Source organism: Oncorhynchus kisutch, linkage group LG2 (assembly GCF_002021735.2).
Source record: "Oncorhynchus kisutch isolate 150728-3 linkage group LG2, Okis_V2, whole genome shotgun sequence".
In the NCBI taxonomy this organism is placed as follows: domain Eukaryota; kingdom Metazoa; phylum Chordata; class Actinopteri; order Salmoniformes; family Salmonidae; genus Oncorhynchus; species Oncorhynchus kisutch.
The window spans coordinates 80,300,135-80,365,763 of record NC_034175.2 but is presented as its reverse complement, the minus strand read 5'-3'; the positions used below and the strand labels follow the sequence as shown (position 1 = coordinate 80,365,763).

General features: G+C 44.1%; 2 protein-coding genes across 6 annotated transcripts in view; one reads left to right on the top strand and one right to left on the bottom strand.

Annotated features, from left to right (window-relative positions):
- Positions 1-5,169: 5,169 nt before the first annotated feature.
- On the bottom strand, positions 5,170-41,604 carry LOC109883405 (X-ray repair complementing defective repair in Chinese hamster cells 5). 2 transcript variants are annotated; one of them, XM_031801912.1, is made up of 21 exons: positions 41,373-41,604; positions 40,448-40,561; positions 31,113-31,296; positions 30,789-30,837; positions 28,941-29,063; positions 28,536-28,685; positions 27,769-27,883; positions 27,287-27,425; positions 26,617-26,729; positions 24,982-25,044; positions 24,746-24,883; positions 24,560-24,650; positions 23,448-23,578; positions 19,050-19,246; positions 15,482-15,569; positions 12,314-12,383; positions 9,837-9,946; positions 9,443-9,539; positions 9,292-9,359; positions 8,362-8,436; positions 5,170-8,230 (listed from the first exon to the last, which is right to left on the bottom strand). In XM_031801912.1, exons 1-21 carry the CDS (start codon positions 41,388-41,390, stop codon positions 8,216-8,218), a joined length of 2,148 nt encoding a protein of 715 aa, XP_031657772.1. In that variant the 5' UTR covers positions 41,391-41,604; the 3' UTR covers positions 5,170-8,215. The 2 variants fall into 2 exon arrangements, with proteins under 2 accessions (XP_031657772.1, XP_031657777.1); XM_031801917.1 differs by lacking the exons at positions 40,448-40,561; positions 41,373-41,604 and adding an exon at positions 40,273-40,398.
- Positions 41,605-50,151: 8,547 nt separating this feature from the next.
- The window catches only part of LOC109883407 (uncharacterized), a 22,227-nt gene continuing 6,749 nt past the window's right edge, over positions 50,152-65,629 (top strand). Inside the window, exons 1-10 of one of the 4 annotated variants that reach the window (XM_031801900.1) lie at positions 50,152-50,570; positions 50,674-50,730; positions 55,723-55,849; positions 59,089-59,178; positions 59,301-59,488; positions 60,003-60,036; positions 60,565-60,670; positions 60,853-60,982; positions 61,227-61,276; positions 63,107-63,297. In XM_031801900.1, coding sequence (XP_031657760.1) covers positions 50,519-50,570; positions 50,674-50,730; positions 55,723-55,849; positions 59,089-59,178; positions 59,301-59,488; positions 60,003-60,036; positions 60,565-60,670; positions 60,853-60,982; positions 61,227-61,276; positions 63,107-63,297 — 1,025 coding nt within the window. In that variant the 5' untranslated portion in view covers positions 50,152-50,518. The remainder of the gene's footprint in view (positions 50,571-50,673; positions 50,731-55,722; positions 55,850-59,088; positions 59,179-59,300; positions 59,489-60,002; positions 60,037-60,564; positions 60,671-60,852; positions 60,983-61,226; positions 61,277-63,106; positions 63,298-65,629) is intronic. The other 3 variants (XM_031801908.1, XM_020475440.2, XM_031801905.1) reach the window with 3 other exon arrangements.

Here is a 65,629-nt window from a genome sequence, read left to right as displayed (position 1 = left end):
GTCTCTGGCAGTCTCTATGGGGGTGCCACAGGGTTCAATTCTCGGGCCGACTCTTTTCTCTGTGTATGTCAATGATGTTGCTCTTGCTGCGGGCGATTCCCTGATCCACCTCTACGCAGACGACACCATTCTATATACTTTCGGCCCGTCTTTGGACACGGTGCTATCTAACCTCCAAACAAGCTTCAATGCCATACAACACTCCTTCCGTGGCCTCCAACTGCTCTTAAACGCTAGTAAAACCAAATGCATGCTTTTCAACCGGTCGCTGCCTGCACCTGCATGCCCGACTAGCATCACCACCCTGGATGGTTCCGACCTAGAATATGTGGACGTCTATAAGTACCTAGGTGTCTGGCTAGACTGCAAACTCTCCTTCCAGACTCATATCAAACATCTCCAATCGAAAATCAAATCAAGAGTCGGCTTTCTATTCCGCAACAAAGCCTCCTTCACTCACGCCGCCAAGCTTACCCTAGTAAAACTGACTATCCTACCGATCCTCGACTTCGGCGATGTCATCCACAAAATGGCTTCCAACACTCTACTCAGCAAACTGGATGCAGTCTATCATAGTGCCATCCGTTTTGTCACTAAAGCACCTTATACCACCCACCACTGCGACTTGTATGCTCTAGTCGGCTGGCCCTCGCTACATATTCGTCGCCAGACCCACTGGCTCCAGGTCATCTACAAGTCCATGCTAGGTAAAGCTCCGCCTTATCTCAGCTCACTGGTCACGATGGCAACACCCATCCGTAGCACGCGCTCCAGCAGGTGTATCTCACTGATCATCCCTAAAGCCAACACCTCATTTGGCCGCCTTTCGTTCCAGTACTCTGCTGCCTGTGACTGGAACGAATTGCAAAAATCGCTGAAGTTGGAGACTTTTATCTCCCTCACCAACTTCAAACATCAGCTATCTGAGCAGCTAACCGATCGCTGCAGCTGTACATAGTCTATTGGTAAATAGCCCACCCTTTTCACCTACCTCATCCCCATACTGTTTTTATTTATTTACTTTTCTGCTCTTCTGCACACCAATGATCATTTATCACTCCAGTGTTAATCTGCAAAATTGTAATTATTTGCCTACCTCCTCATGCCTTTTGCACACATTGTATATAGACCCCCCCTTTGTTTTCTACTGTGTTATTGACTTGTTAATTGTTTACTCCATGTGTAACTCTTTGTTGTATGCTCACACTGCTATGCTTTATCTTGGCCAGGTCGCAGTTGCAAATGAGAACTTGTTCTCAACTAGCCTACCTGGTTAAATAAAGGTGAAATAAAAATAAAATAAAAAGACTCTGGCGGCTCTGGACAGACGGGAGACTCTGGCGGCTCTGGACAGACGGGAGACTCTGGCGGCTCTGGACAGACGGGAGACTCTGGCGGCTCTGGACAGACGGGAGACTCTGGCGGCTCTGGACAGACGGGAGACTCTGGCGGCTCTGGACAGACGGGAGACTCTGGCGGCTCTGGACAGACGGGAGACTCTGGCGGCTCTGGACAGACGGGAGACTCTGGCGGCTCTGGACAGACGGGAGACTCTGGCGGCTCTGGACAGACGGGAGACTCTGGCGGCTCTGGACAGACGGGAGACTCTGGCGGCTCTGGACAGGGCCTGGTGCGTGGTGCCGGCGCTGGTGGTACTGGGACCTCAGGGCGAGTGCGGGGAGGAGGAACAGGGAGTACTGGGCTCTGGACACGCACAGGAAGCCTGGTGCGTGGAGGTGGCACTGGATAGACCGGACCGTGCAGGCGCACTGGAGCTCTTGAGCACCGAGCCTGCCCAACCTTACCTGGTTGAATGCTCCCGGTCGCCCTGCCAGTGCGGCGAGGTGGAATAGCCCGCACTGGGCTGTGCAGGTGAACCGGGGACACCATGCGTAAGGCTGGTGCCATGTACGCCGGCCCAAGGAGACGCACTGGAGACCAGATGCGTAGAGCCGGCTTCATGGCACTTGGCTCGATGCCCACTCTAGCCCGGCCGATACGAGGAGCTGGTATGTACCGCACCGGGCTATGCACCCGCACACGCTCCACAGCATAACACGGTGCCTGCCCGGTCTCTCTCGCTCTCCGGTAAGCACAGGAAGTTGGCGCAGGTCTCCTACCTGGCTTCGCCATGCTTCCTGTGTGCCACCCCCCAAGGAATTTTAGGGGCTGACTCTCGGGCTTCCTACCGCGCCGCAGTGCTCGTTTCTCCAACTCCATTCTCCTATAACCCTCCTCACACTGCTCCAGCGAATCCCAGGCGGGCTCCGGCACTCTCCCTGGGTCGACCGCCCACCTGTCTATCTCTTCCCAAGTCGTATAGTCCAGATTCTGCTTCTCTTGCTGTTGTTGCTGCTGCTGCTGCTGCTTTTCACCATGCCGTTTGGTCCTGTTGTGGTGGATGATTCTGTCACGGCTTTCTTCCTGGGAAGGAGAGGCGGACCAAAACGCAGCGGACCAAAACGCAGAGACACTTAACATGAACTAACTACAAAACAATAAACGTGAAAACCGAAACAGTCCAGTCCTAACTGGTGCAGAAAACACAAAGACAGGAAACAATCACCCACAAAATACCCAAAGAATATGGCTGCCTAAATATGGTTCCCAATCAGAGACCAATCCAGGCAACCATAGATTTACCTAGACACCTAAAAGAACACAACCCCATAAATCTACAAAAACCCCTAGACAAGGAAAAAACACATAAATCACCCTTGCCGCATCCCTGGCCTAACCAAAATAATAAAGAAAACAAAGATAACTAAGGCCAGGGCGTGACACCCCTTTTGTCTAACAAGCTGCCATGCCGGTTTAGCCTACTAGGGCAAATTCCCCTATCCTTTCTTGTAACCATATTTACCTTGTTTGTTTGTTTATGCATTTCGGTGAATTACTCAATTAGTAATTAATAAATGATTTAAGACAATTGATGTAAGGATGACTCATAGTGAAGACTGGGTTCGTGCAGATAACCAACAATTTAAGACGTTTGGAATGAGACTAACGTGAGGTAAAGTAAATAATTCATTAATTCGAAGACTAATTGATCAGATAGAATATCTGAAAAGTTATTTTAGGAAATGATAACTTTGTAATCTGAATATTTTCCTTGGTGCCCCGACTTTCTAGTTAATTACAGTTACATAATTAATCAATTTGATCGCGTAATACTAATTACAGAGAATCTTTGATAAAAACGAAACGTCTTCATTTAATGATAGTAAAGACACGACAGAAGCGTGGATCATCATTATTTGGTCTGTAAGGTTAATGAGCCAAATCTGTTTATGGTCCAATAACACATTTAAAATCATCCATCTACCTCGATGATCTGTTTGGACAATTTGCACATGAGGATCAAAATGACTGTTAATCAATATCATCACCCCTTTTGAGTTTCTTTGTCGATGGGAGAAGTATATTTCACCTCCCCAGGCCATTTTTACACAACATCATCTAAAACTGTTGAATGAGTTTCCTGTTAATATATATATTCCTTCTCTTTGAGCCAGGTAAATATTGTTCATCTTTTCTTATCTGCTAGGCCGTTACAATTATAACTGGCTATACCTATTTCACCATTTACCACAATGCCCTGGCATATTACATAATTTATGCAGCAGCATACAATACATTTTTGGACTCACCTTGTGCTGTGCTCACTTGAACAGGAAGGTGGCGCAGCAGTTGTTCTTGTAGGCACATTTTGTCATCAATGTCTGGCATTCTCTGGATTTATGGTCCTTTCAAGACAACAGGGAACTCAGAGAAAACCAAGGTTGAATCATGAAGTTCGTGATCTTCAGGTCGGAGCTCTTGAAAGAGGTTTGAATTCCCGACTTGGAATTGGATGACTGTTCAAAACGTATTTTCCCATAGTTCCCAGTTTTCTTGAAGTCACTGAAGTCTGAGATTTCCCAGTTCTGAGTTTTCAGTTGTTCTGAAAGCGTCAGAAGTCATGCTGGATTGACAGCATGTTCAATGTTGAACGTTTCTCCTTTTAAGCCTGGAAAAGAGACCCTTAAACCCAGACTTGGACCACACACCCACTCCACTGAATAGCAGGCTAGTGATTGCTTTGCATTGCTTACAGTTAGCCACTGTTTCCTTCCAAGCCACTCATTGTTGAATTTGCTATTTCTAACTTGTGTAACGTTTATGTCCAATGGCCGATGAGCACTGATAAGTTTTATCTATAATTTCTCTTCATATGACAAGGATTTTCCAGTAGATTGTCGACTTGATTCGATGATGATGACTGCTTGCTAAGATTTTGAAAGTACGTTGACATGATCAGTCCAATCAAAGCTACGGTAGATATATAACGTGATTTGACATTTTATCTGTGGCCAATGACCTTGAGCCTTCTTGGATGGGCACTTCTAATGTAACTCTATAGCAGCACACAAGGGGGCTTGAATTTGAGCTCTCCACATAGATTTTGGGGTGATTTTAGAATAAGGCTGTGACGTTACAAAATGTGGAAAAAGTCAAGGGGTCTGAATACTTTCCGAATGCACTGTAAGGGCCATCCGAGATTACCTAAAAAACAGGCCACTTCGATAGAGCTATGGCCAGATCTGACTTTTTTGTACCAGGTTAGGAGAATTTTCACCACAGGTTAAGAGAATAAGGCTAAGGTTAAGGTTAGGAAAGCGGGGTTAAAAAAAATTGGTGGTTGTCCTATTTCACACATACAAGGTTAGATGAAAATGTAAGAGGCGAGAGGGTTTACTCCACAAAATCTGTCCACGAAAATAAGACCATGAAGTGAGGAAGTATGTTGCATTGAGAAATCCCATGCAACCTTCAAGTTGAAACACTGGAATATGAGATGTGATCATCTCAATTGGGTGGGTGTGGCTTCGTGACAAAGAGCAGCTGCTCACCGATTTGACGGTTCCCGCACAGTTCTCCCTTCAAAACATCATCCATGCGGCCGCCTAACCAGTTAATACTTCATCTGATTGAATTTAGGCCTCATGCTCTTTAAGCTAATTCAGTGATGTTTGTGTTCCGGTGGATTTTGCTGAATAATGTATTCATGTATAAATGTGATATTTTGTTTAAAGAATTGATTAAATAAATGTAAGTACTGTTCAGAAAGCCAGTGGGACAGTAGAGCACTAGTGTCATAGTGGGTCAGTTACAACACTGGTTCAGATCTTATAAAGAAAAATACAACAATTTTATTAACTTGAGAGAATTCTACGTAGACGTACAGACACAAGTTCAGACAAATCACTTAAACCAAGTTGACAAACCATTTAAACCAAGTTGACAAAGCAGAGCCATACAGAGACAAACCATTTAAACCAAGTTGACAAAGCAGAGCCATAGAGACAAACCATTTAAACCAAGTTGACAAAGTAGAGCCATACAGAGACAAATCATTTAAACCAAGTTGGCAAACCATTTAAACCAAGTTGACAAACCATTTAAACCAAGTTGACAAAGCAGAGCCATACAGAGACAAACCATTTAAACCAAGTTGACAAAGCATTTAAACCAAGTTGACAAAGCATTTAAACCAAGTTGACAAAGCATTTAAACCAAGTTGACAAACCATTTAAACCAAGTTGACAAAGCAGAGCCATACAGAGATGAAAGTACTGCTCCAATGTCGCATTTCTTCAGTGATGCATCTATCTCGATCAACAAACCACCTCAACCATTGTTCAGTCACTACTGAGAAATGGTTTCAGTACCTGTATAGTGAGTCTTCATTTAGACTATTGGACAGAGAGAGTGTTACTGTAATGTACAGGTTAAAGGGATATGTTGGGATTTTGACAATGAAGCCAGTTCTCTACTTCCCCACAGTCAGATAAAAATGGTGTCCAGGGGTTCATGTCTGTGTGCAGTTTGAAGGAAGTTGCTAACTAGAGTCAGGACAATGGACAGGAAGTACAGTGACTTCGGAAAGTATTCAGACCCCTCGACTTTACACATTTTGTTACGTTAGCCTTATTCTAAAATAGATTAAATAAATACCCATTCTCAGCAATCTACACCCAATACCGTCAAAGTGGAAATAGGTTTAGACATTTTTGCAAAAATAAAAACGGAAATAACTTATTTACATAAGTATTCAGACCCTTTGCTATGAGACTAAATTGAGCTCAGGTGCATCCTGTTTCCATTGACCATCCTTGAGATGTTTCTACAACTTGATTGAAAAAACAAATCAAGTTTCACACAGGAGGATTGTGTCGAGGCACAGATCTGGGGAAGGGTACCAATAAATGTCTGCAGTATTGAAGGTCCCCAAGAACACAGTGGCCTCCATCATTCTTAAAGGAAGAAGTTTGGAACCACAAAGTCTCTTCCTAGAGCTGGCCGTCTGGCCAAACTGAGCAATCGGGGGGAAGGGCCTTGGTCAGGGAGGTGACTAACAACCCGATGGTCATTCTGAAAAAGCTCCAGCGTTCCTCTGTGGAGATGGGAGAACCTTCCAGAAGGATAACCATCTCTGCAGCATTCTACCAATCAGGCCTTTATGGTAGAGTGGCCAGATGGAAGCCACTCTTCAGTAAAAGGCACATGACAGCCCGCTTAGAGTTTGCCAAAGGGCACCTAAAGGACTCTCAGACCATGAGAAACAAGATTCTCTGGTCTGATGAAACCAAGATTGACCACTTTGGCCTGTATGCCAAGTGTCACTTCTGGAGGAAACCTGGCACCATCCCTACGGTGAAGCATGGTGGTGGCAGCATCATGCTGTGGGACTTGGAGACTAGTCAGGATCGAGAGAAAGATGAACAGAGCAAAGTACAGAGAGAGATCCTTGATGAAAACCTGCTCAGGACCTCAGACTGGGGCGAAGGTTCCCCTTCCAACAGGGCAATGACCCTAAGCACACAGCCAAGACAACGCAGGAGTGGCTTCAGGACAAGTCTCTGGAGAGACCTGAAAATAGCTGTGCAGCAATGCTCTCCATCCAACCTGACAGAGTTGAGAGGATCTGCAGAGAAGAATGGGAGAAACTCCCCAAAGACAGGTGTGCCATGCTTTTAGCCTCATACCCAAAAGCGATTCCCCCTCAGGAGACTGAAAAGATTTGGCATGGGTCCTAAGATCCTCAAAAGGTTCGACAGCTGCACTAATCGAGAGCATCACTGGTTGCATCACTGCCTGGTACGGTAACTGCTCAGCCTCTGGCCGCAAGGCACTAGAGGGTAGTGTGTACGGCCCAGTACATCACTGAGGCCAAGCTTCCTGCCATCCAGGATCTCTATACCAGGCGGTGTCAGAGGAAGGCCCAAAAATTGTCAAAGATTCCAGTCACCCTAGTCATAGACTGTTCTCTCTGCTAGCGCACGGCAAGCGGTACCGGAGCACCAAGTCTAGGTCCAAATGGCTTCTAAACAGCTTCTACCCCCAAGCCATAAGACTCCTGAACAGCTAATACCCAGACTATTTGCATTGGCCCCCCCCTCTTTTACACTGCTGCTATTTTTATTTCTCTGTTTATTATCTATGCATAGTCACTTTAATAACTTTACCTACATGTACATATTACCTCAATTACCACGACTAACCAGTGCCCCCGCACATCGACTCTGTACCGGTACCCCCTGTATATAGCTTCGCTATTGATATTTTATTGCTGCTCTTTAATTATTATTATTTTTATTTTTTTTTTAATGTTGGCTTTTTAAAAATTAAATCTGCATTGTTGGTTAAAGGCTTGTAAGTAAGCATTTCACTGTAAGGTCTACACACCTGTTGTATTCGGCGCATGTGACTACAATTTGAGTCGAGGCTGTAATGGCTGCCAAAGGTGCTTCAACAAAGTACTGAATACTTACGTAAATGCAATACGTTTTTATTTTTAATACATTTGCCAAAATTTCTAAAAACCTGTTTTTGCTTTGTCATTATGGGGTGTATATTGATGAGGAAAGGCAACAATATAATCAATTTTAGAATAAGTCTGTAACGTAACAAAATGTGGAAAAAGTCAAGGGGTCTGAATACTTTCCGGATGCTCTGTATATGATATCAGCTAGCATGACCTCTGACTTCCTACCTACTGAATGCAGATACATAAAAACCACATCCACATGGTAATCATCTGACTCTGGGGAAGTCAATAAATGGTCAAAATCCCAAAGTATGCTGTTAACTCCAGGTGGCAGATGATAGACAGTTGAATCTGTTTGGTCACGTTTCCTTCATCCTCCACTCCTCAACCCCGCCGTCTTCTACCTCACATCATGTCCAGCTGTAGGGAGAAGAGATAAACCATGGTAGAGAAGTCACATATACAACTGTTGATCTTGTAGATGTGTAGCCGCCAACCCCCACGAACACACTTTCTCCCTGAAAATGTAACCACAAAAGATTAACACTCACCAAGTCGTCCACATCTCCTGTATCGTCCACCACAGCTGCTACTACCTCCTCTTTCTTCTCCCCTGCAGTCAGAAACTAAGGACAGAGTCAGGCTTCAATCAGGAAATAGGACTGGACAACTTAGTCATTTTACAACCACTCAGATATACTGACCAAAAATATACACGCAACAATTTCAAAGACTTTACTGAGTTACAGTTCATATGAGGAAATCAGTCAATTGAAATCAATTCATTAGACCCTAATCTATGGATTTCACATGACTGGCCAGGGGTGTAGCCATGGGTGGGCCTGGGATGGCATAAGCTCACCCGCTAGGGAGGCAGGTCTAGCCAATTAGAATCAGTTTTCCCCACAGACAAAAAAATACTCCTCAGCACCCCCCTTCAGACGATCCCACAGGTGAGGAAGCCGGATGTGGAGATCCTGGACTGGCGTGGTTACACGTGGTCTGCGGGTGAGGCCAAATACTCTAAAATGACGTTGGAGGTGGCTTATGATAGAGAAATTAACATAAAATTATCCGGCAACAGCTGTTGGACATTCTTGCAGTAAGCATGCCAATTGCACACTCCCTCAAAACTTGAGACATCTGTGGCGTTGTACTTTTTAGAGTGGCCTATTATACACACTGTGTGTAATGATCACGCTGTTTAATCAACTTCCTTGATAAGCCACACCTGTCAGGTGGATGGATTATCTTGGTGAAGGAGAAATGCTCACTAACAGTGATGAAAACACATTAGTGCACAAAATTTGAGCGAAATAAGCTTTTTGTGTGTATGGAACATTTCTGGGATCTTTTATTTCAGCTCATGAATCCAACACTTTACATGTTGCCTTTATATTTTTGTGGGTCTGTTAATTTCAGATGAACCATTCTAACGCCTGGTTACCCCGGAGGAAGGTAGTTAGCTGGTTCTCCTGTACCTGCTTGGCATCATGACTCGAGAACGTGCTCCCTTCAACTTCGTCCTTGTTGATCAGGGTCAGGGCATCTGTTAATCAATACCACAATTAATAACCTGCTCACATAACGCTGCTTTAATAAAGAGCGTTAACATGAGGCCTGCTATTGTACCTTGGACTAGCATGTCCCAGAATTCCTGAAGGCCTCTAACAGGAATACTGGTCTTCAGAGACTGGATGTAGCTGTTGTAGTGATCAGCATTCCCAACCTGAAGAAAGAGTTACAATAGGAGATCCACATTACCTACCTACCTACCGGAGAGGGAGGTACAATAAGAGATCCACATTACCTACCTACCTACCTACCTACAATAGGAGATCCACATTACTGTTATGCATTTTATGTATAATGACTAAATGATGTATACATTTAAAGTAATGATAGGACTATATCTAACAGAATTCTACCCTGTCTCTGTATAATGATGAAGAATGTTTGTTAAACATACACTGTAAAACCTGTTCACAGGCTACTGACATGTAAAACTGTTGTATTGAATGGTCACCTGAACAGACTGCTCTCTGAAGGTCTGGATACAGGGGATGCACTTTATGTAGTAGTTCATGTTCTTGTTGCCAAGCAACTGCTCTATCCTGCCAGTCAGCTGTTGACACACTGGAGGACACATACAGACATGGGGTCAGGAAGATGTCAGGAAGACAACGGGTCAGGATGGGGTCATGACAGGTCAAACGCTAGCCAGAGGGGTATCCTACCAAGCAAGCTAGATCTATTCAGGGTTATCTAAAGCTAGCCAGCTTCAGTTATAAAAAACATTTAAATGACATTTTAATCTTTATTTTTACTAGGCAAGTCAGTTAAGAACAAATTCATATTTACAATGACAGCCTAGGAACAGTGGGTTAACTGCCTTGTTCATGGGCAGAATGACAGATTTGTACCTTGTCAGGATTCGGTATTCGATCCAGCTAACCTTTCAGTTACTGGCCCAACGCTCTAACCACTAGACTACCTACTGGTTACTGGCCCAACGCTCTAACCACTAGGCCACCTGCTGGTTACTGGCCCAACGCTCTAACCACTAGGCCACCTGCTGGTTACTGGCCCAACGCTCTAACCACTAGGCCACCTGCTGGTTACTGGCCCAACACTCTAACCACTAGGCCACCTGCTGGTTACTGGCCCAACGCTCTAACCACTAGGCCACCTGCTGGTTACTGGCCCAACGCTCTAACCACTAGGCCACCTGCTGGTTACTGGCCCAACGCTCTAACCACTAGGCCACCTGCTGGTTACTGGCCCAACGCTCTAACCACTAGGCCACCTGCTGGTTACTGGCCCAACTATCTAACCACTAGGCTACCTGCTGGTTACTGGCCCAACGCTCTAACCACTAGGCTACCTGCTGGTTACTGGCCCAACGCTCTAACCACTAGGCCACCTGCTGGTTACTGGCCCAACGCTCTAACCACTAGGCCACCTGCTGGTTACTGGCCCAACACTCTAACCACTAGGCCACCTGCTGGTTACTGGCCCAACGCTCTAACCACTAGGCCACCTGCTGGTTACTGGCCCAACGCTCTAACCACTAGGCCACCTGCTGGTTACTGGCCCAACGCTCTAACCACTAGGCCACCTGCTGGTTACTGGCCCAACGCTCTAACCACTAGGCCACCTGCTGGTTACTGGCCCAACGCTCTAACCACTAGGCCACCTGCTGGTTACTGGCCCAACTATCTAACCACTAGGCTACCTGCTGGTTACTGGCCCAACGCTCTAACCACTAGGCTACCTGCTGGTTACTGGCCCAACGCTCTAACCACTAGGCTACCTGCTGGTTACTGGCCCAACGCTCTAACCACTAGGCTACCTGCTGGTTACTGGCCCAATGCTCTAACCACTAGGCTACCTGCTGGTTACTGGCCCAACGCTCTAACCACTAGACTACCTGCTGGTTACTGGCCCAACGCTCTAACCACTAAGCTACCTGCCACCCAAAATGAAGGAAAATATATCAGCAGGCTGTGAAATGGGCTTTTAGAAGTGGCGTCTCTATTGTATTACTTCTCGTTAATGCCGTCTTTGGTGGGCTTATCAATGCAGGGGGACCTTTTCCCACTCCTATCCATAAAATATGAATCACAATTGTATTTGTCAAACAAAGGTTTTACTGTGAGTTAAGTTTCAAATGCATTCTGTCATTTCTAAAGTATTTTAACTTATTATAAAAAGAAAAAGAAATAAACTGACAAATCTAGTTCTCTTCCTCAAATGAAGGGGATGATGGCGCAATCTTTGTGAGGGAAGGAATCTGATTTCATTGGTCCTCAACTCACAGCTAAGACACTTCATTCAGGATAAATTGAGTTAGCCCTGAGTTACCCTGCCCTGGAGCAGGTTAGTTCTGAATGCAGGATAGTGGAGTTAGCCCTGAGCTAGTCTGCCCTGGAGCAGGTTAGTTCTGAATGCAGGATAGTGGAGTTAGCCCTGAGTTACCCTGCCCTGGAGCAGGTTAGTTCTGAATGCAAGATAGTGGAGTTAGCCCTGAGTTAGCCTGCCCTGGAGCAGGTTAGCCCTAAGTTAGCCTGCCCCGGAGTAGGTTAGTTCTGAATGCAGGATAGTGAAGTTAGCCCTGAGTTAGCCTGCCCTGGAGCACGTTAGCCCTGAGTTAGCCTGCCCTGGAGCACGTTAGTTCTGAATGCAGGATAGTGGAGTTAGCCTGCCCTGGAGCACGTTAGTTCTGAATGCAGGATAGTGGAGTTAGCCCTGAGTTAGCCTGCCCTGGAGCAGGTTAGTTATGAAGGATTCCTTGCTATAGAAATGTACCTGGCTAAAAGGTGAGCCACATTCATTTGACTAGTTATCCCAAGTTGAACTCATGTGTAAACATACAGTATAGAACACCAAAGACCATAAGAGCTGCCAAGACTGTACAAACAGATCTGGGACCAGGCTAGGCAAAAACCGTGGGCCATGAGACTTGTTTGAGAAGGAGAGAGTAGAACCAGACAATCATCTCACCCTCTCCAAACGGAAGACTCTTCTGGCGAATCAGAGTGCGGAAATCCCGTGCTGGATCTACACTACCCACCTGGTAGAGGAACACACAGGTCAACATACAGTAGAGAACACCTGGTAGAGGAACACAGGTAAATTATATGATATAAAGTGGGGCAAAAAAGTATTTAGTCAGCCACCAATTGTGCAAGTTCTCCCACTTAAAAAGATGAGAGAAGCCTGTACTTTTCATCATAGGTACACTTCAACTATGACAGACAAAATTAGGGGGGAAAAAATCCAGAAAATCACATTGTAGGATTTTTTATGAATTTATTTGCTAATTATGGTGGAAAATAAGTATTTGGTCAATAAAAGTTTCTCAATACTTTGTTATATACCCTTTGTTGGCAATGACAGAGGTCAAACGTTTTCTGTAAGTCTTCACAAGGTTTTCACACACTGTTGCTGGTATTTTGGCCCATTCCTCCATGCAGATCTCCTCTAGAGCAGTGATGTTTTGGGGCTGTTGCTGGGCAACACGGACTTTCAACTCCCTCCAAAGATTTTCTATGGGGATGAGCTCTGGAGACTGGCTAGGCCACTCCAGGACCTTGAAATACTTCTTACGAAGCCACTCCTTCGTTGCCCGGGCAGTGTGTTTGGGATCATTGTCATGCTGAAAGACCCAGCCACGTTTCATCTTCAATGCCTTTGCTGATGGAAGGAGGTTTTCACTGAAAATCTCACGATACATGGCCCCATTCATTCTTTCCTTTACACGGATCAGTCGTCCTGGTCCCTTTGCAGAAAAACAGCCCGAAGCATGATGTTTCCACCCCCATGCTTCACAGTAGGTATGGTGTTCTTTGGATGCAACTCAGCATTCTTTGTCCTCCAAACACGAGTTGAGTTTTTAACAAAAAGTTATATTTTGGTTTCATCTAACCATATAACATTCTCCCAATCTTCTTCTGGATCATCCATATGCTCTCTAGCAAACTTCAGACGGGCCTGGACATGTACTGGCTACGTAGTGTGCGTAGTGTGTTACTGATGGTAGGCTTTGTTACTTTGGTCCCAGCTCTCTGCAGGTCATTCACTAGGTCCCCCCGTGTGGTTCTGGGATTTTTGCTCACCGTTCTTGTGATCATTTTGACCCCACGGGGTGAGATCTTGCGTGGAGCCCCAGATCGAGGGAGATTATCAGTGGTCTTGTACGTCTTCCGTTTCATAATAATTGCTCCCACAGTTGATTTCTTCACACCAAGCTGCTTACCTATTGCAGATTCAGTCTTCCCAGCCTGGTGCAGGTCTACAATTTTGTTTCTGGTGTTCTTTGACAGCTCTTTGGAGTTTGGAGTGTGACTGTTTGAGGTTGTGGACAGGTCTTTTATACTGATAACAAGTTCAAACAGGTGCCATTAATACAGGTAACAAGTGGAGGACAGAGGAGCCTCTTAAAGAAGAAGTTACAGGTCTGTGAGAGCCAGAAATCTTGCTTGTTTGTAGGTGACCAAATACTTATTTTCCACCATAATTTGCAAATAAATTCATTAAAAATCCTACAATGTGATTTTCTGGATTTTTAAAATCATTTTGTCTGTCATAGTTGAAGTGTACCTATGATGAAAATTACAGGCCTCGCTCATCTTTTTAAGTGGGAGAACTTGCACAATTGGTGGCTGACTAAATACCTTTTTGCCCCAATATATGTGTGGTTTTTATATATATTCCATGTCATTTTTTTATTCAAATGGAATGGAGTAGAACAGCAAACACACACTTGGCCACTGCGCCTGCTACTCCTCTCCATTTCCATATGAAATAGCCATTGGGTGCTTTTCGGGGGAGGGCAGGCCCACAACAATGGCAATTGAATGGGACAGCACTTCACCTTAGTGACTGTTCCCTCTGCTCTATACAATACATATCTGTTTATTTTATGTGATGATAAAAGGCTCATACAATACAAATATTTGTTAAATGTTTTCTTTCACAGTGATAGAGACTCTGACTGGGAGCCCCCGGTGCCAAGCTGCCCGCTCTACCTCTGCCCCCAGTGGTGTTCATATGCCACAGTTCATTACTGCAGGCATGACTGTGCCTCAGGGCCAAAAGGGCACAGCATGGAGGCGTCGTTGTGTTCTGTGTCGCATCAACGGCACCACTTGTTCAGTTTGCCTCCGCTTTACATCAGAAAGAGACTGCTATGGGACATGGCACAGGCAGCAAAATATTGTGTGGAGGACTTTCAAAAGGTGTACTGTTTTTTAATAAATATTTTTTTCCTAATATATATATTTTTTTGTTGTTGCTTTTTTGTGTGTTAGAATTGCTTTTTGATATGTTGTATATAGTTATTTGCACTGTTGTATATAGTTATAGGTCATTTCACCAATTCGGCCACTTGGGTACATTTGGGCAACTTGTGTGGGACACCGGAGTGACTTCATGCTAAATGTCATGAAGCTCACCCATTCCTGAAGTTATCAGTCTGAAACTTTGCACACCTACAGTTGCCCTCTTGTGTTATCCATCAGAATTATCTCCAGCATCCTATTCTAGTACATGTGAAAGATGCTACAACAATAAAAAACAGAAAACGTATGCTCTTTCTTTCTCTTTCCTTCCACCAGATCTACTGTGTTATATTCTCCTACATTCAATTAACATTTCCACAAACTTCAGAATGTTTCCATTCAAATGATACCAAGAATATGCATATCCTTGCCTCTGGGGCTGAGCTACAGGCAGTTAGATTAGGGTATGTCTTCAGGCGGAAATTGAGAACAAGGGATACAGCCATAAGAGGTTAAGGAAAAGCAACAAACCAGTGCTCAGCATATGTGGGAACTCCTTCAAGATTGTTGGAAAAGCATTCCAGGTGAAGCTGGTTGAGAGAATGCCAAGAGTGTGCAAAGCTCTCATCAAGGTAAAGGGTGGCTACTTTGAAGAATCTCAAATAGAAGATATATTTTGATTTAACACTTTTTTGGTTACTACATGATTCCATATGTGTTATTTCATAGTTGATGTCTTCACTATTATTCTACAATGTAGAAAATATTTAAAAAATGAAGAAAAACCGTTGAATGAGTAGGTGTGTCCAAACTTTTGATTGGTACTGTATATGATAGTGTACTTTCGATAATTCCAGATCCCATGTTAAGTCCTCTGGCCTACTCTCACCTGTGTGATGCTTCCCTCTGTGATGTCAGCCAGGTTAAAGTCTTCTTCCTCGTCAACTTTGGCCTTCTTGGCATCAGGCTCCTCAGTGCTGCAGAGGATAAAGAGGGTCAGTTATATGGGGATATACTCAACTGGTTTTGCGTGACTCCTCACGCACCCCGTCCTCTCCTCCTTTTGAAAAAGGTCAAAGGTAGCCGAGGAGAGGAAATACATGCGCTTGAATGAAACAATCCTCTATCTCCACTAACATGTCATGAGGCAAATTCCGTTTACATAGGAGGAATCCCAAAACACGTGTAAAGACATACAAATAAAAGCAGCAAGTCGTGAGCCATTTTCTAGATTAAAGGATAAGTAGCGTATGGTTTTCTCCTTTGAGAAAAGAGCGGACTCAAAGGGGGTGTGGATTATTAAAACATTGCCGCGCTAGCTGCCGGGAGGTCCCACCCGGAGGCCATTGAGGAGATCAAACTCCTCCGTTTGCCTATTAACAACCTGCCTCTACATATGGTGCCCCCTTATCGGTTTCTGGACAGAGTCATTGAAGAGAGAACAGACCTTTGCCCAATACTGAATCTCCCATGGAGTGTTCTACACAACTGATATGATCACAATATTGTTTCCAGCCCTGTAGTTAAGAAAGAGATAACAAGTAGTTAAGAAAGAGATAACAAGTAGTTAAAAAAGAGATAACAAGTAGTTAAGAAAGAGATAACAAGTAGTTAAGAAAGAGATAACAAGTAGTTAAGAAAGAGATAAGTAGTTTAGAACCCATCTAAAACTAAAGCATTAATGAGGTGACAAACTAGTAGCTATGAGATTTGAATCACATTCCTACCCGTTCCCAAACAGCTAGAATATAGACCTACCTGTTCCCAAACAGCTAGAATATAGACCTACCCGTTCCCAAACAGCTAATGATGTAGACCTACCCGTTCCCAAACAGCTAGAATATAGACCTACCCGTTCCCAAACACTAGAATGTAGACCTACCCGTTCCCAAACAGCTAATGATGTAGACCTACCCGTTCCCAAACAGCTAGAATGTAGACCTACCCGTTCCCAAACAGCTAATGATGTAGACCTACCCGTTCCCAAACAGCTAATGATGTAGACCTACCCGTTCACAAACAGCTAGAATGTAGACCTACCCGTTCCCAAACAGCTAATGATGTAGACCTACCCGTTCTCAAACAGCTAGAATGTAGACCTACCCGTTCCCAAACAGCTAATGATGTAGACCTACCCGTTCCCAAACAGATAGAATGTAGACCTACCTGTTCCCAAACAGCTAGAATGTAGACCTACCTGTTCCCAAACAGCTAGAATATAGACCTACCCGTTCCCAAACAGCTAGAATGTAGACCTACCCGTTCCCAAACAGCTAGTATATAGACCTACCCGTTCCCAAACAGCTAGAATATAGACCTACCCGTTCCCAAACAGCTAGAATGTAGACCTACCCGTTCCCAAACAGCTAGAATGTAGACCTACCCGTTCCCAAACAGCTAGAATATAGACCTACCCGTTCCCAAACAGCTAGTGATGTAGACCTACCCGTTCCCAAACAGCTAGTGATGTAGACCTACCCGTTCCCAAACAGCTAGTGATGTAGACCTACCCGTTCCCAAACAGCTCTGCTAGTGATTGTTGAATTTATTATTGATAAATGAATAAACAATATCCCCATTTTAAATAGAATTGTATCTAGGTAAACTTATACATTGTTTTATAAGTGATAGACAATATGAGTTCATAAGAAGGAATTGTGTGACAGGACAAGTTAATGAACACCATTCCAACTAGGCAGGAACAAATGGGTTGTGGACTATGTAAACACATAAGGTGGTTATGTGGGTCAGCCTATGGTTGACCCAACTGAAACTTATCTAAAAACCCCAGAGCTAAGGCAGTGAGTGCATTCCTAGGTTTTCTGTCTAATAAAACTGTCAGTTCAGTGGTGATCGATAATGTTGAGGGGTCAAAAGTTATTTGGGAGTGTGGTAGTAAGTTAGAATGAACTTTTCACCTTACTTTGTCTCGGTCGAGAGGAGGGGATTCGGTTAAGGCAGTGAAATGACGTCATGATCTGTATATAAACTGATGCATGTGTTTAAGTGGTAGCGCGCTCCGAGAATAAATTATATTACCTATTATTTAAAGACTGGTCTGCGTCTATTTTATGCAAATAAGAAATCTTACAAATTCTCATAAAATAGATTAAGGGCTTTCAATTGATGAAAGCACATTGGCATAATTAAATTAAACTAACAGTGATGTAGACCTACCCGTTCCCAAACAGCTAGAATGTAGATCTACCCGTTTAAAAGTGGTGTGGGGGCTGTGCTTTGGCAAAGTGGGTGGGGTTATATCCTTCCTGTTTGGCCCTGTCCAGGGGTATCATGGGATGGGGCCACAGTGTCTCCTGACCCCTTATGTCTCAGCCTCCAGTATTTATGTGTCGGGGGGCTAGGGTCAGTTTGTTATATCTGGAGTACTTCTCCTGTCTTATCCTTTGTCCTGTGTGAAATTAAGTATGCTCTCTCTAATTCTCTCTTTCTTTCTCTCTCTCTGGCAGGAGCTGAGCCCTAGGACCATGCCTCAGGACTACCTGGCATGACTCCTCCTTGCTGTCCCCAGTCCACCTGGCCGTGCTGCTGCTCCAGTTTCAACTGTTCTCCCTGTGATGATTATTATTTGACCATGCTGGTCATTTATGAACATTTGAACATCTTGGCCATGTTCTGTTATAATCTCCACCCGGCACAGCCAGAAGAGGACTGGCCACCCCACATAGCCTGGTTCCTCTCTAGGTTTCTTCCTAGGTTTAGGCCTTTCTAGGGAGTTTTTCCTGGCCACCGTGCTTCTACACCTGCATTGCTTGCTGTTTGGGGTTTTAGGCTGGGTTTCTGTACAGTACTTTGAGATATCAGCTGATGTACGAAGGGCTATATAAATAAATTTGATTAGACCTACCCGTTCCCAAACAGCTAGTGATGTAGACCTACCCATTACCAAACAGCTAGAATGTAGACCTACCCGTTCCCAAACAGCTAGTGATGTAGACCTACCCGTTCCCAAACAGTTCTGCTAGTGATGTAGACCTACCCGTTCCCAAACAGCTAGTGATGCTGACCTACCCGTTCCCAAACAGCTAGTGATGCTGACCTACCCGTTCCCAAACAGCTAGTGATGCAGACCTACCCGTTCCCAAACAGCTAGGGATGCTGACCTACCCGTTCCCAAACTAGAATGTAGACCTACCCGTTCCCAAACAGCTAGTGATGCTGACCTACCCGTTCCCAAACAGCTAGTGATGCAGACCTACCCGTTCCCAAACAGCTAGGGATGCTGACCTACCCGTTCCCAAACTAGAATGTAGACCTACCCGTTCCCAAACAGCTAGTGATGCAGACCTACCCGTTCCCAAACTAGAATGTAGACCTACCCGTTCCCAAACAGCTAGTGATGCTGACCTACCCGTTCCCAAACTAGAATGTAGACCTACCCGTTCCCAAACAGCTAGTGATGCTGACCTACCCGTTCCCAAACTAGAATGTAGACCTACCTGTTCCCAAACAGCTCCTTGCTGGTCTTCAGTTCCTTCTTCTTGACCACCTCCTTCAGAGGGAACTTCTTCTTCAGTATCTCCAGGGGGGCTTGACAGCGGGTGGCCACCGCGAGGGGGCGCTGGAGAGCTGTAGTCAGCCAGGGGTCCATGGGGGGGAGCGGGGCACTGGGATTCACCGCCCGATGGTGCAGGCACTGTAGTGGGAGAAGTGTGTTTTGTGGGGGGGGTGAAATATGAGGGAAAATTAAGACCTAGAAAAGTAATAGCAGATTGAGAACGCGTTACATGGAGAAATAACCTGATAATAGAGAAGGAGCCCTACCTGGAACAGTCTCTGGTACTGAGGGTGTGGTAACTACCTGGAACAGTCTCTGGTACTGAGGATGTGGTAACTACCTAGAACAGTCTCTGGTACTGAGGGTTGGGGACGTGGTAACTACCTAGAACAGTCTCTGGTACTGAGGGTTGGGGACGTGGTAACTACCTGGAACAGTCTCTGGTACTGAGGGTTGGGGACGTGGTAACTAACTGGAACAGTCTCTGGTACTGAGGGTTGGGGACGTGGTAACTACCTAGAACAGTCTCTGGTACTGAGGGTTGGGTATGTGGTAACTACCTAGAACAGTCTCTGGTACTGAGGGTTGGGTATGTGGTAACTACCTGGAACAGTCTCTGGTACTGAGGGTTGGGTATGTGGTAACTACCTGGAACAGTCTCTGGTACTGAGGATGTGGTAACTACCTGGAACAGTCTCTGGTACTGAGGGTTGGGTAACTACCTGGAACAGTCTCTGGTACTGAGGGTTGGGGATGTGGTAACTACCTGGAACAGTCTCTGGTACTGAGGGTTGGGTATGTGGTAACTACCTGGAACAGTCTCTGGTACTGAGGATGTGGTAACTACCTGGAACAGTCTCTGGTACTGAGGGTTGGGGATGTGGTAACTACCTAGAACAGTCTCTGGTACTGAGGGTTGGGTATGTGGTAACTACCTGGAACAGTCTCTGGTACTGAGGGTTGGGTAACTACCTGGAACAGTCTCTGGTACTGAGGGTGTGGTAACTACCTAGAACAGTCTCTGGTACTGAGGGTTGGGTAACTACCTGGAACAGTCTCTGGTACTGAGGATGTGGTAACTACCTGGAACAGTCTCTGGTACTGAGGGTTGGGTAACTACCTGGAACAGTCTCTGGTACTGAGGATGTGGTAACTACCTGGAACACTCTCTGGTACTGAGGATGTGGTAACTACCTAGAACAGTCTCTGGTACTGAGGACGTGGTAACTACCTAGAACAGTCTCTGGTACTGAGGACGTGGTAACTACCTAGAACAGTCTCTGGTACTGAGGGTTGGCGACGTGGTAACTACCTGGAACAGTCTCTGGTACTGAGGGTTGGGGATGCGGTAACTACCTAGAACAGTCTCTGGTACTGAGGGTTGGGTATGTGGTAACTACCTGGAACAGTCTCTGGTACTGAGGGTTGGGTATGTGGTAACTACCTGGAACAGTCTCTGGTACTGAGGATGTGGTAACTACCTGGAACAGTCTCTGGTACTGAGGGTTGGGTAACTACCTGGAACAGTCTCTGGTACTGAGGATGTGGTAACTACCTGGAACAGTCTCTGGTACTGAGGGTTGGGGATGTGGTAACTACCTAGAACAGTCTCTGGTACTGAGGGTTGGGTATGTGGTAACTACCTGGAACAGTCTCTGGTACTGAGGGTTGGGTAACTACCTGGAACAGTCTCTGGTACTGAGGGTGTGGTAACTACCTAGAACAGTCTCTGGTACTGAGGGTTGGGTAACTACCTGGAACAGTCTCTGGTACTGAGGATGTGGTAACTACCTGGAACAGTCTCTGGTACTGAGGGTTGGGTAACTACCTGGAACAGTCTCTGGTACTGAGGATGTGGTAACTACCTGGAACACTCTCTGGTACTGAGGATGTGGTAACTACCTAGAACAGTCTCTGGTACTGAGGACGTGGTAACTACCTAGAACAGTCTCTGGTACTGAGGACGTGGTAACTACCTAGAACAGTCTCTGGTACTGAGGATTGGGGATGTGGTAACTACCTAGAACAGTCTCTGGTACTGAGGGTTGGGGACGTGGTAACTACCTAGAACAGTCTCTGGTACTGAGGATGTGGTAACTACCTAGAACAGTCTCTGGTACTGAGGGTGTGGTAACTACCTAGAACAGTCTCTGGTACTGAGGGTGTGGTAACTACCTAGAACAGTCTCTGGTACTGAGGGTGTGGTAACTACCTAGAACAGTCTCTGGTACTGAGGGTTGGGGACGTGGTAACTACCTGGAACAGTCTCTGGTACTGAGGGTTGGGGACGTGGTAACTACCTAGAACAGTCTCTGGTACTGAGGATGTGGTAACTACCTAGAACAGTCTCTGGTACTGAGGGTGTGGTAACTACCTAGAACAGTCTCTGGTACTGAGGGTGTGGTAACTACCTAGAACAGTCTCTGGTACTGAGGGTGTGGTAACTACCTAGAACAGTCTCTGGTACTGAGGGTTGGGGACGTGGTAACTACCTGGAACAGTCTCTGGTACTGAGGGTTGGGGACGTGGTAACTACCTAGAACAGACTCTGGTACTGAGGATGTGGTAACTACCTAGAACAGTCTCTGGTACTGAGGACGTGGTAACTACCTAGAACAGTCTCTGGTACTGAGGACGTGGTAACTACCTAGAACAGTCTCTGGTACTGAGGACGTGGTAACTACCTAGAACAGTCTCTGGTACTGAGGACGTGGTAACTACCTAGAACAGTCTCTGGTACTGAGGATGTGGTAACTACCTAGAACAGTCTCTGGTACTGAGGGTTGGCGACGTGGTAACTACCTGGAACAGTCTCTGGTACTGAGGGTTGGGGATGCGGTAACTACCTGGAACAGTCTCTGGTACTGAGGGTTGGGGACGTGGTAACTACCTGGAAGAGTCTCTGGTACTGAGGGTTGGGGACGTGGTAACTACCTGGAACAGTCTCTGGTACTGAGGGTTGGGTATGTGGTAACTACCTAGAACAGTCTCTGGTACTGAGGGTTGGGGACGTGGTAACTACCTGGAACAGTCTCTGGTACTGAGGGTTGGGTATGTGGTAACTACCTAGAACAGTCTCTGGTACTGAGGGTGTGGTAACTACCTAGAACAGTCTCTGGTACTGAGGATGTGGTAACTACCTAGAACAGTCTCTGGTACTGAGGATGTAGTAACTACCTGGAACAGTCTCTGGTACTGAGGGTTGGGGATATAGTAACTACCTGGAACAGTCTCTGGAACTGGGGATGGAGTAACTACCTGGAACAGTCTCTGGTACTGAGGATGTAGTAACTACCTGGAACAGTCTCTGGTACTGAAGATGTAGTAACTACCTGGAACAGTCTCTGGAACTGGAGTAACTACCTGGAACAGTCTCTGGTACTGAGGATGTAGTAGCTACCTGGAACAGTCTCTGGTACTGAGGGTTGAGGATGTGGTAACTACCTGGAACAGTCTCTGGTACTGAGGGTTGAGGATGTGGTAACTACCTGGAACAGTCTCTGGTACTGAGGGTTGAGGATGTGGTAACTACCTGGAACAGTCTCTGGAACTGGGGATGGAGTAACTACCTGGAACAGTCTCTGGAACTGGGGATGGAGTAACTACCTGGAACAGTCTCTGGTACTGAGGATGTAGTAACTACCTGGAACAGTCTCTGGTACTGAGGATGTAGTAACTACCTGGAACAGTCTCTGGTACTGAGGATGTGGTAACTACCTGGAACAGTCTCTGGTACTGAGGGTTGAGGATGTGGTAACTACCTGGAACAGTCTCTGGAACTGGGGATGGAGTAACTACCTGGAACAGTCTCTGGAACTGGGGATGGAGTAACTACCTGGAACAGTCTCTGGTACTGAGGATGTAGTAACTACCTGGAACAGTCTCTGGTACTGAGGATGTAGTAACTACCTGGAACAGTCTCTGGTACTGAGGATGTGGTAACTACCTGGAACAGTCTCTGGTACTGAGGGTTGAGGATGTGGTAACTACCTGGAACAGTCTCTGGTACTGAGGGTTGAGGATGTGGTAACTACCTGGAACAGTCTCTGGTACTGAGGGTTAGGGTCGTGGTAACTACCTGGAACAGTCTCTGGTACTGAGGGTTGGGGACGTGGTAACTACCTGGAACTGGGGATGTAGTAACTACCTGGAACAGTCTCTGGTACTGAGGATGTAGTAACTACCTGGAACAGTCTCTGGTACTGAAGATGTAGTAACTACCTGGAACAGTTTCTGGTACTGAGGATGTGGTAACTACCTGGAACAGTCTCTGGTACTGAGGGTTGAGGATGTGGTAACTACCTGGAACAGTCTCTGGTACTGGGGATGTGGTAACTACCTGGAACAGTCTCTGGTACTGAGGGTTGGGGATGTGGTTGACTTTGAAGAGGTCTTTTTTCACTCCATCCTTATCCTCCTCCACCAACATCATGGAGTCAATCAGAGAGTCCACCGCCGACAGCTGGTCCTCTGGGAACAGGAAACACACAACCATCACATGGATAAAAAACATTCAAGGAAAATAAAAGCAGTCAGACAATATACTGAGGATAGTGCTTATTGGTTGATCAACTACCTGAGTGGTCCACTAGCCAGTTAAGAACAAATTCTTATTTTCAATGACGGCCAAGGAACAGTGGGTTAACTGCCTGTTCAGGGGCAGAACGACAGATTTGTACCTTGTCAGCTCGGGGATTCTAACTTGCAACCTTTCGGTTACTAGTCCAACGCTCTAAGTCCAACGCTCTAACCACTAGGCTACCCTGCCGCCCCTACCTGAGGGAGTGTACATCGTAGCACAGGAGTGGTCCACTAGCCTACCTGATGGAGTGTACATCGTAGCACAGGAGTGGTCCACTAGCCTAGCTGAGGGAGTGTACATCCTAGGGCAGGAGTGGTCCACTAGCCTACCTGAGGGAGTGTACATCCTAGGGCAGGAGTGGTCCACTAGCCTACCTGAGGGAGTGTACATCCTAGGGCAGGAGTGGTCCACTAGCCTAGCTGAGGGAGTGTACATCCTAGGGCAGGAGTGGTCCACTAGCCTACCTGAGGGAGTGTACATCCTAGGGCAGGAGTGGCCCACTAGCCTACCTGAGGGAGTGTACATCCTAGGGCAGGAGTGGTCCACTAGCCTAGCTGAGGGAGTGTACATCCTAGGGCAGGAGTGGTCCACTAGCCTACCTGAGGGAGTGTACATCCTAGGGCAGGAGTGGTCCACTAGCCTACCTGAGGGAGTGTACATCCTAGGGCAGGAGTGGTCAACTAGCCTAGCTGAGGGAATGTACATCCTAGGGCAGGAGTGGTCCACTAGCCTAGCTGAGGGAGTGTACATCCTAGGGCAGGAGTAGTCCACTAGCCTACCTGAGGGAGTGTACATCCTAGGGCAGGAGTGGTCCACTAGCCTAGCTGAGGGAGTGTACATCCTAGGGCAGGAGTGGTCCACTAGCCTACCTGAGGGAGTGTACTTCTTGTTGTTCTCCAGAGAAGGGAAGCTGTACTGCCTCAGATCTTCCATGAACGGAAGCTGAATATACACCAGACACTAAGAACACAGAAGGTTCTAGAGTTAGCCCAATGGCGTCTGGTCCAAAACAGTGCACCAAAAAGGGAATAGGGTATGACGTATGACTAACTCACCTCATACTTCTCCTTAATACAGGGGAAGGCTGCTCCTAGTTGCGGGTTTCCATTGCGGGCGTAAACATACCTCACCACCGCCACCATCTTGAGGTCATCCAGAGCACGGATCAGACCTGAGAGAGCTACACCTGCATGCTGAGCTCAGACAGACAGGCAGATAGACAGAAAATGAGAAAATGAGTATGAAGACAAGTCCATCTCTTGATTCAATAACATCCGGTCACTATTCTCACCTCATCATCTTTAGGGGCGAACACCTTGAGGACCTGTGTCCCCACGAACTGGTGTCTGTTGATCTGTAGCAGAACAATACAGGTTAGAGGGACTGTTGATCTGTATCAGAACAATACAGGTTGGAGGTTAGAGGGACTGTTGATCTGTAGCGGAACAATACAGGTTAGAGGGGCTGTTGATCTGTATCAGAACAATACAGGTTATAGGTTAGAGGGACTGTTGATCTGTAGCAGAACAATACAGGTTAGAGGAACTGTTGATCTGTATCAGAACAATACAGGTTAGAGGAACTGTTGATCTGTATCAGAACAATACAGGTTAGAGGGACTGTTGATCTGTAGCAGAACAATACAGGTTAGAGGGTCTCTGTTGATCTGTATCAGAACAATACTAGTTAGAGGGGCTGTTGATCTATAGCAGAACAATACATGTTGAGGGGCTGTTGATCTGTAGCAGAACAATACAGGTTAGAGGAACTGTTGATCTGTAGCAGAACAATACAGGTTAGAGGAACTGTTGATCTGTATCAGAACAATACAGGTTAGAGGGTCTGTTGATCTGTTGCAGAACAATACAGGTTAGAGGTTCGAGGAACTGTTGATCTGTATCAGAACAATACAGGTTAGAGGGACTGTTGATCTGTTGCAGAACAATACATGTTAGAGGGGCTGTTGATCTGTATCAGAACAATACATGTTAGAGGGGCTGTTGATCTGTAGCAGAACAATACAGGTTAGAGGTTAGAGGGACTGTTGATCTGTAGCAGAACAATACAGGTTACAGGTTAGAGGGGCTGTTGATCTGTAGCAGAACAATACATGTTAGAGGGACTGTTGAATCTGTAGCAGAACAATACATGTTAGAGGTTAGAGGGACTGTTGAATCTGTAGCAGAACAATACATGTTAGAGGTTAGAGGGACTGTTGATCTGTAGCAGAACAATACAGGTTAGAGGGGCTGTTGATCTGTAGCAGAACAATACATGTTAGAGGGGCTGTTGATCTGTAGCAGAACAATACATGTTAGAGGGGCTGTTGATCTGTAGCAGAACAATACAGGTTACAGGTTAGAGAGGCTGTTGATCTGTATCAGAACAACACAGGTTACAGGTTAGAGAGGCTGTTGATCTGTAGCAGAACAATACATGTTAGAGGGACTGTTGATCTGTAGCAGAACAATACATGTTAGAGGTTAGAGGGACTGTTGATCTGTAGCAGAACAATACAGGTTAGAGGGTCTGTTGATCTGTAGCAGAACAATACAGGTTACAGGTTAGAGAGGCTGTTGATCTGTAGCAGAACAATACATGTTAGAGGGACTGTTGATCTGTAGCAGAACAATACATGTTAGAGGTTAGAGGGACTGTTGATCTGTAGCAGAACAATACAGGTTAGAGGGTAAAGGTTAAACCTATTGAGATACAATCTCTTTTGTAAGAAGAGACCTGTTTAATTGCATTGAGAGCAATTCCCTCGCTCCACTTGATTAGACTATGTGTACATCCCAAATGGCACCCTATTCCCTATAGTGCACTGGTCCAAAGTAGTGCACTACATAGGGTATAGGGTGACGTTTGGGATGTAATCTATATGCTTTTTGTGGGTCTGTTTGACAGGAAACAGCAGCTGTATTACCATGCTCTGTTTGGTGAAGCCCAGCACAGCAAAACTCTTCCCATCTGTCTTGTACTTCATCTGGTCCTGGTCAACTTTGGAGAAGGGGACGATGTCACTGCCATAACGATACCCTTTAGAGAGGAGAGGAAGAACAGAGGAAGAGTGAAGTTCTCCCTTTAGAGAGGAGAGGAGGAACAGAGGAAGAGTGGAGTTCTCCCTTTAGAGAGGAGAGGAGGAACAGAGGAAGAGTGGAGTTCTCCCTTTAGAGAGGAGAGGAAGAACAGAGGAAGAGTGAAGTTCTCCCTTTAGAGAGGAGAGGAGGAAGAGTGAAGTTCTCCCTTTAGAGAGGAGAGGAGGAAGAGTGAAGTTCTCCCTTTAGAGAGGAGAGGAGGAACAGAGGAAGAGTGGAGTTCTCCCTTTAGAGAGGAGAGGAGGAACAGAGGAAGAGTGGAGTTCTCCCTTTAGAGAGGAGAGGAGGAACAGAGGAAGAGTGGAGTTCTCCCTTTAGAGAGGAGAGGAAGATGCTCTCATCCAGTGTCCATCTCACCTTGGAACCGTCCATGAACTTGTTCTACCAGTCAAAGGTTTCTTGAACCTTGTAAAAACGACTACTGAATGGATGGCAGGAACCTAGCCATTTGAGACAACACTCGTATCACACACAGGTTTACTTCCTGATTTCTCTCACCTTGTATGGTGTCGTCCTTCTGTACCTCAGTCTCTTCGTCATCGTTCAGACAGTAAACTACATCTCTTTTTATGTCGTCTTTCTGGTGTGTCTGAGCATCTACCACCGACCACGACTTCCTGGGTCTCTCCTCACATACCTGCAAGGGTCAGACAGTCACTACACTAATTCACATCTTTCAGTTCCTGCTTCAGGGACAGTCTGTCAGAGTAATAAGATCAGACCCTCCCCGTCCCCTGGACGACACGTTCAGCCCCTCCCCGTCCCCTGGACGACACGTTCGGCCCGTCCCCTGGACGACACGTTCAGCCCCTCCCCGTCCCCTGGACGACACGTTCAGCCCCTCCCCGTCCCCTGGACGACACGTTCAGCCCCTCCCCGTCCCCTGGACGACACGTTCAGCCCCTCCCCGTCCCCTGGACGACACGTTCGGACCCTCGCTGAATAGGGTCCTATTCAAGAGACAGTGATACTCTACTTACTGCTTTGTAGCCAACAATCTTGATGGCCAGAGAGCTGCCGATGGTCAGAGTACAGGGCCAGGCCATGGGTCTCTTCTCAACACGTTTAAACACAGACAACTTCTCTATAGCATCACTGCAAGACAGAGAGAAGACTGTCAGAGCAGGACAACCTCAGTCTCTGTGTGGCATTAGAATATAGCCTCAAACTCAGAGCTTTGTCCCAAATGACTCCCTCTAGTCCCCCCCTACCACCCTATAGGCCCCCTCTACAACCCTCTAATCCCCCACCCTACCACCCTGTAGGCCCCCTCTACCACCCTATAGGCCCCCTCTACTAACCTATAGCCCCCCCCTCCAGGGCCCCTCTACCACCCTATAGGGGTCCCCTCTACCACCCTATAGGCCCCCCCCCCTCCACCACCCTATAGGTCCCCTCTACCACCCTATTGGTCCCGTCCCCTCTACCACCCTATAGTTCCCCTTTACCACCCTATTGGTCCCCTCTACCACCCAATAGGTCCCCCCTCCACCACCCTTTAGGTCCCCCCTCCACCACCCTTTAGGTCCCCCCTCCACCACCCTTTAGGTCCCCCCTCTCTCTACCAACCCTATAGGCCCCCCTAGAACCCCCTAGACCACACTCCAGGCCCCCCTAGACCACCCTCCAGGCCCCCCTAGACCACCCTCCAGGCCCCCCTAGACCCCCCTCCAGGCCCTGGTCAGAAGTACAGCACAATATAAGGAATAGGGTAACATCTGGATTGCAGACCCCAGTGACTTCCTACCTGAAGGTGTAGACTTCCTCCAGACCGTCCTCTTCATCCAGAGACATCATGACCTGCTTAGTCATCTCCAGCCCCTGCTGCTGCTCTCTGGACAGAGCTTTACCCCCGTGAGGGGGGTTGGAACCCCCTCCATCTACAGGGAAGGGTAGGCTGGAGGAACAGAGGTTAAGGGGTCAGTTTGGAGTCATTCCGTGGCTGTCCCCCAAATCGCCAGAGCCTGGCCAAAAGTACTGCATTATACAGGAAATATGATGCCATTTCAGATGAAGCGCATTTCAGATGAAGCGCATTTCAGATGAAGCGCATTTCAGATGAAGCATTGAGTGCATGTAGATGCACTCAATGCTTCCATGATATACGACAAGCCATTCGAGATCTCTACAGTAGAATAACACATAGACACACAAGAACTGCAGAGTGATGCCGGCTCTCTTCAGGTTGCCTATGATAATGTCCAGCTGGTCAGGACTGCTCGGTGTGTTCAGGTCTGTGAGCATGACGATGTTCAGACGCTCATATTTCTTCCCCCTGAAGAACAGTCAAACAGAACAGAGTTACATAGGAAACATGATCACCCATGAACCAAATCAGAACACAGTAGCTCCTCCAATGGGGTCCTCTTTGTCATCTACAATCATTCTGGTAACACTTTACTTGACACCCAGCGTCATAACCTGTCATAACAGCTGATACCACCCTATTGCCATGAGGTCATAACACTCACGACCCATATATTTACACCTGTTGGGCCATAAAATAACGCAATATATGTCACGTCAGACCAAAGGATACATTTCCACCAGTCTAATGTCCATTGCTCGTGTTTCTTGGCCCAAGCAAGTCTCGTCTTCTTATTGGTGTCCTTTAGTAGTGGTTTCTTTGCAGCAATTTGATTCACACAGTCTCCTCTGAACAGTTGATGTTGAGATGTGTCTGTTACTGGAACTCTGTGAAGCATTTATTTGGGCTGCAGTCTGAGGCTGGTAACTCTAATGAACTTATCCTCTGCAGCAGAGGTAACTCTATTGAACTTATCCTCTGCAGCAGAGGTAACTCTATTGAACTTATCCTCTGCAGCAGAGGTAACTCTATTGAACTTATCCTCTGCAGCAGAGGTAACTCTAATGAACTTATCCTCTGCAGCAGAGGTAACTCTGGGTCTTCCTTTCCTGTGGAGGTCCTTGTGAGAGCCAGTTTCATCATAGCGCCTGATGGTTTTTTGCGACAGCACTTGAAGAAACGTTCAAAGTTCTTGAAACGTTATGGTTTGACTGACCTTCATGTCTTAAAGTAATGGACTGTCGTTTCTCTTTGCTTATTTGAGCTGTTCTTGCCATAATATGGACTTGGTCTTTTACTAAATAGAAGATAATCCTATTTACCAATCCTACCGTGTCACAACACAAGTGATTGGCTCAAACGCATTGAGGAAAGAAATTCCACAAATTAGCTTTTAACAAGATACACCTGTTAATTGAAAAGCATTCCAGGTGACTACCTTATGAAGCTGGTTGAGAGAATGCCAAGAGTGTGCAAAGCTGTCATCAAGGCAAAGGGTGGCTACTTTGACGAACCTCAAATATAAAATATATTTTGATTTGTTTAACACTAACACTTCCATATGTGTTGCTTCATAGTGTTGATGTGTTCATTATTATTCTACAATGTAGAAAACAGTAGAAATAAAAGAAAAAGCCGTGAATGAGTAGGTGTGTCCTAACTTTTGGCTGGTAGTGTATGTGTCATGACAGTGTTATGACCATATAAGTAACGACAAGTTATGTCAGCTGTTATGACATTGTGACATGGTTATGACGCTGGGTGTCAGGTAAAGTCTTACCATAATATATTGATTAGATGTTCTTATCCAATCTTACCATAATATATTGATTAGATGTTCCTATCCAGTCTTACCATAATATATTGATTAGATGTTCTTATCCAGTCTTACCATAATATATTGATTAGATGTTCCTATCCAGTCTTACCATAATATATTGATTAGATGTTCCTATCCAGTCTTACCATAATATATTGATTAGATGTTCTTATCCAGTCTTACCATAATATATTGATTAGATGTTCTTATCCAAAGCCACTTACAGTGATGCATGTATAACTTTTTGGGGGGATAGTGGGAGCGGGAATTGAACCCACTCTCCCCGCATTGCAAGAGCCATGTTCGACCAACTGAGCTACAGAAGATTTCACTTTCATACAGAATGATCTAGCTATGTGAAACAGATTACTTACAGAGTTTCGTTCTGAAGCAGGTCCATGCATACAACTAGAGCATCCAGCCCTGAGCCAACAGTGGTTAAGGAAACAAGTCAGTCCGTTAACAGCAACACAGTTAATCAAGGTCAAATACAGACCTAACGGTTCACACACTGACCACGGCCTAACAGCAGAAACATTTATTTTGCACGTTGCCTATTAAATGTCTAGCATAAAAGAACTGAAATTATATATATATATTATATAGGCCCTCTACACTGGACTCAATGGTTTAAAAACACCATATCAACAGTGCTGTCTACTGAAGGAGTGAGCTGTGGTCAGTCAAAGGAAGGATACAGTCAGCCTGTTGACTCCCAGGGTGCACATCATTCTGGATCTCTTCCAGCAGCTCAAAGTTTGGGATCATGAGTTGGCGGTGTACTGAGATGTTCTGGTACTGGTCGTCTTTAGCTAGGTTGTTCTTAGTGTTGTCTGACCCAAACAGCACCAGACCCAGCTCATCTTTGTTCTCAGCAAACACCTACAGGAAAGACAGTCCCAAATGACAGCACATTCCTTACATATCGCACTACCTCTGACCAGGGCCCAGGGTTCTCTAAGTGGAGCCTGCCGAGGTACGACAGAGGGTTCTCAAAGTGGGGCCTGCCGAGGTACGGCAGAGGGTTCTCAAAGTGGGGCTTGCCTAGGTACGGCAGAGGGTTCTCTAAGTGGGGCCTGCCAAGGTACGGCAGAGGGTTCTCTAAGTGGGGCCTGCCGAGGTACGGCAGAGGGTTCTCTAAGTGGGGCCTGCCGAGGTACGGCAGAGGGTTCTCTAAGTGGGGCCTGCCGAGGTACGGCAGAGGGTTCTCTAAGTGGGGCCTGCCGAGGTACGGCAGAGGGTTCTCTAAGTGGGGCCTGCCGAGGTACGGCAGAGGGTTCTCTAAGTGGGGCCTGCCAAGGTACGGCAGAGGGTTCTCTAAGTGGGGCCTGCCGAGGTACGGCAGAGGGTTCTCTAAGTGGGGCCTGCCGAGGTACGGCAGAGGGTTCTCTAAGTGGGGCCTGCCAAGGTACGGCAGAGGGTCCAGTGCTTTTTTTGGGCCAAGGGATCCATGGAATAACTTTAGGGTGTAATATAGTGTTATTAATCTACAATGTATGTTCTTAACCCTGGGGAACAATTTTTTATTTTTGTAATTCTTTGCCTCATGGCAAAGTGTAGATTTCAAGGATATTAGCCTGAAAACTGCAACATTTTCTCTCCAATGCCAAGATCCTTTTAAAATGTTCCTTCCCAGGGCTCGAATACTTGGTTTGTCCGGCCATGCACTACCAGAGTCATAGTAAACGTACTTGTATTTTATCTCACTCAAGTTGTGTTCTAATTGAGAGGGTCCCTGATGTATTTTCTATCACAAAAGGGGTCCCACCCCAAAACATTTGAAAAGCCCTATTCTAATGGCTAGAAAGGAGAGTGTCACGATCCAGGACCTCTGGCTGTGTTCCAAAATGTGCACTTGTCCTGTTCTGTCAAGGGTGGTGATCTTCCAGGAACACCTAACAAAGATACGGTCTAGTATAGGAGAACACAGAGGGCTTATAATCAGCTACATTTTAAACTTACGTCGATGTGACCACTAATCTAAACAGGAAACTGCATCATTACGCAGCCCGAGTCAACAAAGCTAGCATTTATGCTAGCTAGCCACATCTGTTTACATTGTAGCCAATGAGCAGTGTGAGCAACTAGTGCTAGCAATTCAGTGAACAAAGGTATTTTACAGATGATCCCCGAATTCCATAAATTACAGAAAATACACACATCAAAATATTAATCGAAAATGCAAGTAGAAAGTAAAAAACACAAGACATTTATCGGTAATAAGGTCCTCCATCAGCTTCCTTAATTACCCTAGAGACACCAGAACAAACACATTTAAAAACATTTTTGAAGATCAGTCCACAAATAAGGTGAAAGAAAACTCTAAGCTGATTGACCTAACTCAGTAGAGACCAAAGGAATTCATAGAGTTATCCATCTCTGAGACCAGGGGTGGTAACTCGTACGTATATAGTTAGTAAAGATGTTAGGTACAGTGGGACGTTTTGTAGAAGGGCTTTATAAATGAAAACATAGCTATGCACCAACCTACGTGACATCAAAGAGAGACAACCAACTTCATGGTAGAGAATGCAGTGATGACAGAGAGCCAACCAACTTCCTGGTAGAGAATGCAGTGATGACAGAGAACCAACCAACTTCCTGGTAGAGAATGCAGTGATGACAGAGAGCCAACCAACTTCCTGGTAGAGAATGCAGTGATGACAGAGAGCCAACCAACTTCCTGGTAGAGAATGCAGTGATGACAGAGAGCCAACCAACTTCCTGGTAGAGAATGCAGTGATGACAGAGAGCCAACCAACTTCCTGGTAGAGAATGCAGTGATGACAGAGAGCCAACCAACTTCCTGGTAGAGAATGCAGTGATGACAGAGAGCCAACCAACTTCCTGGTAGAGAATGCAGTGATGACAGAGAGCCAACCAACTTCCTGGTAGAGAATGCAGTGATGACAGAGAGCCAACCAACTTCCTGGTAGAGAATGCAGTGATGACAGAGAGCCAACCAACTTCCTGGTAGAGAATGCAGTGATGACAGAGAGCCAACCAACTTCCTGGTAGAGAATGCAGTGATGACAGAGAGCCAACCAACTTCCTGGTAGAGAATGCAGTGATGACAGAGAGCCAACCAACTTCCTGGTAGAGAATGCAGTGATGACAGAGAGCCAACCAACTTCCTGGTAGAGAATGCAGTGATGACAGAGAGCCAACCAACTTCCTGGTAGAGAATGCAGTGATGACAGAGAGCCAACCAACTTCCTGGTAGAGAATGCAGTGATGACAGAGAGCCAACCAACTTCCTGGTAGAGAATGCAGTGATGACAGAGAGCCAACCAACTGCCTGGTAGAGAATGCAGTGATGACAGAGAGCCAACCAACTTCCTGGTAGAGAATGCAGTGATGACAGAGAGCCAACCAACTTCCTGGTAGAGAATGCAGTGATGACAGAGAGCCAACCAACTTCCTGGTAGAGAATGCAGTGATGACAGAGAGCCAACCAACTTCCTGGTAGAGAATGCAGTGATGACAGAGAGCCAACCAACTGCCTGGTAGAGAATGCAGTGATGACAGACAGCCAACCAACTTCCTGGTAGAGAATGCAGTGATGACAGAGAGCCAACCAACTTCCTGGTAGAGAATGCAGTGATGACAGAGAGCCAACCAACTTCCTGGTAGAGAATGCAGTGATGACAGAGAGCCAACCAACTTCCTGGTAGAGAATGCAGTGATGACAGAGAACCAACCAACTTCCTGGTAGAGAATGCAGTGATGACAGAGAACCAACCAACTTCCTGGTAGAGAATGCAGTGATGACAGAGAACCAACCAACTGCCTGGTAGAGAATGCAGTGATGACAGAGAGCCAACCAACTTCCTGGTAGAGAATGCAGTGATGACAGAGAGCCAACCAACTTCCTGGTAGAGAATGCAGTGATGACAGAGAGCCAACCAACTTCCTGGTAGAGAATGCAGTGATGACAGAGAGCCAACCAACTGCCTGGTAGAGAATGCAGTGATGACAGAGAACCAACCAACTTCCTGGTAGAGAATGCAGTGATGACAGAGAGCCAACCAACTTCCTGGTAGAGAATGCAGTGATGACAGAGAGCCAACCAACTTCCTGGTAGAGAATGCAGTGATGACAGAGAACCAACCAACTGCCTGGTAGAGAATGCAGTGATGACAGAGAACCAACCAACTTCCTGGTAGAGAATGCAGTGATGACAGAGAGCCAACCAACTTCCTGGTAGAGAATGCAGTGATGACAGAGAACCAACCAACTTCCTGGTAGAGAATGCAGTGATGACAGAGAACCAACCAACTGCCTGGTAGAGAATGCAGTGATGACAGAGAGCCAACCAACTTCCTGGTAGAGAATGCAGTGATGACAGAGAACCAACCAACTGCCTGGTAGAGAATGCAGTGATGACAGAGAACCAACCAACTTCCTGGTAGAGAATGCAGTGATGACAGAGAACCAACCAACTTCCTGGTAGAGAATGCAGTGATGACAGAGAACCAACCAACTTCCTGGTAGAGAATGCAGTGATGACAGAGAACCAACCAACTTCCTGGTAGAGAATGCAGTGATGACAGAGAACCAACCAACTTCCTGGTAGAGAATGCAGTGATGACAGAGAACCAACCAACTTCCTGGTAGAGAATGCAGTGATGACAGAGAGCCAACCAACTTCCTGGTAGAGAATGCAGTGATGACAGAGAGCCAACCAACTTCCTGGTAGAGAATGCAGTGATGACAGAGAGCCAACCAACTTCCTGGTAGAGAATGCAGTGATGACAGAGAACCAACCAACTGCCTGGTAGAGAATGCAGTGATGACAGAGAGCCAACCAACTTCCTGGTAGAGAATGCAGTGATGACAGAGAACCAACCAACTGCCTGGTAGAGAATGCAGTGATGACAGAGAACCAACCAACTGCCTGGTAGAGAATGCAGTGATGACAGAGAGCCAACCAACTGCCTGGTAGAGAATGCAGTGATGACAGAGAGCCAACCAACTGCCTGGTAGAGAATGCAGTGATGACAGAGAGCCAACCAACTGCCTGGTAGAGAATGCAGTGATGACAGAGAGCCAACCAACTGCCTGGTAGAGAATGCAGTGATGACAGAGAGCCAACCAACTTCCTGGTAGAGAATGCAGTGATGACAGAGAGCCAACCAACTTCCTGGTAGAGAATGCAGTGATGACAGAGAGCCAACCAACTTCCTGGTAGAGAATGCAGTGATGACAGAGAGCCAACCAACTGCCTGGTAGAGAATGCAGTGATGACAGAGAACCAACCAACTGCCTGGTAGAGAATGCAGTGATGACAGAGAGCCAACCAACTGCCTGGTAGAGAATGCAGTGATGACAGAGAGCCAACCAACTGCCTGGTAGAGAATGCAGTGATGACAGAGAGCCAACCAACTGCCTGGTAGAGAATGCAGTGATGAGTACTAAAATGGTCACCTGTAATAAAGCTCAGTGGTAGACTACATCTAACAGCTTTAATACAGTGGCAGCTGTGTTCATATAGATGATGTCACAGTCTACATACGGTCCCACAGTTGACAGTTAATGTCGGAGCAAAAACTAAGGCATGAGGTTGAAGGCATTATGGAGACAGGATTTAGACAGGATTCCGAGACAGGATTGTGTCGAGGCACAGATCTGGGGAAGGGTACCAATAAATGTCTGCAGTATTGAAGGTCCCCAAGAACACAGTGGCGTCCATCATTCTTAAATGGAAGAAGTTTGGAACCACCAAGAGTCTTCCTAGAGCTGGCCGTCCGGCCAAACTGAGCAATCAGGGGAGAAGGGCCTTGGTCAGAGAGCTGACCAAGAACCCAATGGTCACTCTGACAGAGCTCCAGTTCCTCTGCGTAAATGGGAGAACCTTCCAGAAGACAACCATCTATGCAGCACTCCACCAATCAGGGCTTTATGGTAGAGTGGCCAGAAAGAAGCCACTTCTCAGTAGAAAGGAACATGACAGCCTGCTTGAAGTTTGCAAAAAGGCACCTAAAGACTCTCAGACCATGAGAAACAACATTCTCTGGGCTGATGAAACCAAGATTGAACTCTTTGACCTGAATGCCAAGCATCACATCTGGAGGAAACCTGGCACCATCCATTCGTGACAAGTCTCAAATAGCTGAGACTTGTCACGAAGTCACTCCTGCGTTGTCTTGGCTTTGTGCTTAGGGTCATTGTCCTGTTGGAAGGTGAACCTTCGCCCCATTCTGAGATCCTGAGCGCTCTGGAGCAGGTTTTCATCAAGGATCTCTCTGTACTTTGCTCCGTTCATCTTTCCCTCGATCCCGACTAGTCTCCCAGTCCCTGCCACTGAAAAACATCCCCACAGCATGATGCTACCACCACGAGTGGCCCAGCCAGAGCCTGGACTTGAACCCGACCAAACATCTCTGGAGAGACCTGAAAATAGCTGTGCAGCGACGCTCCCCATCCAACCTGACAGAGCTTGAGAGGATCTGCAGAGAAGAATGGGAGAAACTCCCCAAAAACTGGTGTGCCAAGCTTGTAGCATCACACCCAAGAAGACTGGAGGCTGTAATCACTGCCAAAGGTGCTTCAACAAAGTACTGAGTAAAGGGTCTGAATACTTATGTATTTATCCGTTATTTTACCTAGTAAGTTGACTGAGAACACGTCCTCATTTACAGCAACGACCTGGAGAATAGTTACAGGGGAGAGGAGGAATGATTAGACAACGACCTGGAGAATAGTTACAGGGGAGAGGAGGAATGATTAGACAACGACCTGGGGAATAGTTACAGGGGAGAGGAGGAATGATTAGACAACGACCTGGGGAATAGTTACAGGGGAGAGGAGGAATGATTAGACAACGACCTGGAGAATAGTTACAGGGGAGAGGAGGAATGATTAGACAACGACCTGGGGAATAGTTACAGGGGAGAGGAGGAATGATTAGACAACGACCTGGGGAATAGTTACAGGGGAGAGGAGGAATGATTAGACAACGACCTGGGGAATAGGTACAGGGGAGAGGAGGAATGATTAGACAACGACCTGGGGAATAGGTACAGGGGAGAGGAGGAATGATTAGACAACGACCTGGGGAATAGGTACAGGGGAGAGGAGGAATGATTAGACAACGACCTGGGGAATAGGTACAGGGGAGAGGAGGAATGATTAGACAACGACCTGGGGAATAGGTACAGGGGAGAGGAGGAATGATTAGACAACGACCTGGGGAATAGGTACAGGGGAGAGGAGGAATGATTAGACAACGACCTGGGGAATAGTTACAGGGGAGAGGAGGAATGATTAGACAACGACCTGGAGAATAGTTACAGGGGAGAGGAGGGGGATGAATGAGCCAATTGTAAACTGGGGATTATTAGGTGACCGTGATGGTAAGTGCAATGTTTTTATTTATTTTTATATATAAGCAACATTTTCTAAAAAACTGTTTTTGCTTTGTCATTATGGGGTACTGTGTGTAGATTGAGGGGGGGGGACAAATTAATACATTTTGGAATAAGGCTGTAACCTAACAAAATGTGGAAAAAGTCAGGGGGTCTGAATACTTTCCGAAGGTACTGTACATTGAGCACGGTTACATGCACACAATAATGCAATTATTGTGGATAGTTATGTTAATATAATAGTTTGTTTACATGCTTTGCAAGAATAATGATTTCCCTAATAATCCTGTTTACATTGACACATCTTAAATCAGGCTCCCTGATTGGACTTACAGAAAATCACCAATAAAAACAAACGTTCTACCACAGTGTTATTTTTGTGAAGACTATTTGATTCGGAGATCGGACACAAAGTTAGTGAAAACTATTTATAAATATGCACCCCCCCCGAACTCACTTCACTCACGCATAAAAGGGAGGCTACCCAGTGCAGATCAAATACACCGCTGGAACCCTGATTAAGATGTTCACGTCGTAATAATTTAAAAGACTGCGCAGAAAACCAGGCGTTTAAATCGGCATACGCTTACCTCGATTTTGACCATACAACAATTAAGATGGTGTACGGTCAGAGTACGGTGTTTATAATACCGCAATACTCTGCCTTCTGACAATCAGTTTAAATATTGAATTATTAGTGTATATATATATATATATCCATTGAGTTCTAACCATAATGACAAGTAACAGAATGGATTCTCAGTACCTGTTTGTGAATTAAATTGACAACCAGAAACATTTTACGTGGTGTCCTCTCACAAACTCCTTAGTCTGCTGCTACATTGTTGTGGACATATGGTAAGGTTTCACCCCCTTCTTCGCCCCAATTATTATCCAATTTACCCCCTTCTTCGCCCCAATTACAAACTTGTCTTATCGCTGCAACTCCCCAACGGGCTCGGGAGAGGTGAAGCTCGAGTCATGTGTCCTCCGAAACATGACCGGCCAAACCGTGCTCCTTAACACCCGCCCGCTTAACCAATGAGTCGTAGTTCAACTCAAAACCGAAGTCAGCCTGCAGGAGCCCGGCCCACAAGGAAACACTCCCCTAACGTGGATGACACTGGGCCAATTGTACGCCACCGTATAGGACTCCCGGTCACGGCCGGTTGTGACACAACCTGGGATTGAACTCGGGTCTGTAGTGACGCCTCAAGAACTGCCGTGCCTTAGACTGCTGCGCCACTCGGGAGGGACAGGTAAGCTTTTATGCATTGTGCTGAAATAGTGAAATAAGCTATTTTACTTAGTGTTTAAGAAGGATAAATAGCCAGAACAGTGGTGTTTCACTGTGGAGCTTTAACTGCATTAGGACTGCTGGTGTTTACTTTCCAATGGGAAGGTTTGCATTGTGATACATTTATACAACTATAACACTGATGCATATTATTAAATGACACTGATGTTCACGATATCTTGGTTTTACATTCACCTTATCCATTAATATGGTAACTAATGTTGATAAGCGATGTGATGCAATACAACTAGATTAGAAGGCCTAGACTACTTCATCCTAATGTAAGCTAAATGCATTGGATTACACTGGCATATTATAAAGGGGAACATATTCAATGTAATTATATGCATGCAGTTTTTAATAATATTAACCCATTTATCGGTTTCCTGTATCTGTGCATGAATCCTTAAAACACAGTCCATGAGAACGGTCCATTTTTTTATTTAAGAACGCAGTCCATTGTAGTATATAAATAAAAATGTGCACACAGTGTAGTACCTTGGGGAAGAAACCATTTGCCTCATTAAATAAAATCATTTTAAAAATTTGCTTCACATGTTACAATGAGCAGACAATTCTAGCGATGATGCACACTGCTGAATAAACTCCTGGGATAGGGTGTTTTTCCTGGTGGATGGGAGGTTCCCAAGTTCTATACATCTGTCCTGGTGACCAGGAAGAGCTTGCCTGCTAGCTAGCCATCATCGCATCTGACGAGCTAACTTACCTCAGCTAACGGCTGATAAAAAGCAGTGACTAAACATTTTAATTCAAAATGTATATGAAAATAAATTAACATCATTTGATGAATAAATAACTGTAATACTTAGTTTGCCATCAATTCATTCGTTTGGGGAACTTTCAGTTTTGAAAGGTGTTATGTGAAAGCCTCCCCGGCAAAGAGAATGAAAAAGTATGCTCCCCATGCTTGATTTGTTTTCCAGACCTCCAAAGTACGCTTATAGACACTTCTCCAGTACAGGACTAACTGACGTCATGCATAAATGTGCGCAACTTTTGGCTGCAGTAAGAAAGCCATCACCATCTACGCCCATTCAACATAGCCTATATTTATGTTTCAGTTACTTCAAAATAAAACTTTGGGCTCTCATACACGCTCTAGACAGAACACAAGTACGCATTTTGGAACAAAGCCACAGTTTCTTTATAAAAAATAATCACAATAATGTTTACTTGATTGCTTGCTTCCTCCTTTGTCTCCTTCTCAAAGCACATTGGAGTAAAATATCTGAGTTTCCTCTCCTCTGATCTTCTCCTCCAATTGGTTTCGAGAAGGATGCAAGGCGAGAGGACATGAGGAATCTAGGAAATACAATTGGAGATTCACCCACAGAATCAGAGGGAGTACCTGGCGCTGAACAAACTTCTGGATGACTTTCTTGGCCTGTTGGAAGGGTGGTTCCTGTCCCGGGGCAGAGTTGGACATGGAGAAACCCACATCCAGACACAGAACCAACGCTGTCTAGTTTAGCAACACAGAGAGGACATACTTTTAATTATTCAAATACAATACACATACTGGTGTTGTGTTCTGACTCATAGTTAGTAATGCATGTAGCCTGCAGCAGTTAGACCCCTCCTTTGAGCAACATGCTGTCTTTGTTTGGGAGAACACAAGGGCAAGACCACTTATCTCCAGAAGGGGCGGGTTTACAGACACTAACACATTTCCTGGGCTGTATTCATTACAGCGATTCTGTTGGAAAACTTGTCTTAAACAGAAGCAACGGAATGAGGAAGGACCTACTTAAATTCTCTCAAGTTTTAATGTCACACGCACAAGTACAGTGAAACGCCTTCCTTTAAAGCTCTAAACCCTCCTATGGTGTATTTACGCCAATTCTATTGCGAAACGGTTTACTTCAAACTGAGTTTTTATTGACAAATTCAGGTAGCGAAGAACTTCCCCGTATCGTTTCAGTTTGGTTGTTAAACGACAAAAGGTTTCCATCGCAAGACGTAATGAATCCACCCCTGGATTGACGTGAAGACATAGTGAGAGATGTAGCCATAGCGTAAATCACCAATATCATCACAAACAACTTTAACGTTAGTGATTCTAGCTAACTTATCGAGGACTAAACTCCACGGTGAAGGACTTCCTTCATTGAGGAGTTTAGTCCACTAGTTAACAAACTAATGGAACAATTCACTACTAAAATGTAAGGACTAGCATGTAGATATGATTAATTATTTAATAATTATCTACAGTTCTTGAACATAAATAAATAATAGCTTGCAAGATATGAGTTAGTAAATCTCGAAGAACTTGCCTTCGCTGAACGCGCCATCTTGATTTCCTTTCCCTCGCTTTTGAATGAGTCCGGAGGGGAAGCAAATGTAAGGTAGGAATGGTTCCTACACAAAAATGTACTTTTCCGCTTATGTACCGAATTAAAATCTAAAATTCAATGGGTTTCCATCGCAGTTTTGTCACAAAACTACTCTGGTTTTGGCTCATGCGCTCTATGCAACATTTTGCCAATTCAGTGCGGGTAGGCGCTGTGAGTAGGTTAGTATACACATGATGAGATTATTATGGGTAAAAGCGATAATATTTTGATGTGTCAAACCGCAGTTAAGCATCGATCATCATGTCACCAGAATAAGACCCTCATCTTTATACTTTCACCACCATGTGAAGTTCATTGTGAGTAATTTAATCTGTAGCCTAATAAACTGCAAGATTTCCCAAATCCTAGTGAGAGGACCACACACCATATCATCCACTGACTCCAAATTTCCTTCAATATGATGGTTAATTATATCAATATTTACACATTAAGGCATTTCCACCGCAATTCCTTGCATAATTTATTTTACAGACACAAATAGATCCCAAAATAACATTATCTGTCAGCGTTTATAAAATTGTATTTTCCATCACAGCAGTCATTATTTTTTTTAAATCTTTTTTTATTTAACCTTTATTTAACTAGGAAAGTCAGTTTAAAAAATACTTATTTACAATGACAGTCTACCAAAAGGCAAAAGGCCTCCTGCGGTACAGGGGCTGGGATTGAAAATACAAAAAAATTAAATATAAATATAGGACAAAACACCCATCATGACAAGAGAGACAACACAACACTACATAAAGAGAGACGTAAGACAACATAGCATGGCAGCAGCACAACATGGTACAAACATTATTGGGCACAGACAACAGCACAAAAGGCAAGAAGGTAAAGATAACAACACATCACGCGAAGCAGCCACAACTGTCCGTAAGAGTGTCCATGATTGAGTCTTTGAGTGAAGAAAATGAGATAAAACTGTCCAGTTTGAGTGTTTATTGCAGCTTGTTCCAGAAGGTGGTTGCAGTGAACTGAAAAGACAAGCGACCCAGGGATGTGAGGCCTAAGGAGGGTTTTATAAATAAGCATCAACCAGTGGGTCTTGCGACGGGTATACAGAGATGACCAGTTTACAGAGGAGTATAGAGTGCAGTGTTGTGTCCTATAAGGAGCATTGGTGGTAAATTTGATGGCTGAATGCTAAAGAACATCTAGGCGCTCGAGAGCACTCTTACCTGCCGATCTATAAATTATATCTCCGTAATCTAGCATGGGTAGGATGGTCATCTGAATCAGGGTTAGTTTGGCAGCTGGGGTGAAAGAGGAGAGATTACGATAGAGGAAACCACGTCTAGATTTAACTTTAGCATGCAGCTTTGATACAGTTGAAGTCGGAAGTTTACATATACCTTAGCCAAATAAATTTAAACTCAGTTTTCACAATTCCTGACATTTAATCTCAGTAAAAATTCCCTGTTTTAGGTCAGTTAGGATCACCACTTTATTTTAAGAATGTGAAATGTCAGAATAATAGTAGAGAGAATGATTTATTTCAGCTTTTATTTCTTTCATCACATTCCCAGTGGGTCAGAAGTTTACATACACTCAATAAGTATATATACATTTTTTTACTTGGGTCAAATGTTTCGGGTAGCCTTCCACAAGCTTCCCACAATAATTTGGGTGAATTTTGGCCCATTCCTCCTGACAGAGCTGGTGTAACTGAGTCAGGTTTGTAGGCCTCTTTGCTCACACATGCCTTTTCGGTTCTGCCCACAAATGTTCTATTTGATTGAGGTCATGGCTTTGTGATGGCCACTCCAGTATCTTGACTTTGTTGTCCTTAAGCCATTTTTCCACAACTTTTGAAAGATGCTTGGGGTCATTGTCCATTTGGAAGACCCATTTGCGACCAAGCTTTTACTTCCTGACTGATGTCTTGAGATGTTGCTTCAATATATCCACATAATTTTCCTACCTCATGATGCCATCTATTTTGTGAGGTGCACAGGTCCCTACGCAGCAAAGCACCCCCACAACATGATGCTGCCACCCCCGTGCTTCACAGTTGGGATGGTGTTCTTTGGCATGCAAGCATCCCCCTTTTTCCTCCGAACATAACAATGGTCATTATGGCCAAACAGTTCTATTTTTGTTTCATTAGACCAGAGGACATGTAAGGGATTTCCTCCTCTTCTTCCGAAGAGGAGAGGTGAAAAGGATCAGAGGACCAATATGCGGCGTGGTAAGTGTCCATGGTTCTTTTAATAAGTAAACATGAACAACTGATACAACAAAACAAGAAACGTGTGAAAACCTAAACAGCCCTATCTGGTGCAAAACACAAAGACAGGAACAATCACCCACAAACACACAGTGACACCCAGGCTACCTAAGTATGATTCTCAATCAGAGACAACTAATGACACCTGCCTCTGATTGAGAACCATACTAGGCCGAAACATAGAAAACCCCAAATCATAGAAAATCAAACATAGACTGCCCACCCAACTCACGCCCTGACCATACTAACTAAATACAAAACACAGGAAATAAAGGTCAGAACGTGACAGGACATTTCTCCAAAAAGTACGATCTTTGTCCCCATGTGCAGTTGCAAACCATAGTCTGGCTTTTTTTATGGTGGTTTTGGAGCAGTGGCTTCTTCCTTGCTGAGTGGCCTTTCAGGTTATGTCGATATGACTCGTTTTACTGTGGATATGGATACTTTTGTACCTGTTTCCTCCAGCATCTTCTCAAGATCCGTTTCTGTTGTTCTGGGATTGATTTGCACTTTTCACACCAAAGTACATTAATCTCTAGGAGACAGAATGTGTCTCCTTCCTGAGCATGATGATGGCTGCATGGTCCCATGGTGTTTATACTGGCATACTATTATTTGTACATACGAATGTGGTACCATCAGGCGTTTGGAAATTGCTCCCAAGGATGAACCAGATATGTGGAGGTCTACAATTTCTTTCTGAGGTCTTGGCTGATTTCTTTTGATTTTCCCATGATGCCACAGGTACAGCTCCAATTGACTCAAATTATGTCAAGTAGCCTATCATAAGCTTCTAAAGCCATGATATCAAGCAAAGAGGCACTGAGTTTTAAGGTAGGCCTTGAAATATATCCACAGGTACACCTCCAATTGACTCAAATTATGTCAATTAGCCTATCAGAAGCTTCTAAAGCCATGATATAATTTTCTGGAATTTTCCAAGCTGTTTAAAGCCACAGTCAACTTAGTGTATGTAAACTTCTGACCCACTGGAATTGTGATACAGTGAATTATAAGTGAAATAATCTGTCTAAACAATTGTTGGAAAAATGACTTGTGTCATGCAAAGTAGATGTCCTAACCGACTTTCCAAAACTATAGTTTGTTGACAAGAAATTTGTGGAGTGGTGGACTACAACCTAAGTGTATGTAAACTTCCTGTATACCAGGAGCTGTTCCTGGTCCGCCACGTCTGTTGACTCATGTATGCGAAGCAGTAATTGTTTCAAAACAGCTCCTGCCACGTCATTGATGCGTCGTGAAACAGTGTTGTTTGATGAAGGCTTTGTCTGTATAGTTTTTTGGGGCCTTTTCCCCCAGCATTGTCCCAGCCATATCAGCAGGAAGAATAAAGTCCTCCACAATAGTATGGGGATGGCCTGTCCTAGCCACTCACCAAATAAGACGCTTCAGCCCCTTCTTATTAATGGTATCTGTTGCTTTTATACATGTCTTACTACTCGAAAGTCATCTTAATTCTCGCTCCAAAAACTCTCATGGCTGATTTTCCAAATTGTCATGTTTAGTTTCTAAATGTCTGCTCAAGAGTGAAGGTTTCCAGTGAGAGTGTAAAGGTTAATGTGATTGGATGTTAATTATTTGACTAGGCTACCTGTATTTAGACTAGGCTACCTCTACCTGCTACCTCCTTTGCACCCCATTATTTTTTATTTCTACTTTGCACATTCTTCCATTGCAAAACTACCATTCCAGTATTTTACTTGCTATATTGTATTTACTTTGCCATCATGGCCTTTTTTGCCTTTACCTCCCTTCTCACCTCATTTGCTCACATTGTATATAGACTTGTTTATACTGCATTATTGACTGTATGTTTGTTTTTACTCCATGTGTAACTCTGTGTCGTTTTATCTGTCGAACTGCTTTGCTTTATCTTGGCCAGGTCGCAATTGTAAATGAGAACTTGTTCTCAACTTGCCTACCTGGTTAAATAAAGGTAAAATAAAAAAATAAAAAAATTTAACATTGTGTTGTTGTATGGCCCCGTTGGAAAATCTAAATGGACTGTTTGAAAATGTGAATCACATTTTTATTTGGCGTACCCCGATGGCATTGCGCGTACCACTAGGAATAGCCGATGTAGACTAACCTACTCACAGCGTTGGCAAGATGCTGGATAGAGCGCATGTGCCAAGACCAGATTAGTTGTGGCAAAACGAATCGGTAGAGTTCCAAATGCGATGGAAACACATTGAACTTCAGATTTTTAGTCAGTACATGAAAACTGAAGTGAAAAACTATGTTATCACACACAGCCTTTTATCTGCAACAAAGTCAATTTGATAGAAACATCTCTTTTCAACACCATTATAAATGCAGATTTGTAGGGGATTTTTTTTTTTATCATCAAAAAACATAAAAGAAAAACATTTTAATTCATGCAAAATAAAACTAATAGACTCTTCACACATTTCTTCCTTTAAACTGTATTTTATGGAATTATTGTGAGACTGCAATGCCAATGTAGTCCACTAGGCGACATAATATTATATGAGCTCAGCAAGTGCTTCCAGTTACAAGAGCTGTATCTTACAGAATCCTCATTATTAGAATGTGTCACATTCTATTAGAACGTCGATCCAATCACCGTTCAGGTCTAGCTACACACCGACCTAACTACAGTACCGGGCCTCCATGGGTCTAGAGATAGTCAGGACACTGTACGTGTTGCTGACCCGGACTGATAAACTGTAGTAGCTCAACACCCTCAGTGCTCTGTTATGGACAGAGCTTCAGGAATATTGTTTTACTGTACAGTAATGTAGTCAATCATCACCAGTTTGATTGGCTGACTACATGACATGATCACCCTCAGATGCCTCAGGGCTTTTATTAATATTACTATAATTCATCTTTGCCTAGTCAGTTAAGAACAAATTCTTATTTACAACGACGGCCTACCCTACGACGGCCAAACCCTAACCCGGACGACGCTGGGCCAATTGTGCGCCGCCCTATGGGACTCCAAATCATGGCCGGTTGTGATACAGCCTGGAATCAAACCAGGGTCTGTAGTGATGCCTCTAACACTGAGATATAGTGCCTTAGACCGCTGCGCCACTCAGACAGCTCAGATAGGAGGACAGCCAATAAGCTGACAATATTATCACCAACTTACCTGTAAATGTTCCATATGTAACCAACTACAGGGTGCCTCAATCTTTTTGCCTGTCATAGTAATGTGAGGAACATACAGCCTGCTGTTAAAGCCCCTCTGAACCCCACTGTGAGCAGTCAGTAGCTTATATAGGTCTATACTTGATACAACTCTTTCTGAAATCTATTTAAAATATCTAATTGTCATAAAGATAGGGGTTTAACATGCATGACAAAATTACTCCACTGTTACTGTGAAAATCATTCAGGTTATATTTCCATATATTGTATCTCATGGTGAGCAACAAGCATGATGTGAGTGAAGAGTGAGTGAACAGCAGACACAGATTGAACCTTCATATAGAGCAGAGGTACTGACCAAAATAACCTTTTAGATCCTTCAAAATATTTGTTTATGTTTTTGTCTGCTGAATGAATGCCCCAGAGTTCCTTCCACCATGCCACAGCATTAAATGTGATATTTTCAACCTTGCTTAGAGAAAGGTAAAGTACTATTTCATAGAGAAAGGTATTACTTCCTGCAGGTACAGTAGATATAAAGGTAACTTCCTGCATGTCCTATCGAGGCTTTTCAGGGCAACAGTTATTCAACCAAGATCAAAATCTAATTTTATTTGTGCCAAATACAACAGGTATAGACCTCACTGTGAAATGCTGACTTATTTTGTTTATTTTATTTCACCATTATTTAACCAGGTGGCCAGTTAAGAACAAGTTCTCATTTACAACTGCGTCCTGTCCAAGATAAAGCAAAGCAGTGCGACAAAACAACAACAACACAGAGTTACACATGGAATAAACAAAAGTAAAGTCAATAACAAAATTGAAAAAGTCTATATATAGTGCGTGCAAATGGAGTAAGGAGGTAAGGCAATAAATAGGCTGTATTAGCGAAGTAATTGCAATTTAGCAATTAACACTGGAGTGATAGATGAGCAGATGAGGGTGTGTAAGTAGAGATACTGGTGTGGAAAATAGCAGAAAAAAGTCAATAAAAACTATATGGGGATGTGGTAGGTAGTTGGGTGGGCTATTTACAGATGGGCTATGTACAGCTGCAGCGATCGGTAAGCTGCTCAGATAGCTGATGTTTAAAGTTAGTGAGGGAAATATAAGTCTCCAACTTCAGCGATTTTTGCAATTTGTTCCCGTCACTGGCAGCAGAGAACTGGAAGGAAAGGCGGTCAAAGGAAGTGTTGGCTTTGAGGATGACCAGTGAAATATACCTGCTGGAGTGCGTGCTACGGGTGGGTGCTGCTATGGTGACCAGTGAGCTGAGATAAGGCAGGGCTTTACCTAGCAAAGACTTATAGATAGACCTGGAGCCAGTAAGTTTCGTAACGAATATGTAGCGAGGCCAGCCGATGAGAGTGTACAGGTCGCAGTGGTGGGTGGTAAATGGTGACAAAACGGATGACACTGTGATAGACTGCATCCACTTTGCTGAGTAGAGTGTTGCGAGGCTATTTTGTAAATGACATCGCCGAAGTCGAGGATCAGTAGGATAGTCAGTTCTACGAGGGTATGTTTGGCAGCAGGAGTGAAGGATGCTTTGTTGCGAAATAGGATGCCGATTATAGATTTAATTTTGGATTGGAGATGCTTAATATGAGTCTGGAAGGAGAGTTTACAGTCTAACCAGACACCTAGGTATTTGTAGTTGTCCACATATTCTAAGTCAGAACCGTCCAGAGTAGTGATGCTAGTCGGGAGGGCGGGTGAGGGCAGCGAATGGTTGAAAAGCATGCATTTAGTTTTACTAGCATTTAAGAGCAGTTGGAGGCCATGGAAGGAGTGTTGTATGGCATTGAAGCTCATTTGGAGGTTTGTTAACACAGTGTCCAAAAAGGGCCAGATGTATACAGAATGGTGTCGTCTGCGTAGAGGTGGATCAAGCAATCACCCACAGCAAGAGTGACATCATTGATGAAAAGGGTTGGCCCAAGAATTGAACCCTGTGGTACCACCATAGAGATTGCCAGAGGTCCAGACAACAGGACCTCCAATTTGACACACTGAACTCTATCTGAGAAGTCGTTGGTGAACGAGGCGAGGCAGTCATTTGAGAAACCAAGGCTGTTGAGTCTGCCGATAAGAATACGGTGATTGATCGAGTCGAAAGCCTTAGTATGGTATTTTAACTGACAATCAACTCCCCATGTTAAACTCCACCTTGGACATGAGGGTAGCAACACATTGATGCCAACCCAATCTTCTGCAAAGTGGAAAATCAATCATGAGCACAGGTCATGGTCTTCTTCTTTGGTATAATGCCGTTTGCAAGAATTATATGTGCATTCCGCCACCTACTGTACAGGTGGATAATAAAGATCCGAAAAGGGAAAAATGCTGAAAAATATAATAATACATTCCATAAACTATCAATAATGAAATGTTAATTCAACTAAATAATCCTGCTTTTCGGATGCAGATATGATGTCCAGCTTCTTAGAAATGTGTACAGTACAATTAATAACTGTGGCTATAAATGCTACAAAATCCACCTTCTTCACAATAAGTGGATCCAGATCACTTGATTGACGTATAACATTTGCAACTTGTTGTGTTGTATCTGCCACCATGTCTTCTTCAAAACTGTTGCCACTCCAACACTCTTCACCACCTCCACATAGGAGATTTGCTGTACAGCCCTGATCCTTGACATGCAACCTCTTTCACGCTAACAGGGCACTCTGGGAATTCAGGAATATGATCCCGACCACAGTTGAAACATTTTACATTCATGGACTCTAAAATAACACATTCCTACCGTCTGCAAAGACTTGGCACATGGACAAATGATTACACTTCTTTGCATTAGATCAGGTTTTGTACAAATGCTCTTACAGCATATCTTATATATCCCAACTTTACAGAGGGTGATAAATACACATCAAACATCAATAATACAGATCAACTTGGAACCTTTTCCCCATTCTCCTTATGGGTCAAGTCACGTGCATTAACTACTCCTGGATTTTCTTACCTAAGATATTGATTATAAATGTCCATCGGGACGGCAGCGATAACACCTTTTTACCGGTGCTCTGCTCTGAAAATCTAAGCCTACCACTTCATGCGTCGATAATTTCGACGCAATAATTTCTATTATTGGACTTCACTGTCGTCACTTCACTCATCTTTCTCGCTAACTGTACTCGACGTGCTTTCAACTTCAAACTACACTTCTGCTTCCCTCCTTCCTCCCACTACCCCGCATTTGCACGTTCCAACCAGCGCTTCAAGGTTTGACTATAAGATTGTAAAGTGTTTTGTCGCCACCAGCTGTACCTATAAGAGAAAAAGGACAACCATTCGAAATAATGAATAGGTTCCGGTTGCAGGTTCCGGTGGTAGATGGCGCCAAAGCGCTGCGCTGGAGTTGAGACGGACAGCCGCGCGCGCGTGGCCGCCTTAACGACGCAGATGGTAACTGACGTAACGCTTAGTTCGCTAGTGCGTCAAGTCAGTCAGTCAGCTATAGCCAAGATTTAAAATACATATATATATTTTTAATGATTTGTAGCCTAAACGTTTGTGTTGAAAGTGAGCTGTAGTTTCGTTTTTTGCCTGCCAAAAACGTTTTAATTCTTTGTTTTACTGCTGCACCTTGCTTAATAAAGGTGTATGTAATGCTAGCTAGCTAACAGCTTGCTAACTGTTAACCGTTTGACCGTCCCTGTTTGTGAGACCTGTTGAAATGGATGACCATGATTCCCTGGGCAGTATGGACAGTTTACTTCTCCAGCTAGGTATGTTTTCAACGTTGACCTTTATTCCACTATACCCTAACCATAGCTAGTGATTTACAGGAGTTCAATGGCTAACTGGTTGCTTTTCTTTGCTGATTTATAGCTCTGCAAACCAGGGACATCGCTCAGAAGAGGGATCAGATCAATCAACAGATTCAAAGTAAGTGATGGTGTCGCCTCACAGAAGGCAGCTAGCGATATGGGGTGACTAGCTATCTCATGGTGACAGGTTTAAGCCCCGCTCCAGCTGTTAACAGCTACATTGGTGTCAGAAGTGGGATAACGTTAGTCCATCTCTTTTATGTGAATTCTGCTCCACAGGGGACCATGGTACTTTTCAGTATGTGCTATAATGCCCCGGGGGGGATTGAATTCTGGGGGAAAGTCAATGATATAATCTCTGTACTTATAGACCAAATATTGTCATTACATCCAATAGTGATTTTGCTTTGTGATTACTGAATGGCACTTGACAGAATGCCAATGGAGATGTGGTTGGCAGGAACCACAGCTGCCAAGTAAAAGTATTGAATGAAGGTGGTTTCCACCTCATCAGTTACCATTGCAGCAATGGCTGCTCACATTTCAGGAAATGATCTGTATGGAACTGTCCACAGCCAGGATTCACAGGGCCAGGGTGTCCACCCTGGACACCTGGAAAAAAAGCAGCAGCGAACATATCAGAACTTTTATCCAACAGACCTGTACATCCATGAACGGATCTCTATCATTTGTAACTATTTCTGATGTATGTATTGTGATGTATTGTTTAATAGATGTACTATGTAAGGTATATTTATGTAGCTGTTTTTATTTCACAAGAGATTTTAAATATATTCAGATTTCAGGGTGCGGGGTGGTAGTTTTTAAAATATTCATACAATGGGGTCCCAAATTATTGACCCCCTTGAAAAATACGAGCAATAATGACTTTAGAATAAATCATTAAAATACTGAGCTACAGTTGATGTCGGAGGTTTACATACACCTTAGCCAAATACATTTAAACTCAGTGTTTCACAATTCCTGACATTTAATCCCAGTAAAATTTCCCTGTCTTAGGTCAGTTAGGATCACCACTTTATTTTAAGAATGTGAAATGTCAGAATAATAGTAGAGATAATTATTTATTTCAGCTTTTATTTCTTTCATCACATTCCCAGTGGGTCAAACGTGTCGGGTAGCCTTCCACAAGCTTCCCACAATAAGTTGGTGAATTTTGGCCCATTCCTCCTGACAGAGCTGGTGTAACTGAGTCAGGTTTGTAGGCCTTTTTGCTCTCACATTCCTTTTCAGTACTGCCCACACATCTTCTATAGGATTGAGGTCAGGGCTTTGTGATGCACACTCCAATACCTTGACTTTGTTGTCCTTAAGCCATTTTGCCACAACATTGGAAATATGCTTGGGGTCATTGTCCATTTGGAAGACCCATTTGCGACCAAGCTTGAACTTCCTGACTGATGTCTTGAGATGTTCCTTCAATATATCCACATAATTTTCCTACCTCATGAAACCATCTATTTTGTGAAGTGCACCGGTCCATCCTGCAGCAAAGCACCCCCACAACATGATGCTGCCACCCCCGTTCTTCACGGTTGGGATGGTGTTCTTCGGCTTGCAAGCTTCTCCCCTTTTCCTCCAAACATAATGATGGTCATTATGGCCAGAGTACGATCTTTTTTCCCATGTGCAGTTGAAAACTGTTGTCTGTTTTTTTTATGGCGGTTTTGGAGCAATGGCTTCTTCCTTGCTGAGCGGCCTTTCAGGTTATGTCGATATAGGACTCGTTTTACTATGGTTACAGATACTTTTGTTCCTGTTTCCTCCAGTATCTTCACAAGGTCCTTTGCTGTTGTTCTGGGATTTATTTGCACTTTTCGCACCAAAGTGAAATCAAATCAAATTTGATTTGTCACATACACATGGTTAGCAGATATTAATACGAGTGTAGCGAAATGCTTATTCTTCTAGTTCCAACAATGCAGTAATAACCAACGAGTAATCTAACCTAACAATTTCACAACAACTACCTTATACACACAAGTGTAAAGGGATAAAGAATATGTACATAAAGATATGAATATGCAGTAGATGGTATAGAGTACAGTATATACATATGAGATGAGTAATGTAGGGTATGTAAACATTATATTAAGTGGCATTGTTTAAAGTGGCTAGTGATACATTTTTTACATCAATTTTTCCATTATTAAAGTGGCTGGAGTTGAGTCAGTATGTTGGCAGCAGCTACTCAATATTAGTGATGGCTGTTTAACAGTCTGATGGCCTTGAGATAGAAGCTGTTTTTCAGTCTCTCGGTCCCTGCTTTGATGCACCTGTACTGACCTCGCCTTCTGGATAATAGTGGGGTGAACAGGCAGTGGCTCGGGTGGTTGTTGTCCTTGATGATCTTTATGACCTTCCTGGGACATCGGGTGCTGTAGGTGTCCTGGAGGGCAGGTAGTTTGCCCTCGGTGATGCATTGGGCAGACCTCACTACCCTCTTCACCACGCTGTCTGTGTGGGTGGACCAATTCAGTTTGTCTGTGATGTGTACGCCGAGGAACTTAAAACTTACTACCCTCTCCACTACTGTCCCATCGATGTGGATAGGGGGGTGCTCCCTCTGCTGTTCCCAGAAGTCCACGATCATCTCCTTTGTTTTGTTGACGTTGAGTGTGAGGTTATTTTCCTGACACCACACTCCGAGGGCCCTCACCTCCTCCCTGTAGGCCGTCTCGTGCGTTCAACTCTAGGAGACAGAACGCGTCTCCTTCCTGAGCGGTATGATGGCTGTGTGGTCCCATGGTGTTATACTTGCGTACTATTCTTTGTACAGATGAACGTGGTACCTTCAGGCGTTTGGACATTGGTCCCAAGGATGACCCAGACTTGTGGAGATCGACACTTTTTTTTCTGAGGTCTTGGCTGATTTCTTTTGATTTTCCCATGATGTCAAGCAAAGAGGCACTGAGTTTGAAGGCCTTGAAATACATCCACAGGTACACCTCCAATTGACTCAAATTATGTAAATTAGCCTAACAGAGGCTTCTAAAGCCATGACATCCTTTTCTGGAATTTTCCAAGGTGTTTAAAGGCACAGTCAACTTAGTGTATGTAAACTTCTGACCCACTGGAATTGTGACACAGTGAATTATAAGTGAAATAATCTGTCTGTAAACAATTGTTGGAAAAATTACTTGTGTCATGCACCAAGTAGATGCCCTAACCGACTTGCCAAAACTATAGTTTGTTAAAAAGAAATATGTGGAGTGGTTGAAAAACAAGTTTTAATGACTCCAACCTAAGTGTATGTAAACTTCCAACTTCAACTGTATATTGTATGCGGAAAAAAAGCGAAATATAATTTTTTACTAACACAATTGTTCAGAGAAAGATATATTTTCTTTAACAGGTAATATTATTGACACCGCTAAAGAATCATATATAAATAAAGATGAGTATATTTGGGCCCATATTCCTGACATGCTTACAGTACATCTAGCTCGTGACTCTACAAACTTATTGGATGCATTTGCAGTTAGTTTTAGTGTATTTCAGGTTATTTTGTGCCCAATAGTAATATAATATATTGTGTGATTTTGGAGTCACTTTTATTATAAATAAGAATAGAATATGTTTCCAAACACTTCTACATTAATGTAATGAATCGTGAATAATGATGAGTGACAAAGTTACAGAGGGTCAAAGATCATAATTCCAAGACATTCTAACCTCCCCTGTTATTGGTAATGGTTAGAGGTTAGCATGTCTTGGTCGTTTGATCATTTACCCTCTATCTCAGTCATCATTATTCACCATTCATTCAGGATTATCTGTAATCATGTTAGCATCCACATTAATGTAGAAGTGTTTTGACTCCAAAATGATACAGTACATTATTTACCGTTGATATTCTATTGCATCCAACACATTTGTAGAGTCACAAGCTTTATGTAGTCATTGTGTGCTTGGAATATGACCAAATACTACACTTTTGACTACATTATTTATAAGAATCTTTAGGAGTGTAAATAATTTTTACCCCAACCTTTTTGAGAGAAAACATTACTTGTTAAAGAAAATATCTTTCTCTGGGTTGTATTAGCATAAAATAATATAATCTCACATTTTCTTTAGCGTACAAAGTAGCTCAGTATTTGAATTATTTATTTTATAGAGTCATTATTGCTCATCCTTATAAGGGGGGTCAATCATTTGGGACCCCACTCTATATACATACTGTATATACAGTGCATTCGGAAAGTATTCAGACCCCAGACACCATTTTGTTACGTTAAAGCCTTATTCTAAAGTTAATTTAATAGTCCGTCCGTCCCGCCATCAATCTACAGACAATAACCCACTTTGACAAAGCAAAGCCAGGTTTTTAGAAATGTTTGCACATTTATGAAATAACAAAACCAGGCAATATCACATTTACATAAGTATTCAGACCCTTTACTCTGTACTTTTGTTGAAGCACCCTTGGCAGCGATTACAGCCTCCAGTCATCTTGGGTATGACGCTACAAGCTTGGCACACCTGTATTTGGGGAGTTTCTCCCATTCTTCTTTGCAGATCCTCTCAAGCTCTGTCAGGTTAGATGGGGAGCGTCGCTGCACAGCTATTTTCAGGTCTCTCCAGAGATGTTTGATCGGGTTCAAGTCCGGGCACTGGCTGGGCCACTCAAGGACATTGAGACTTGTCACGAAGTCACTCCTGCGTTGTCTTGGCTTTGTGCTTAAGGTCATTGTCCTGTTGGAAGGTGAACCTTCTCCCTCATTCTGAGATCCTGAGCTCTTTGGATCAGGTTTTCATCAAGGATCTATTTGTACTTTGCTCCGTTCATCTTTCCCTCAATCCTGACTAGTCTCCCTGCCACTGAAAACATCCCCAAAGCATGATGCTGCCACCACCATGCTTCACCATAGGGATGGTTGCAGGTTTCCTTTACTCTGTACTTTACTCTGTACCTATGAATTGAAAAACTTGATGAAACCAAAAAGAAGTGGGACAATCCTACAGTCTCTCAGGCCTTTAATAACATCATATCAAGGGCAGGCCATAGGTAACAATTTCTGTTGTGGTTGTCTTATGTTTTAGCTGTCTGGTGTTCATTAATCAGTTTATTTTATTTTATCACCAGTCGGCAAAGCCAATGTTGCTGAGAAGAAATCCTACATCATAGGGATCCAGAAAAACATCAGGAAGCTTGAGGAGGAATCTCATCATAAGCAGAACATTGTGAAGCATCTCAAAGGCAATACGAAAAGGTAAAGCAAAAGTTTGTTGTGTTTTTTGTAGGTGGGTCTTTATAAATAATGGGGCCATTGTGTGACATTGGAATCAACATTTCAAAATGGTTTGAAACAAAAATAGAAAGGTTTTCATGCAGTTCCACATGTGTACTTAGACTAGAGGAATGCAACTGAATATATGCCCATAACTATACATACTTTAAGCAGGGTTCATCAAGTCAAATTCAAGGACTTTCAAGGACTTTTTTAAGTACTTCATTATAATTTTCAAGGACCTCAATGTTGTACAATCAGTTGTTGTACAACTGTACATAATAATTTAGAACCCCCTCCTCATCAATAGTAGGACCATTACCACTTTAAGAATACGGATATATAACCCCGTCAATAGAAGGTAGGACCATTACCACTTTAAGAATACGGATATATAACCCCGTCAATAGAAGGTAGGACCATTACCACTTTAAGAATACGGATATATATCCCCGTCAATAGAAGGTCGGACCATTACCACTTTAAGAATAAGGATATAGAACCCCGTCAATAGAAGGTAGGACCATTACCACTTTAAGAATACGGATATAGAACCCCGTCAATAGAAGGTAGGACCATTACCACTTTAAGAATAAGGATATAGAGCCCCCTCCCCCTCAATAGAAGGTAGACCATTACCACTCTATGAATAAGGATATAGAACCCCCTCAATAGAAGGTAGGACCATTACCACTTTAAGAATACGGATATAGAACCCCGTCAATAGAAGGTAGGACCATTACCACTTTAAGAATAAGGATATAGAACCCCCTCCTCCCCCTCAATAGAAGGTAGGCCATTACCACTCTATGAATAAGGATATAGAACCCCCTCAATAGAAGGTAGGACCATTACCACTTCAAGAATAAGGATATAGAGCCCCCTCCCCCTCAATAGAAGGTAGGCCATTACCACTTTAAGAATAAGGATATAGAGCCCCTTCCCCCTCAATAGAAGGTAGACCATTACCACTCTATGAATAAGGATATAGAACCCCCTCAATAGAAGGTAGGACCATTACCACTTTAAGAATAAGGATATAGAGCCCCCTCCCCCTCAATAGAAGGTAGACCATTACCACTCTATGAATAAGGATATAGAACCCCCTCAATAGAAGGTAGACCATTACCACTCTATGAATAAGGATATAGAACCCCCTCAATAGAAGGTAGGCCATTACCACTTTAAGAATAAGGATATAGAGCCCCTTCCCCCTCAATAGAAGGTAGGCCATTACCACTTTAATAATAAGGATATAGAGCCCCTTCCCCCTCAATAGAAGGTAGGCCATTACCACTTTAATAATAAGGATATAGAGCCCCTTCCCCCTCAATAGAAGGTAGGCCATTACCACTTTATGAATAAGGATATAGAACCCCCTCAATAGAAGGTAGGACCATTACCACTTTAAGAATACGGATTTAGAGCCCCTTCAATAGAAGGTAGGCCATTACCACTTTAAGAATAAGGATATAGAATCCCCTTCCCCTCAATAGAAGCTAGGGCCATTACCACTTTAAGAATAAGGATATAGAGCCCCCTCCCCCTCAATAGAAAGTAGGACTATTACCACTTTAAGAATAAGGATGTAGAGCCCCTTCAATAGAAGGTAGGCCATTACCACTTTTCCACATTTTGTTACGGTACAGCCTTCTAAAATGTATTAAATAATTGTTTCCCCTCATTAATCTGCATACAATACCAATAATGAAAAAACAAAAACAGGTTTTTAGAATTTTATGCATATTAATAAAAATGTACAAAACGGAAATATCACATTTACATAAGTATTCAGACTCTTTACTCAGTACTTTGTTGATGCACCTTTGGCAGCGATTACAGACTCAAGTCTTCTTGGGTATGACACTACAAGTTTGGCACACCTGTATTTGGTGAGTTTCTCCCATTCTTCTCTGCAGATCCTCTCAAGCTCTGTCAGGTTGGATGGGGAGCGTTGCTGAGCAGCCATTTTCAGGTCTCTCCAGAGATGTTCGATCGGGTTCAAGTCCGGGCTCTGGCTGGGCCACTCAAGGACATTGAGACTTGTTCCGAACCCACTCTTGTGTTGTCTTGGCTGGTAGGCCATAAAAGCTCACAGAACGGGACCGCCGAGTGCTGAAGTACGTAGCTCATAAAAATCATCAGTCTTCGGTTGCAACACTCACTACCAAGTTCCAAACTGCCTCTTGAAGCAACGTCAGCACAATAACTGTTCGTTAGGAGCTTCATGAAATGGGTTTCCGTGGACAAGCAGCCACACACAAGCCTAAGATCACCATGCTCAATGCCAAGTGTCGTGTGGAGTGGTGTAAAGCTCGTCGCCATTGCACTCTGGAGCAGTGGAAACGCGTACTGTGATGAATCCCGCTTCACCATCTGGCAGTCCGACGGACACATCTGTGTTTGCTGGATGCCAGGAGAACGCTACATGCCCTAATGCATATTGTCAACTGTAAAGTTAGATGGAGGAGGAATAATGGTTTGTGGCTCTTTTTCATGGTTTGGGCTAAGTCTCTTAGTTCCAGTGGAGGGAAATCTTAATGCTACAGCATATAATTATATTCTAGACTGTGCTTCCAAATTTGTAGCAACACTTTTGGGAAGGCCCTTTCCTGTTTCAGCATGACAATTCCCCCTCACAAAGCGAGGTCCATACAGAAATGGTTTGTCAAGATCAGTGTGGAATAACTTGACTTGCCTGCACAGAGCCCTGACCTCAACCCCATCGAACACCTTTGGGATGATTTGGAACGCCGACTGTTAGCCAGGCCTAACCGCCCAACATCAGTGCCCGACCTCACTAATGCTCTTTTGGCTGAATGGAATTAGATGTTCGACGAGCGGTGTCCACATACTTCTGGTCATGTAGTGTAGGTTGGTACCCTAGTTTATTGAAAGACCCATGTACAGCCAGGCCTGTAGTGTAGGTTGGTACTCTAGTTTATATAAAGATCCATGTACAGCCAGGCATGTAGTGTAGTATGGTACCCTAGTATATAGAAAGACCCATTTACAGCCAGGTCTGCCCTAGCTTTGGATTGCATTCACAAAACATATCAGAGTAGGAGTGCTGATCTAGGATCAGTTTTACCCTTTACAGTAGATGATAATTAATATAATTATATAGACGGGGGGATGTGATCCTGGACAGCACTCTGAGACACTTTGTGAATACAGGCCCTGCTGTGAATTCTTGTATCATGGTACCCCCTCTCTTGCAGTCTAAAGGGAACTAACGGCCTCCTGCTGCAGTATGAGAAGACGCTGCAGGCTGAATTGGAGAGGAGACGAGACAACTGTAATCAAGACATGTAGGCCTACATTTTGTCTTGACATTTACATCATGGTCATTTACAGTGAAAAAGCACAGAATTATTAGACAACCCGTAACACTGAATCAGCTATACTTAGGCCTCCAATGTGTCTGCTGTAGGAAAGTGTACCAGGAGAGAATAGAGCGCTACAGGAAGGTTTTCCAGCAGCACAAAGAGAGTTACTACCAGAACCCTCTGGCCAAGCAGCTGCTGATGATTCAGTCAGGAAAAGAAGAGCTGGAAAGCAGGATTAAAGTTTGTGAGGACCAGATAACAGCCAAAGAGAAGGCTCTGCAGGATCTACTAGGTAACTACTAGGACAATGATTCCTTACAGTAAACACACCTGACTCAACTTGTCAACCAGTCATCAAGCCCTGGATTACTATATTTCATCTTTATTTAACTAAGCAAGTCAGTTAAGAACAAATTCTTATTTACAATGACGGCCTAGGAACAGTGGGTTAACTGCCTTGTTCAAGGGTAGAACGACAGATTTTTAGCTTGTCAGCTTGGGGACTCGATCTTGCAACCTTTCGGTCACTGGCCCAATGCTCTAACCACTAGGCTACCTGCCGCCCCAAACCCCAATCAGGTGACTTTGCCCGGTGTGCTGCTGGCTGTACCGGAGGACTGGAGTTGGGAAACTGGATTTTTAAAAATGTATTTAACTAGGCAAGTCAGAAACACTGTACTCGGTAACCAAATGGTAACCAATATCCTCTACTAGGTAACTAACACGTTTTAGTCCACTGAATATCCTGTGTCTTTGGTTTGATGTACAGTACAAAGAAGTACAAGCTTATTTCTTTTTTCCCTCAGGTCAAACATTGTCCATCGAAAATCCATTGGAAAGGTATCCTTTTGCTCGGTTAATGTCAACCGAAACTCACTGACATGCAAAACGATTAGGGTTGAGCCGATATATGATGAAATTGAATATTGTGATATTTGACATTGACAATATGTCAGGAAGTGCAAGAAGGTATATTGTGATTTTCAAGACCATACTTTATTTGAACAGTTTTATTTGTTAGTCTGTATCAATACGGTAAATTAAGTCTAAATAAATTAACTAAGCCTTGTTTTTTCACCACACAAAGATTATTTAATGGGAATGTGATTATAATATCGTATAAAATATTAACTATTGTAGTCTGGAATGATATAGTCATTACCAGCCCAAAATGATTATATCAGGTATTGCAATATTTGGAGTAGCATATGGTAAAAGCTCACCCCAGATATTTAATTTCAGAATTGGTTAGGGTTAAGTTAAGGGTCAGTTCTAGATTTTGATGAGTGGTTTTATAGGTCAGGAGTGTCCTTATTGCCTCTGAAAGTGTGTCAGATAAGGTGAGCAGTTCTCAACTTTTCTGTCCAGCATCTCTGGTCTATTGACGGCAGCAGAGTCTCACAGACAGTCATCGGCTCAGACTGAGGATGACCATCAGTCTCCACTAGACATCTCCTCCCTCCATGTTTCCCAGGTAAATATATATCTCTCCTCCTCCTATCTCTCCCAGGTAGCTATCTCTCTCCTCCACCTATCACTCCCAAGTATCTCTCCTCCTCCCGTCTCTCCAAGCCTAAGGTATCTTTAGCCTGGATGCTGGGACTCAGTTCAGTCTAGACAAGAGTGGTCAGTCATCTTCCTCTGGTCCTTTTGCAGGATGGCCATGAGAAACACGGAGAGGGAATTGAAGAGCATCTAGAGAAGACCGTTGCTCACCCTCCATCACAAGGAGACACACACTGTGACCTGTGGTCATACCCAGAGGCAATGGGTAGGATCTTCAATGGTTAGGATCTTCAATGGTTAGGATCTTCAATGGTTGGGATATTCAATGGGTAGGATATTCAATGTGTAGGATATTCAATGGGTAGGATATTCAATGTGTAGGATATTCAATGGGTAGAATATTCAATGGTTAGGATCTTCAATGGTTAGGATCTTCAATGCTTCATTTCTGGGCTTTCACTTTGTGGGCCCATTTCCAGTTTAAATTGATTCTGGTGGTAAAATGTTTTAAATCCGTCCTCCAGATGGAATACACGCTTCAGACCAGGAGGAGGGAAGTTTACTAGAGGAACAGGTCTGCTCTTTATTATTAGAATATAATCATATCAGTATTCAACAACGTGGTACTGCTGTAAAATCACACTCCAAGTAACATCAGCATCAGTTAGAAGAGAACATGGACACAGACCTATTCAGTGACAGGACACTGATGAAGTACTGTGCTGTAGATTCATGATTCTGTTATATACGGCAGACAGTTGTGCGTCCCAAATGGCTCCCTATTCCCTTAAAGTGTACTCTGCACTACTTTTGATCAGTGCCCAAGGCTCTGGTTAAAAGTAGTGCACTATGTAAGGAATAGGGTGCCATTTAGGAGGCCACGTAACGCTCTTGTTATACAGTGCATTCTGAAAGTATTCAGACCCCTTCACTTTTTCCACATTTTGTAACCTTACAGCCTTATTCTAAAATGGATTCAATTGAATGTTTTCCTCATCAATATACACACACTACCCCATAATGACAAAGCAAAAGCAGGTTTTTAGAAATGTTTTCTAATCTATAAAAAATTAAAAACAGAAATACCTTATTTATCGAAATTGAGCTCAGGTCCATCCTGTTTCCATTGATCATCCTTGAACTTAAATTCAATTGATTGGACATGATTTGGAAAGACATACACCTGTCTATATAAGGTCCCACAGTTGATAGTGCATGTCAGAGCAAAAACCAAGCCATGAGGTCAAAGGAATTGTCCGTAGAGCTCAGAGACAGGATTGTGTCGAAGCACAGATACGGGGAAGGGTACCAAAACATTGCTGCAGCATTGAAGGTCCCCAAGAACACAGTGGCCTCCATCATTCATAAAAGGAAGAAGTTTGGAACCACCAAGACTCTTCCTAGAGCTGGCCGTCCAGCTAAACTGAGCAATCAGAGGAGAAGGGCCTTGGACATGGAGCTGACCAAGAACCTAATGGTCACTCTGACAGAGCTCTAGAGTTCCTAATTGGAGATGGGATTAACTTTCCAGAAGGACAACCATCTCTGCAGCACTCCACCAATCAGGCCTTTATACTAGAGTGACCAGATGGAAGCCACTTCTCAGTAAAAAGCACATGACAGCCCGCTTAGAGTTAGCCAAAAGTCACCTAAAGGACTCTCAGACCATGAGAAACAACATTCTCTCATCTGATGAAACAAAGATTGAACTCTTTGGCCTGAAAGACAAGCGTCACTTCTGGAGGAAACCTGGCACCATCCCTACTGTGAAGCATGGTGGTGGCAGCATCATGCTGTGGGAATGTTTTTCAGTGGCAGGCAGACTAGTCAGGCTTGAGGGAAAGATGAACTGAGCAAAGTACAGAGAGGTCCTTGATGAAAACCTGCTCCAGAGCCCTCAGGATCTCAGAATGAGGCAAAATTTCACGTTTCAACAGGACAACGACACTAAACACACAGCCAAGACAACAGAGGAGTGGCTTCAGGACAAGTCTCTGAGTGTCCATGAGTGGCCCAGCCACAGCTCGGACTTAAAGCCAATCAAACATCTCTGGAGAGTCCTGAAAATAGCTGTGTAGCAATGCTCCCCATCCAACCTGACAGAGCTTAAGAGGATCTGCAGAGAAGAATGGGAGAAACTCCAAATACAGGTGTGCCAAGCTTGTAGTGTCATACTCAAGAAGACTTGTGATATTTCATTTTTTATTTTTTTTAAATAAATTCGCAAACATTTTTTTAAACGTTTTTTTGCTTTGTCATTATGGGGTATTGTGTGTAGATTGATGAGAGGGGAAAACAATTGAATCTATTTTAGAATAAGGTTATAACGTAACAAAAAAGTGAAGGGGTCTGAATACTTTCCGAATGTAAATATGCTATGTAACATCTGTTTGACTCTTTATAGAAGGAGTGTCTGAACACCTCCAGTACAGTGGGGATGGAGGAGGTGAAGGAGAGGGGGACTGAGGGAGGAGACGAACAGCCTACACCCCTCATTACTGAGGCGGAGGAGGATGAAGGGATGGGAGCAGCATTCTCTCCTCAGACTCCTAATAGAATGAAAGCTGTGTCCAGCACCCCAACCTTCTCCCTGAAGTAAGACATGCATAGTTAACCTAGGCTGGGTCTGAGATGGCACCCAGGGCCCAGGTCAAAAGTAGTGCACCCTGGGCTCTGCTGAAAAGTAGTACACTACAGTCATGGCCAAAAGTTTTGAGAATGACACAAATATACATTTTTGAGTCTGCTGCCTCAGTTTGTATGATGGCAATTTGCAAATACTCCAGAATGTTATGAAGAGTGATCAGATGAATTGCAATTAATTGCAAAATCCCTCTTTGCCTTGTAAATGAACTGAATCCCCCAAAAACATTTCCACTGCATTTTAGCCCTGCCACAAAAGGACCAGCTGACATCATGTCAGTGTTTCTCTCGTTAACACAGGTGTGAGTGTTGATGAGGACAAGGCTGGAGATCACTCTGTCATGCTGGTTGAGTTTGAATAACAAACTGGAAGCTTCAAAAGAAGGGTGGTGCTTGGAATCATTGTTCTTCCTCTGTCATCCATGGTTACCTGCAAGGAAACACGTGCCGTCATCATTGCTTTGCACAAAAAGGGCTTCACAGGCAAGGATATTGCTGCCAGTAAGATTGCACCTAAATCAACCATTTATAGGATCATCAAGAACTTCAAGGAGAGCGGTTCAATTGTTGTGAAGAAGGCTTCAGGGCGCCCAAGAAAGTCCAGCCAGCGCCAGAACCGTCTCCTAAAGTTGATTCAGCTGCGGGATCGGGGCACCACCAGTACAGAGCTTGCTCAGGAATGGCAGCAGGCAGGTGTGAGTGCATCTGCTCGCACAGTGAGGCGAAGACTTTTGGAGGATGGCCTGGTGTCAAGAAGGGCTGCAAAGAAGCCACTTCTCTCTAGGAAAAACATCAGGGACAGACTGATATTCTGCAAAAGGTACAGGGATTGGACTGCTGAGGACGGGGGTAAAATCATTTTCTCTGATGAATCCCCTTTCCGATTGTTTGGGGCATCCGGGAAAAAACTATCATCAGTCCTGTGTCATTCCAACAGTAAAGCATCCTGAGACCATTCATGTGTGGGGTTGCTTCTCAGCAAAGGGAGTGGCTCACTCACAATTTTGCCTAAGAACACAGCAATGAATAAAGAATGGTACCAACACATCCTCCAAGAGCAACTTCTCCCAACCATCCAGGAACAGTTTGGTTACAAACAATGCCTTTTCCAGCATGATGGAGCACCTTGCCATAATGCAAAAGTGATAACTACCGTAATTTCCGGACTATAAGCCGCTACTTTTTTTCTACGCTTTGAACCTCGCGGGTTTATACAATGACGCGGCTAATTTATGGATCTTTCCCGCTTTCACAAGATTCATGCCGCCAAAAAACTGAGCACCATCACATAGTGTGACGTAAATCGACCGTGCTCAAACTTCCCATCATTCTGATTACGGTAGTCATTTTGTCACCCTCATCATGTCAAAGACACGGAGAAATGCATATGATGCAGCTTTCAAGTTGAAGGCGATCGATCTGGCTGTTGGAAAAGGAAATAGAGCTGCTGACAGCGTGGAGCATTGTAAAAAAATCCCCTATCATCAACGGGTTTCGAAAGGTTAGACTGCTGCGTGTTGAAGAGGGCAGCGATCCAACATCGGATGAAGCAATTCTGAGGCTATTCAACTCCGACACCGAAGGAGATGACTTCAGTGGTTTCAGTGCACAGGAGGAGGAAGATAGTGACCAATGACTTTCTTGGTAGGCTACTGTTTAATTTTTGTTACAAGCCGTGTTTCGTTAAAGCCTATTTATTTTTGTTACAAGCCGTGTTTCGTTTAAAGGCTGTGTAAAGTTCATTTGTTTCAATGTACCGGTGCGGCTTATTTATGTACAAAATACATATTTTTTTATAATTCAGTGGGTGCGGTTTATATTCAGGTGCGCTTAATAGTCCAGAAATTACGGTAAGTGGCTCGGGGAACAAAACATTGATATTTTGGGTCCATGGCCAGGAAACTCCCCAGACCTTAATCTCATTGAGAACCTTTGGTCATATATGTCTCCAAGGTGGCATAGCAGTTCAGACGTCTTTTGTCCTCGTCTTATCGTGTCCTGTATATATATATATATATACAACTTTTTCACATACATTTTATTTTTATTTTCCATCAACTCATCTTCAAAACACTCTCCTGCAACCCGCCTCACCAATGTATATTTATAAAAAAGTATTATTTACCTCAGATCTGTAATCCTCCAAGAAGCTAGCCAGAAACTCCAAGAAGCTAGCCTGAAACTAGCCAGAAGCTAATCCAGAAGCTAGTTCAGAAGCTAGTTAGCTCCTTTACTGGCAAATCGTTAATATTCAGCTAACCACGGTTTGTGGTCATCAGCTATC

What these genes read in the sequence shown, in the direction of transcription:
- LOC109883405 (XM_031801912.1), bottom strand. An exon ending in CAGAGGGAAGCATCACACAG is followed by an intron (nt 12,384 to 15,481) that starts GTGAGAGTAGGC and finishes TTCCTCTACCAG; the next exon opens with GTGGGTAGTGTAGATCCAGC. An exon ending in CGAGTCATGATGCCAAGCAG is followed by an intron (nt 8,437 to 9,291) that starts GTACAGGAGAAC and finishes CTCTGTCCTTAG; the next exon opens with TTTCTGACTGCAGGGGAGAA.